Source organism: Oncorhynchus tshawytscha, linkage group LG22, assembly GCF_018296145.1.
Source record: "Oncorhynchus tshawytscha isolate Ot180627B linkage group LG22, Otsh_v2.0, whole genome shotgun sequence".
NCBI classification, from domain to species: Eukaryota; Metazoa; Chordata; class Actinopteri; order Salmoniformes; family Salmonidae; genus Oncorhynchus; species Oncorhynchus tshawytscha.
In genome coordinates this window covers 37689113-37742526 of record NC_056450.1, presented here as the reverse complement: position 1 = coordinate 37742526, position 53414 = coordinate 37689113, and the positions used below count along the sequence as shown (strand labels likewise).

General features: G+C 43.8%; 2 protein-coding genes across 3 annotated transcripts; one reads left to right on the top strand and one right to left on the bottom strand.

Moving 5' to 3' along the window:
- The first annotated feature begins 15936 nt into the window (after nucleotides 1-15936).
- On the top strand, nucleotides 15937-21370 carry LOC112222375. The gene is made up of 5 exons (XM_024385163.2): nucleotides 15937-16078; nucleotides 19904-20000; nucleotides 20373-20537; nucleotides 20703-20834; nucleotides 20943-21370. Exons 2-5 carry the CDS (start codon nucleotides 19904-19906, stop codon nucleotides 21074-21076), a joined length of 528 nt encoding a protein of 175 aa, XP_024240931.1. The 5' UTR covers nucleotides 15937-16078; the 3' UTR covers nucleotides 21077-21370.
- Nucleotides 21371-29992: 8622 nt separating this feature from the next.
- On the bottom strand, nucleotides 29993-52698 carry LOC112222374 (bcl-2-like protein 1). Of its 2 annotated transcripts, none has more exons than XM_024385161.2 (3): nucleotides 52399-52665; nucleotides 50298-51007; nucleotides 29993-30631 (listed from the first exon to the last, which is right to left on the bottom strand). In XM_024385161.2, exons 2-3 carry the CDS (start codon nucleotides 50838-50840, stop codon nucleotides 30488-30490), a joined length of 687 nt encoding a protein of 228 aa, XP_024240929.1. In that variant the 5' UTR covers nucleotides 50841-51007; nucleotides 52399-52665; the 3' UTR covers nucleotides 29993-30487. The 2 variants fall into 2 exon arrangements, with proteins under 2 accessions (XP_024240929.1, XP_024240930.1); XM_024385162.2 differs by lacking the exon at nucleotides 29993-30631 and adding an exon at nucleotides 47776-47800 and having other exon boundaries at nucleotides 52399-52698.
- Between the last annotated feature and the right edge of the window lie 716 nt (nucleotides 52699-53414).

Below are 53414 nucleotides of genomic sequence, written 5' to 3'. Positions count from 1 at the left end.
TTCTCTTTGTTCTTCCCTGGTATTTATAGCACGTACGTATAAATGCAGGTTAAAAGTAATGTCATTGTTTTGGTGTTATTTTTATTGCATTACATAATCACAACACTTTTCTTGGATATCAATAATCTAATTCTTGGAATCTTTCATTCTTGGGATCTAGCATGAGTAGGAGATGCGCTCTCTGCCTTTTAGTAGCGGTCTCTGCTCAGTTTGGCAGATGGGTGAGTAGGAGATGCGCTCTCTGCCTTTTAGTAGCAGTCTCTGCTCAGTTTGGCAGATGGGTGAGTAGGAGATGCGCTCTCTGCCTTTTAGTAGTGGTCTCTGCTCAGTTTGGCAGATGGGTGAGTAGGAGATGCGCTCTCTGCCTTTTAGTAGCAGTCTCTGCTCAGTTTGGCAGATGGGTGAGTAGGAGATGCGCTCTCTGCCTTTTAGTAGCAGTCTCTGCTCAGTTTGGCAGATGGGTCCATGCTTCCTTAACACCAAGGAGTCTAATTTGTGTTAAACATATCACAACAAGCAATTACTGTCCAGGAACTATTATTGAGCAAAAAGAAAAATAACAGTAAGTTACAGTAACCCAGAGCAGAGAGATAAAACAGGTCAGACAAGAAAATAACAGTAAGTTACAGTAACCCAGAGCAGAGAGATAAAACAGGTCAGACAAGAAAATAACAGTAAGTTACAGTAACCCAGAGCAGAGAGATAAAACAGGTCAGACAAGAAAATAACAGTAAGTTACAGTAACCCAGAGCAGAGAGATAAAACAGGTCAGACAAGAAAATAACAGTAAGTTACAGTAACCCAGAGCAGAGAGATAAAACAGGTCAGACAAGAAAATAACAGTAAGTTACAGTAACCCAGAGCAGAGAGATAAAACAGGTCAGACAAGAAAATAACAGTAAGTTACAGTAACCCAGAGCAGAGAGATAAAACAGGTCAGACAAGAAAATAACAGTAAGTTACAGTAACCCAGAGCAGAGAGATAAAACAGGTCAGACAAGAAAATAACAGTAAGTTACAGTAACCCAGAGCAGAGAGATAAAACAGGTCAGACAAGAAAATAACAGTAAGTTACAGTAACCCAGAGCAGAGAGATAAAACAGGTCAGACAAGAAAATAACAGTAAGTTACAGTAACCCAGAGCAGAGAGATAAAACAGGTCAGACAAGAAAATAACAGTAAGTTACAGTAACCCAGAGCAGAGAGATAAAACAGGTCAGACAAGAAAATAACAGTAAGTTACAGTAACCCAGAGCAGAGAGATAAAACAGGTCAGACAAGAAAATAACAGTAAGTTACAGTAACCCAGAGCAGAGAGATAAAACAGGTCAGACAAGAAAATAACATCAACCCACAAACCGATGACACGACACAAAACAGACAGACTCTCGGGCAAAACAGGGACACAGTCCACACTAGAGCTGAAGAAACATAATATTTGGTTTGAGTTTCTGACATGTGAGCTGAAAATGCCCCAGGAGCACACGAGCATCCCAGAGAACCTAATCACAGAGAGTTCTTTAGGGTTTTATAATAGCAGAGTTCTCTTACTTTCACACTCTGGAATATGACAGAATGGAAACATTGACACACAGAAAACACACAATTCCATATCCACCCATTTCAGTTCCACTAAAACTCTGAGGCAAATAAAAACCAAAACAAGTTTGACAACATGAGGAAACAATGTCGAGGGCTGTGGTCGAATTACCCCTACCCTGACTGACAGTCCCCTCACCCTATCACCAACCACCATCCCCTGTCCAATCCCCTTCCAGCAGAGGCGGGACTGCATCTCCTTCCCCATACCCACACCTGTCACTAATCAATGTGGCAGAACCGCTAGTAAGGGTTGGTTGCGTTCCGCGAGGTGATTGAATGCTGAGTTGGAATCAAGCAGCGCATCGAGAAAATTTGGTGAAGACGAATGTTCTGAGTGGACAATAGTAGTATCGAAAACTGGAAAAAAAAGTGAAATTGTCTAAAATTGGAGTGGAGGATATGTGTGTGAATGATAATGAATTGCTTCTTGTTGGGAATCGTTTGTTGACTAAGGATGCATATGTGGGAAACCCGTTTGAGGTGTCAAATATTGTGAAGTATGCGCTGGGGAAAGTGGAGTCTGTCAGAGTGACCAGGAGTGGTCTTATTCTGAGTTATTGTATTTCTGAAGAACAGAGGAAGATTGCAGTGGGCCTCAAAAGAATCGGAAAACAACAGAAGTTTTGTGTTTTGAAGTTCGGAGTAGAGACACCCATCAAAGCAGTCATCTCAGGGGTGACGACGGATGTTCAGGTTGAATACCTGAAGAGAATTCCTGGTGTGGTTGGTGCCCGGCATCTGACCCGCTGGGTGAATGGAGAAAACGAAGAAAGCCTGTTTGTCCTGTTGTTTTTTTGATAAAGAGCAAATACCTACGCATGTGAAGCTTGGTTATGTAAGATACACTGTAAGAGCTTTCATCCCCAAACCACTGCAGTGTAAGAATTGTAAAGGATTTGGCCATGTTTCCGTAAGGCGCTACAGAGGGTAGTGCGTACAGCCCAGTACATCACAGGTTCCGAGCTTCCTGACATCCAGGACCTCTATACCAGGAGGTGTCAGAGGAAGGCCCCCAAAAATTGTCAAAGACTCCAGTCACCCAAGTCACAGACTGTTCTCTCTGCTACCGCACAGCAAGCAGTACCAGAGTGCCAAGTCTAGGACCAAAAGGCTCCTTAACAGCTTCTATCCCCAAACCATAAGACTGCTGAACAATTGATCAAATCCTGGACAATTTACATTAACACCCCCCCCCCTTTTGTTTTAACACTGCTGCTACTCTGTGTTTATTATCCATGCATAGTCACTTTACAAATTAACTTGACTAACCTGTACCACTGCACATTGACTCGGTACCGGTACTCCCTGTATATAGCCTCCACATTGACTCGGTACCGGTACCCCCTGTATATAACCTCCACATTGACACGGTACTAGTAACCCCTGTATATAGTCTCCACATTGACTCGGTACTGGTACCCCTTGTATATAGGGGGGTACTTGTACTGGTACCCCTGTATATAGCCTCCACATTGACTCAGTACAAGTACCCCCCTGTATATAGTCTCCACCTTGACTCGGTACTGGTATCCCCTGTATATAGTCTCCACATTGACTTGGTACTGGTACCCCCTGTGTATAGTCTCCACATTGACTCTGTACTGGTACCCCCTGTATATAGTCTCCACATTGACTCTGTACCGTAACACCCTGTATATAGTCTCCACATTGTAACATACATTTCTTGTGTTACTCTTGATTGATTCAATTTTTTTAGTTTATTTAGTAAATATTTTCTTACCTATTTTTCTTGAACTACATTGTTCAAGGAGGTCAAGGAGGTCAGACTGGCATGCGCCGGGGATTTTTGTGTTCAATCTCTGTGAGGTTACCTAACCCCCAGGCACGCTAACATACTCCCCCTCAAACTGTTGATCTGCCCTGACACACACACACACACACAGAAACACACGCTCATTACTGAGTCGTTCAGCAGAGACAGGGTTCAGAACCCATGGACACAAAAGGGGCCCTGAAAAAAATATATAATGATCACCCCCCTCCGTTATCGTTAACCCCTACCTCCCTCCCTCCTTCCCTCCCTCACCAGAACACTTACCCCACGATCCCCCACTCCTCTCTTTCACTCTCTCCATCCTCCTTTGATCTGGGACAGATGATTCCATGCATGTTTGGCAGGAGTCAAGGTGCTGCCGTAAGGAACAAAGTGGTGGCCTCATGCATAAGAGCACTTAACCAAATCATAAATTATGATGAATAATTCATATTTAAATGAATAATAGATCAGAGATAATGTCTTTGCCCTGAAGCTGCAGAGATTGGACTGTAGAGATAGGACTGTAGAGATAGGACTGCAGAGATTGGACTGTAGAGATAGGACTGCAGAGATAGGACTGCAGAGATAGGACTGCAGAGATTGGACTGCAGAGATAGGACTGCAGAGATAGGACTGTAGAGATAGGACTGCAGAGATAGGACTGTAGAGATAGGACTGCAGAGATAGGACTGTAGAGATAGGTCTGTAGAGATAGGACTGCTCACCACACAGGTGAGTGATATATGCCAGTTAGGAATGAGAAGAATAATTAGGTGGCCATGATGGAATTTTGCCATGACACCCCTACAGTACTCTTAGAGTCATGGGATTTTGCTATGACACCCCTACAGTACTCTTAGAGTCATGGGATTTTGCTATGACACCCCTACAGTACTCTTAGAGTCATGGGATTTTGCCATGACACCCCTACAGTACTCTTAGAGTCATGGGATTTTGCCATGACACCCCTACAGTACTCTTAGAGTCATGGGATTTTGCTATGACACCCCTACAGTACTCTTAGAGTCATGGGATTTTGCCATGACACCCCTACAGTACTCTTAGAGTCATGGGATTTTGCCATGACACCCCTACAGTACTCTTAGAGTCATGGGATGTTGAATGACCACAGAGTCAGGATGCTTGTTTAGCATCCCAAAGACAGCACCCTACACAGGGCAATGTCCCCTTCACTGCAGTGGGGCATTTAGATCTCCTTAGACCAGAGGGAAGACTACTGGCCCTCTAACGCCAACTCTAGCAGCATCTGGTCTGTCATTCACTTGAAGCTGATTTCCTGGTGTTTTTAAAGTCTTTAAAGTCCAACAATACAAATAAATAAATAAAATAAAAATGTTTTTGCTCAAACAACATGGGGGACAAACAAAACCAAATTGTCACGCGGGCCGTCAGTTGAGGGACAGTGCCATTGACCAAGAAGGCTGTTTCACTCATGTATTCCTTGAGGATTTCACTATGCCAGTAACCAGTCCAACATGTGAACAATTTCATCATTGAGATACAAAATGAATCAATATCATGCAACACGTACAGTGGAAGTGTCTTTCCATTCTAGCCTGCATAGCACCTAACACCCTGGGCACTTTTCTTCATTTCCCAACCTCCTGATCTCTCTCTAGGTCACCTGTCTCAAACCAAACTCTCTAGGTCACCTGTCTATTTTCCAGCCTCTCATTTTCTCCTTCATGTGTGGTGCGTGGGAGATGCCAACATGTGGCTAGGAGTAGATTGATTTGTAACTATTTGTTTGAGTGTATTCAGGTCAATGTGAGGGTACATATGTAGAGTGGCTGACTTTGTGTGAACATAGAATGCGATGAGTGAGTGTCTGTGTGAGTCTATGAGTGTATATGTTCTGCGTATTAATCGCTACAGTTGTACTTGTAGGACCAGTTCAGGACCAGATTAGGACCAGATTAGGACCAGTTCAGGACCAGATTAGGACCAGTTCAGGACCAGTTCAGTTAGGTTTTAAATCAAGCCCCCGTTCAGAAAGTTTTAAATCATGCACACACACCACACACACACACACACACACACACACACACACACACACACACACACACACACACACACACACACACACACACACACACACACACACACACCTACCTAAACATGCCATGAAGCAGTGGCCTACTTGCGTCCCAACAGATAAAGTTGAAAGATGAATGAAGATGTTCACTAACACACAGAAGAGGAAGCAGAGCGGATATTGAGTCTATTTTTTAAGTGGATATTGAGTCTATTTTTAGAGTAGATATTTAGTCTATATTTTTAGAGTAAATATTGAGTCTATATTTAGAGTGGATATTGAGTTTATATTTTTAGAGTAAATATTGAGTCTATTTTTAGAGTAGATATTGAGTCTATATTTTTAGAGTAAATATTGAGTCTATATTTTTAGAGAGGATATTAAGTCTATTTTTAGATTGGATATTGAGTCTATTTTTAGAGTAGATATTGAGTCTATATTTTTAGTGAGGATATTGAGTCTATTTTTAGCGTGGATATTGAGTCTAGTTTTAGAGTAAATATTGAGTCTATTTTTAGAGTGGATATTGGGTCTATATTTTTAGAGTAGATATTGAGTCTATTTTTAGAGTAAATATTGAGTCTATTTTTAGAGTAGATATTGAGTCTATATTTTTAGTGAGGATATTGAGTCTATTTTTAGCGTGGATATTGAGTCTAGTTTTAGAGTAAATATTGAGTCTATTTTTAGAGTGGATATTGGGTCTATATTTTTAGAGTAGATATTGAGTCTATTTTTAGAGTAAATATTGAGTCTATTTTTAGAGTAGATATTGAGTCTATATTTTTATAGAGGATATTGAGTCTATATTTTTGGAGTAGATATTAAGTCTATATTTTTAGAGTAGATATTGAGTCTATATTTTTAGAGTAGATATTGAGTCTATTTTTAGAATAGATATTGAGTCTATATTTAGAGTAGATATTGAGTCTATTTTAGAGTAAATATTGAGTGTATTTTTAGAGTAAATATTGAGTCTATTTTTAGAGTAGACATTGAGTCTATATTTTTAGAGTAAATATTGAGTCTATATTTAGAGTGGATATTGAGTTTATTTTTAGAGTAAATATTGAGTCTATTTTTAGAGTAGATATTGAGTCTATATTTTTAGAGGAAATATTGAGTCTATATTTTTAGAGAGGATATTGAGTTTATTTTTAGATTGGATATTGAGTCTATTTTTAGAGTAGATATTGAGTCTATATTTTTAGTGAGGATATTGAGTCTATTTTTAGAGTAAATATTGAGTCTATTTTTAGAGTAGATATTGAGTCTATTTTTAGAGTAGACATTGAGTATATATTTTTAGAGTAGATATTGAGTCTATTTTTAGAGAGGATGTTGAGTCTATTTTTAGAGTTGATATTGGGTCTATATTTAGAGTAGATATTGAGTCTATTTTTAGAATAGATATTAAGTCTATATTTAGAGTAGATATTGAGTCTATTTTTAGAGTAAATATTGAGTCTATTTTTAGAGTAGACATTGAGTCTATATTTTTATAGAGGATATTGAGTTTATTTTTAGAGTAAATATTGAGTCTATTTTTAGAGTAGATATTGAATCTATATTTTTAGAGATATTGAGTCTATATTTGTAGAGTAAATATTGAGTCTATATTTTTAGAGAGGATATTGAGTCTATTTTTAGATTGATATTGAGTCTATTTTTAGAGTAGATATTGAGTCTATATTTTTAGTGAGGATATTGAGTCTATTTTTAACGTGAATATTCAGTCTATTTTTAGAGTAAATATTGAGTCTATTTTTAGAGTGGATATTGGGTCTATATTTTTTGAGTAAATATTGAGTCTATTTTTAGAGTAGATATTGAGTCAAATTTTTTATAGAGGATATTGAGTCTATTTTTAGAGTAAATATTGAGTCTATATTTTTATAGAGGATATTGAGTCTATTTTTAGAGTGGATATTGAGTCTATTTTTAGAATAAATATTGTGTCTATTTTTAGAGTATATATCGAGTCTCTATTTCTAGAGTAGATATTGAGTCTATATTTTTAGAGATATTGAGTCTATTTTTAGAATAGATATTGAGTCTATTTTTAGAGTAAATATTGAGTCTATTTTTAGTGTAAATATTGAGTCTATTTTTAGAGTAGATATTGAGTCTATATTTTTAGAGTAGATATTGAGTCTATATTTTTAGAGAGGATATTGAGTCTATTTTTAGAGTCGATATTGAGTCTATTTTTAGAGTGGATATCAAGTCTATATTTTTAGAGTAAATACTGAGTCTATATTTTTAGAGTAAATATTGAGTCTATATTTTTAGAGTGGATATTGAGTCTATATTTTTATTTTTGCTCCCAACATGTATTCTGTACATACAGCAACAGTGGCATAGCAGTGACCCCCCATCGCTATTGTGGCATCCTGGGGTCTGTGGTGGCATCCTGATCTGTGGTGGCATCCTGATCTGTGGTGGCATCCTGATCTGTGGTGGCATCCTGGCCTGTGTTGGCATCCTGGCCTGTAGGGGCATCCTGACCTGTGGTGGCATCCTGGTCTGTGGTGGCATCCTGGTCTGTGGTGGCATCCTGGCCTGTGTTGGCATCCTGATCTGTGGTGGCATCCTGGTCTGTGGTGGCATCCTGGTCTGTGGTGGCATCCTGGTCTGTGGTGGCATCCTGGCCTGTGGTGGCATCCTGGTCTGTGGTGGCATCCTGGTCTGTGGTGGCATCCTGGTCTGTGGTGGCATCCTGGCCTGTAGGGGCATCCTGACCTGTGGTGGCATCCTAGTCTGTGGTGGCATCCTGGTCTGTGGTGGCATCCTGGTCTGTGGTGGCATCCTGGTCTGTGGTGGCATCCTGGTCTGTGGTGGCATCCTGGTCTGTGGTGGCATCCTGGCCTGTGTTGGCATCCTGGCCTAGATCGTCAGTACCTAGAGGGTGCAGAAGGAAACACCAGTGACTTTTCAACATTCCTGCCTCACTTTAAAGCAATCCATTACTTCTAATTAGATTAAACCTGATTAATTTCCACCACATTTCCTTCGCTGAACCCTTTTAAAAACAAAGAGTGACAGAATGGGGTTTTTGTCCTGTAGATTCATTGGGATAAAGTTAATTAGAACATTGCCCCAGACCCTCTGGTCCCTTCTCCCTGCATTGTGTCCCAGGTGATTAGTCAGAGGCGCAGGACACTCTTCGACATCTAAAGGAAGGCCCCCAAACTCTGAGGCCATGCACAGAATGGCCCCTATATGCTGCCCTGGCAACGGCCACAATCCTGCAGAGACCAACTCCTCTGGAATACTAAAGACTGAAGAAAAAAGTCCCTGGCAAGTTCAACTGCCGCTTTTTACTTAGAGACGAATTTGGTTGAGTTGGTGCTGAAGTTTTATAGCTCTTAATGTTGTCTATTTTTATTGACGTGTGATGTAATACGATGTAATGTAATGGCACGTTATTAAAAATCCATGAGAAACCGTAGGCTAATCTGGTACGGAGCAAAACCACATTCTGCAGGCCCACTGGGCACAGACGTCAATTCAACGTCTATTCCACGTTGGTTCAACGCAATTTCATTTAAATAACGAGGAAATAATGTTGATTCAACCAGCGTGTGCCCAGTGAGGGAGCCACATCCAGTAGAACCGAGGACATTATGCTGCGCCCTCAGGCAAGATGCTTAACCCAACTTGCATCATTACGTAGATAATACGTAAAACTGCAAGCTAGGTGACTTGCCCTGAATAAAAGTGATTGTGCCAAGTACACAAACTAAAGTGACAATGTTGTTGTGGTGCAGCAGACCTTCCTTTAAAGCATCAGTGGAGAAACAGAGAGAACGTTGGTTAATCGTTATCCAGGGACACATCCTCCTCTCCTCTATGGAACGTTGGTTCATCGTTATCGGGGACACATCCCCCTCTCCTCTATGGAACGTTGGTTCCTCATTATCAGGACACATCCCCCTCTCCTCTATGGAACGTTGGTTCCTCATTATCAGGACACATCCCCCTCTCCTCCGGGACATGTTGGTTCATCGTTATCGGGGACACATCCCCCTCCCCTCCGGGGCATGTTGGTTCATCGTTATCCAGGGACACATCCTCCTCTCCTCTATGGAACGTTGGTTCATCGTTATGGGGGACACATCCCCCTCTCCTCTATGGAACGTTGGTTCCTCATTATCAAGACACATCCCCCTCTCCTCTATGGAACGTTGGTTCCTCATTATCAGGACACATCCCCCTCTCCTCCGGGACATATTGGTTCATCATTATCGGGGACACATCCCCCTCCCCTCCGGGGCACGTTGGTTCATCGTTATCCAGGGACACATCCCCTTCTCTCCTCCGGGGCACGTTGGTTCATCGTCCCCCTCTCCTCATTGGTTCCAGGGACACATCCCCTCTCCCCTCTCATTGGTTCCTCCGGGGCATGTTGGTTCATCGTTATCCAGGGACACATCCCCTCTCCTCCGGGGCATGTTGGTTCATCGTTATCCAGGGACACATCCTCCTCTCCTCATTGGTTCATCATTATCCAGGGACACATCCTCCTCTCCCCTCCTCATTGGTTCATCGTTATCCAGGGACACATCCCCCCCTCTCCTCATTGGTTCATCATTATCCAGGGACACATCCTCCTCTCCCCTCCTCATTGGTTCATCGTTATCCAGGGACACATCCTCCTCTCCTCATTGGTTCATCATTATCCAGGGACACATCCTCCTCTCCCCTCCTCATTGGTTCATCGTTATCCAGGGACACATCCCCTCTCCTCCGGGGCATGTTGGTTCATCGTTATCCAGGGACACATCCTCCTCTCCTCATTGGTTCATCATTATCCAGGGACACATCCTCCTCTCCCCTCCTCATTGGTTCATCGTTATCCAGGGACACATCCCCCTCTCCTCATTGGTTCATCATTATCCAGGGACACATCCTCCTCTCCCCTCCTCATTGGTTCATCGTTATCCAGGGACACATCCTCCTCTCCTCATTGGTTCATCATTATCCAGGGACACATCCTCCTCTCCTCATTAGATCATTATTATCCAGGGACACATCCTCCTCTCCTCTCCTCATTGGTTTCCCCTATGAAGCAGTGCCAGGGAAGCGACAACCCCAAAAACAGCACATAGCAGCAGAAGGAAAACTAACACAAACCAGCCTTGGAGTGCCCACGATGGGAATCTGACCCACTTACCCATTTTGCCTCAGGGCTTCAATGGAGGGGACGGTGCTGTGCTGCCAGGGCCAGGGAGCCTGCGTCAGCGCACAAGCTCTACAGCAGAGACGAGACAGCCCAGCGAGTCTGGGCATGTAGGGGCCACCATGGCAGCCTGAGTTAAAGCTGCGCCAAGAGATAGGCTGGGCCTCCACTCTTCTTCGACCCACATACATTAGCAGGAGAATGTTCTGTACAGTCTGATAAAACATCCTGATTCCCATGGCTGACTGAGGAAGCAGACTACACTGATGTGTGGAAGAAGATCAATAGCCCATACACTGACTACAGAGCCCTGATGTGTTCTGTCTCTGAGTATAGAACCCTGATGTGCTCTGACTCTGGGATGCTGCCTACACTGACTCCAGACCCCTGATGTGTTCTGTCTCTGACTATATAGATCTGATCTGTTCTGTCTCTGACAATAGACCCCTGATGTGTTCTGTCTCTGACTATAGAGATCTGATCTGTTCTGTCTCTGACAATAGACCCCTGATGTGTCCTGTCTCTGGAATGCTGCCTACAGTGACTATAGAGACCTGATGTGTCCTGTCTCTGGGATGCTGCCTACCCTGACTACAGAGACCTGATGTGTCCTGTCTCTGGGATGCTGCCTACAGTGTTTCTCCATCAGCTTCTCCTAAATGGAGATAAAAAAAGAAGCGTGTTAATTTGATGCCTGCTGGATATAGTGAACATTACACAATGTGTGATGATGAGGTGTCGTTCTGCCCCTGAACAAGGCAGTTAACCCACTGTTCCTAGGCCATCATTGTAAATAACAATGTGTTCTTAACTGACTTGCCTAGTTAAATAAAGGTTAAATAAAAAAATTCACGAAAGAAAACAAGTGATAGACGACAATACAGATGAAAACCAAATAACTGTGTGCAGGTTGGAAACCCAAGGGCTTATACAGAAATAGGGGCATCGACCGACAATAGGGGCATCGACTTGGGGGTGGATGTGTGCACCGTCAGGGCATGTACTTAATTTTCATGAATGAATCAAGGGGACATGTGCCGCCCTGTTTGGGGGTGTTTGTTTGTGTGTGTTTGTTGGAGGGGTCCACGGCCTGTGACATTTATGTCAGCTCTATGTCTTGTCCTCCCAGCTGTTATGGTAATGTCCTCTCAGCTGTTATGGTAATGTCCTCCCAGCTGTTATGGTAATGTCCTCTCAGCTGTTATGGTAATGTCCTCCCAGCTGTTATGATAATGTCCTCTCAGCTGTTATGATAATGTCCTCCCAGTTGTTATGGGAATGTCCTCCCAGCTGTTATGGTAATGTCCTCCCAGCTGTTATGATAATGTCCTCCCAGCTGTTATGATAATGTCCTCCAAGCTGTTATGATAATGTCCTCCTCACAGTTGTTATGATAATGTCCTCTCAGCTGTTATGGTAATGTCCTCCCAGCTGTTATGGTAATGTCCTCTCAGCTGTTATGATAATGTCCTCCTCCCAGCTGTTATGATAATGTCCTCCCAGCTGTTATGGTAATGTCCTCTCAGCTGTTATGGTAATGTCCTCTCAGCTGTTATGATAATGTCCTCCCAGCTGTTATGATAATGTCCTCCAAGCTGTTATGATAATGTCCTCCTCACAGTTGTTATGATAATGTCCTCCCAGCGTAAAGATACCTTAATAGAATTGTATTTTTTAAATTTATTTCACCTTTATTTAACCAGGTAGGCCAGTTGAGAACAAGTTCTCATTTACAACTGCGACCTGGCCAAGATAAAGCAAAGCAGTGTGACAAAAACAACAACACAGAGTTCCACATAAACAAATGTACAGTCAATACCACAAAATAACATTTAAAAAATGACTCAAGTAAAAGTGAAAGTCACCCAGTAAAAATACTACTTGAGTAAAATTATTTGGTTTTAAATATACTTAAACAGAAAAAGGCTATATCCATTTTAGACCTACTTGATAAACCTACAGCACTTCACCAATAATCCAAGGCGATACTATTGATTCTGAAGTAATGTACATGCTGCCACCTTGTGTCTAAATGTGGTAACCACACAATTGCGCCACTATTGAGTAGCTGTCGTCTGAATTCAAAATAACCACCTTCCCCTCGCCGCTCCATTTTTGCGTTCATTTGCACAAATGTCCCAAAGCTGAGGAAGGGTTAATATCGTGTAAAACCCCAGGCGGATTTGGCAATTCAAATGTCATTCTCGTTTTATTAAAATTGGGGACATAAATTGCATCATTCAATTCACGAGTGTGTCCCGAAGTTGATGGGTTTATTGATCCTATCGCCATCGGAGTTTCGTCGTTATCGGAGTTTCGTCAGCAACACGTGACAACGGAAAGTTGGTGGTGGGGGGGTTCACCAATAGTAACTAGCAGAACTTTTTCCACTTCTTAGCCATTTTGTATTTCTAAGAACCATTGGTCTGCAGCACACGTTTGTTGGTGCATAATAATATAACCAACTGGGGACAGACGTCAAATCAACGTCTGTTCAACGTAATTTCGTTGAAATAAAATGGAAACAACATTGATTAAACCAGCGTGTGCCCAGTGGGACTGTAACTATGAGTTGTAGCACTGAAAGGCCGTGGTGTAAACTACTTAATTAAGTAAAAATACTTTAAAGTTCTACTTAAGTCGTTTTTGTGGGGTATCTGAACTTTACTTTACTATTTAAATATTTGACTACTTTTACTTCACTATATTCCTAAAGGAAATAACTGTACTTTTTACTTGATACATTTTCCCTGACACCCAAAAGTTATTCATTACATTTTGAATGCTTAGCAGGAAATGGTTCAATTCACACACTTATCAAGAGAACATCCCTGGTCGTCCCTACTGCCTCTGATCTGGAAGACTCACTAAACAGAGAACATCCCTGGTCATCCCTACTGCCTCTGATCTGGAGCACTCACTAAACAGAGAACATCCCAGGTCATCCCTACTGCCTCTGATCTGGTGGACTCACTAAACAGAGAACATCCCTGGTCATCCCTACTGCCTCTGATCTGGAAGACTCACTAAACAGAGAACATCCCAGGTCATCCCTACTGCCTCTGATCTGGTGGACTCACTAAACAGAGAACATCCCTGGTCATCCCTACTGCCTCTGATCTGGAAGACTCACTAAACAGAGAACATCCCAGGTCATCCCTACTGCCTCTGATCTGGTGGACTCACTAAACAGAGAACATCCCTGGTCATCCCTACTGCCTCTGATCTGGAAGACTCACTAAACAGAGAACATCCCTGGTCATCCCTACTGCCTCTGATCTGGTGGACTCACTAAACAGAGAACATCCCTGGTCATCCCTACTGCCTCTGATCTGGAGACTCACTAAACAGAGAACATCCCAGGTCATCCCTACTGCCTCTGATCTGGTGGACTCACTAAACAGAGAACATCCCTGGTCATCCCTACTGCCTCTGATCTGGTGGACTCACTAAACAGAGAACATCCCTGGTCATCCCTACTGCCTCTGATCTGGTGGACTCACTAAACAGAGAACATCCCAGGTCATCCCTACTGCCTCTGATCTGGAAGACTCACTAAACAGAGAACATCCCTGGTCATCCCTACTGCCTCTGATCTAGAGCACTCACTAAACAGAGAACATCCCAGGTCATCCCTACTGCCTCTGATCTGGAGCACTCACTAAACAGAGAACATCCCTGGTCATCCCTACTGCCTCTGATCTGGAAGACTCACTAAACACAATTGCTTAGTTTGTAAATGATGACTGGGTATTGGAGAGTGCCCCTGGCTATCCGTTAAAAACAACAACAAGAAACGTGTGCCTTCCGGTTTGCTTAATATAAGGAATGTGAAATGATTTATACTTTTACTTTTAATATTTAAGTATATTTAAAACCAAAAACATTTAGACTTTTACCAAACAAATACTTGTATTTTTTTACTGGGTCACTTTTCTATTAAGATATCTTTACTTTTACTCAAGTATGACAATTGGGTACTTTTTCCACCACTGCAGAAAGGCATACATCCAACTACATACTGTAGATTTATTCCGGTCTACCGTTGCAGCCAAATATACTTAGTCCTGTGCTGGTGAAAGATCGGCAAGCGGATTGAATGTAGTTTTTTATATACAAACCATGAAGATATCAAAAAAGCAGTAAGAGGGTTTGTCCAAGTAAAGTGGACTCTGATGGTTACGTAATGTACCAGAAAAAACACTGTTTATCAGAGGGAAGTTACTCTTTAACAGACTGTCCGAATCCATTGCACTGCTCTGTGTTAATATGGATTGAAAACCTACTACTACAAGAATCTGGCTGTTAGTACTTCAGTCATTTCTTTACCATGTTCTGCTGAAATAGGTAGGTCAATTGTGCTCCCAAAGTGGGTGTACTTTATGATAACATTGACCTTAACCTAATAAAGAAACCTGGCGCAATTGCCCGCAGCTTATAAATATGTTCATGCTGGTCAAGTGAGTGAGTGTGTGTGTGTGTGTGTGTGTGTGTGTGTGTGTGTGTGTGTGTGTGTGTGTGTGTGTGTGTGTGTGTGTGTGTGTGTGTGTGTGTGTGTGTGTGTGTGTGTGTGTGTGTGTGTGTGTGTGTGTGTGAGAGAGAGAGAGACAGGTGCCTCTGAGTTAAGAGCTGCTGTCTACATTTGCTTGCTAAACAGCATACAGTACTGTGGAGTCCTTAACCAACCGCTCTTGTCACTCCCCCTCCTCTCCCCTCAGCGCCCATACTGTTGGTTTCCCTCCTGTGGATCACATACCAGCAGCCAAACAACTGTCAGGGGTTATGGTGGTTCGGGTCCTAAACCTAAATCAGGTTTGAACTTGATCCCATCTGGTCTCTTTCCCTTTTTTCTAACACCCACTCTTCCCCCCGAAATACCAAGGTTCACATCTCACTCTTTTTCTAACACCCACTCTTCCTCCCGAAATACCGAGGTTCACATCTCACTCTTTTTCTCTACCCTCTCTTGGTCTCTCTAGTTCAACCTTTCACACGGCCTCTCTCGGTCTCTTTCTCTCTCTCTCTAGAGATCTTTTTCCATTTCCTCTTCACTGTTAAAGTAACTCTTTTCTAAGATCCCTTCTTATAATAAAACTGACCTAAAGTGACCCTTTCTGCATTCCAGAGGCTCCCTGTTTCTGTCCCAGTGGAGTTCTCTGTAAGATCTGTGAAGGTGGAAAGGAGAAAAGTATTAAAGAGAGAGTGAATATATATATTTTACAGTGCAATCCTATCCCTGCTCTAGTCTGCCAGTAGTGTCACATGCTTTCTCAGATTATTTACTGGTTTAGTCTCTCTAAGCTCTCACACACCCCCTCCCTGACTTTAGCCCTCCCATTTTCTCACCAAGAGCCAAAGCTGAGACACAGCAACAGTGCGCCAAAGCAGGCAATCGCTGAAGAGTGGGTGAACTTTTTTTGTCCATATTTTTTTTCTCAAGGTCCACTCTCTCAGGACAAATGTGAGTACCCGATGACTTCAGAACCTTTGGGGTCAGAGAGGACTAGTTATTTGGGTCAGACAGGGGCTGGGTTGGGGGGGTATTTATACCCTTTAGAAAGTTGAGAGGGGTCTCTAGACTTCTAACACAGAATGTGCAGACAGAGACTTCTACAAACAAAGGCATGAGCATTGGTTCTATTCCTCGTCAGGCTGTTGAGAGAGGAAAATGGATTGTGTTAATGGTATGCAATACTGTATTTGGATACAAATAATTGTAATATCTCTCAATGCCTTTTGAAATGAGGCATTAGGCTATTAGTCGGCCAATGCCCTATGTGTTCACTCAATTCTCCACAAGTTTAATTTGGTAACATTTGTGCCTTAAAAGACAGACACAACTCCATATTTGGAGAACAAATCACACTGTACTCCTTGATAAAAAAATATGTCTGCACAAATGATTTTGCATAAATGTCTCAAAGTGTGTCTCGTAAATGTATAATGGTCTGTGTCTGTTTGTCTGTCCGTCTGTGTGTGGAGATCATTTAGACGTGGCGACATGGCTGCTGATGTTGACCAACTGCCAGTTTCCAAAAATGTTCCTTGCTGTGTGTGTGTGTGTGTGTGTGTGTGTGTGTGTGTGTGTGTGTGTGTGTGTGTGTGAGAGAGAGGAGAGAGAGAGAGAGAGAGAGAGAGAGAGAGAGAGAGAGAGAGAGAGGGCAAAGGGGCGACGTGGACTGTATGTGAAATGGAGACCTTACTGGAGATCTGGGGAGATGAGAGTATCAATGCGGAATTGTCAAACAAACGTATGGGAAACATTTGCGAATGTATGGGAGCAAACGGCTATTTAAGCAATGCAGACCGGTGTAGGGCAAAGATTATTTTTTTTATATAATAATGCTCACAGTAGGCTACATTTAATTGAAGGTCTGGACGCGCGGCGGATGACAAGACAACTGTTAATTAATGCTTTGACATTATTGACGCTATCATTGAGTCACAACCAACCCAGTCGGACCTGTGGACACATCGTCAGAGACGATCCGGTGCCTGCTGCTGCAAGTCCAAACCAGGCAATGAACGGTTCGTCATTTGAAATGGACGATTCCTTCCCCAGTGGTAAATTGACAGTAGGTTATGCATAGCAATGGCGCACTGTAAGTTTACGTGCGCTAGCTAGGAAAACATTATAACAACGTTAGGCCAAGTAACATTAGCCTGTGATTAGTCCACTGATGATGCACACCGCTAAGTAACGCAATGATACACTGTAGAAATGGCAATGGTGCATAGCAATGATACACTGTAAATATCCGGTAGATAGCTAATAACATTAGGCTGTGTAACGTTAGGATAGGCTGTGAGTTATGTTGTTTTTCTAAAACATAAAAAACAAGACTAAGCCAATTCAGCATTTTGTTAATTTTATTTTTTTGCAAAGCCTAGAGATTCTGTTTTTGCTTGTTAAAATACTGCTTTGTCGTGTTAATACTACTTTGTCGTGTTAATACTGCTTCGTTGTGTTAATTAATACTACTTTGTCGTGTTAATACTGCTTCGTTGTGTTAATTAATACTGCTTCGTCGTGTTAATACTACTTCGTCGTGTTAATACTGCTTCGTTGTGTTAATTAATACTACTTCGTCGTGTCCACGATTTTTCCTGTACCCAAGAAAGCAAAGGTAACGGAACTAATTGACTATCGCTTCTGTCATCCTGAAGTGCTTTGAGAGACTAGTCAAGGATCACATCACCTCTACCTTACCTGACACCCTAGACCCACTCCAATTTGCTTACCAATAGATCCACATATGATGCAATCACCATCACACTGCACACGACCCTATCTCATCTGGACAAGAGGAATACCTACAGTTGAAGTCGGACGTTTACATACACCTTAGCCAAATACATTTCAACTCAGTTTGTCACAATTCCTGACATTTAATCCTAGTAAATATTCTGTTTTGGGTCAGTTAGGATCACTACTTTATTTTAAGGATGTGAAACGTCAGAATAATATTTTGAATATTGAATTTTGGCCCATTCCTCCTGACAGAGCTGGTGTAACTGAGTCAGGTTTGTAGGCCTCCTTGCTCGCACATGCTTTTTACGTTCTGCCCACAAATTTTCTATGGGATTGAGGTCAGAGCTTTGTGATGGCCACTCCACTACCTTGACTTTGTTGTCCTTAAGCCATTTTGCCACAACTTTGGAAGTATGCTTGGGGTCATTGTCCATTTGGAACACCCATTTGCAACCAAGCTTTAACTTCCTGACTGATGTCTTGATATGTTGCTTCAATATATCCACATCATTTTCCTACCTCATGATGCCATCTATTTTGTGTTGTGCACCAGTCCCTTGTGCAGCAAAGCACCCCCACAACATGATACTGCCACCCCTGTGCTTCACGGTTGGGATGGTGTTCTTCGACTTGCAGCCTCCCCCTTTTCCTCCAAACATAACGGTGGTCATTATGGCCAAACAGTTGTATTTTTGTTTCATCAGACCAGAGGACATTTCTCCAAAAAGTACGATCTTTGTCCCTATGTTACCTAAGTACTTTGCACCACTGCTAGAAACAAAGCGTAGCTTAACCAACCCTTTGGCTCAACTTACCCCACTCTCCACCAGCGTAGTTACTTAGCCTAACTTGCTTTGTTATGAAGTCCCTAAAGAAGCTAGGCTTTTTCATCAACCTTTGTTTTTACGACATTGCGCAGAGGATAAGTTTTGGCTTATTGTTAAAATACCTGGTCACTTTAAAATGAAAGAGGGAGCCTCCCCAGTGAGCAAAATTACATCGAAATGACCACTAAAAGACGTATACGCTGAAAATACATACATTTTTTTTGGTTAATTGTTTCTATGGACAAAGTTCAACCACTCATACATTAACTTTGATCTACTAGTCAATAAAGAAAGCATTATATTATATGTATCATTGCTCTTACCTGTCACATGCACTTTCAAAAGCTTTAACAACTGATAATGATCATGATCAAATTTATTGGACCAACAGGCAAAAAAACAACAGCGCACTTCTCAGGAATGTTACGGAAACGTTCTTTTGTTGTTGTTGTGCTATTAGTGTAATTAATATGTGGTTGTTTATCTACCTTTTAATTGAATGCACTGACTGTAAGTTGCTCTGGAGAAGAGCGTCTGCTAATATCTAAAATGTAAATGTAAAAAAAATGAACACTTGCAAAGCACACTGGGTATTATTCTAAACAAGACACAGGTCTTGCTCCCCTGCTCTGACGTTGCTGACGCATGCCAGAGCTTAAAACGTCTGAACCAATATAGACGTCTATGTTTCACAAGCTTGGACAACAGTAGAGAACAGCAGAGCAGGGGTTCCCAAACTTTTTCCCAGTACCCCCCCCCCTCCCCCAGAGTGCATTAAAATACAGTAAAGTACACGGTTTAGTTCAGTACATTAGGGTACAGTAGGGTACAATAGCGTACATAATACTTTACTATGTTCTGTACTGTATTGTACTCTACTGTACTGAACTATACTCTACTTTTCTTTACTATACTGTACTGTCCAAATCTGAACCAATTATAGACGTCGATGTTTAGTTCAAATGTTTTGTCCGGTCTGGACAAGATATCTGTGGACATTAAAATCAAGGCCGGTCTGGACCGAAAAATTACGTCTGTGGATGTTTAAATCAAGGCCAGGGCAGATGGACCAAATATGGACGTCTTTTCAACGTTCATGGACAACGACGTCGGACGGTGCTCACTGGGTCCGGATGGAATGATCAGTTATGTAGAGACATTTTGTTGAGGTATAAATCTTGTTCTGTCTCTATTCCTCACCTGTCAGATGCTTCACCTGACAGCAGGACGAGTCGGGGGCTTGTTTTCCAGGCGCGCGGTGGTGGGACTGACCAACAGTGGTGCGAGGATGTCAAGCCACCACGGTATTCTTTGACATGGCACTGCATGCATAATTGTCTGTAGGAAAAAACATTCATTTTCAGTATAAATGTATCCCAAAAAAATGCATCACAATACACATATCCTAGTTTGTTGTGTAAATCCTCATTTTAATCGAGCAAGTTGAATTTGAAATGGCATGGCCTACTGCGCCATTGCATGTATTATCAGCAGATGCCGCTGTTGGCTTTAAGTGGTGAATGGTTTTACAAGCGCAAGGACCTGAGGTCTTATCACCCAGTGTAATGTCTACTTCTCTAACGTCTATAAACCTCTAAACCCCACCTTACAACTCCCTTTACCTCAACCTCCCCCTCACATAATCAATATTGTGTCCTATCGCTCCTGTACTGTAGAGGTATCTGACCAAGTGGACATGTCCCAGCCAATGTACTGGGATCGTCTGGACACCCCTCTGCCAGACAGAGCATGGATTGATGTCCTTGATTCTAAGGATAAGAGTCTGAAACAGAAGGAGAAGGGGCCATGGACTGCACTGTCCAAGGAGGAAAAAATTGCCTGTAATCCCCTCTCAATTCATTTAAAAAAGCTTTATTGGCATGGGAAACATACTGAATGTTTACATTGCCAAAGCAAATGAAAATGTACTATCTCATTCCTTCTCATTTATCAGCCTTTCATCCTGCTACCCTTAATATTTCTCTTTCTCTGTCCTCCTTCTCCAGTGTACAGGCTGAAGTTCAACCACACCTACCCTGAGATGAAGAAGCCGTCCCATGAGTGGAAGACCGTGATTGGTGGGATGTTCATCTTCTTTGGCATCACTGGTCTGGTGGTGTTTTGGCAGGGCCACTATGGTACGAATTCTCATGGTTGATTGCTAAACTTGATAGACTTCCTCGAGCCTGTATCACACATGTTCCATCCTCAAAGTTGCTGTTCTCTTTCTCCCTTGTGTCGCACAGTGTACCCACCTCAACCTCACACTTTTGGTGAGGAGTGGCAGGCTAAGCAGATCCAGAGGATGCTGGACATGCGGGTCAACCCAATTGAGGGCTTTTCTGCCAAGTGGGACTACAAGAACAAACAATGGAAGTAAATTAAGTAATGGAATGGACGGGATACTGTACTGAAATGAGGAGTGGTTGGACTTGACAACACCTTGAGCCTCTGTTTAGCCAACAGCCTCTCCTTCCACCATAGCTACCCATCTGAATCCATCCCCATACTGTTTAAGTAAAAAAAAAAAAAAAAAAACGGTTGGCTTTCTTCTCTCTCCATCTATCTGAGAAAAAATGTCTAACAATATGGGCTGCTTGTCCTAATTTCTGCTTTAGCATTCCAGTGGTATTGTGTCTGGTTTGGCCATAAAGGAAGTGAGTATTGCGGGTTATACAATTGCCTTGGTGGTCCCTGTGGTTCAGATACACTAACAAAAAAAACTGCCTAGTATACTTCTGTTTTATCCCATAACTGTGAAACTCTTTAAAGACATGCTCCGATACTTTGGCTTTAAAGACATGCTCTGGTACTTTGGCTTTAAAGACATGCTCTGGTACTTTGGCTTTAAAGACATGCTCCGATACTTTGGCCTTAAAGACATGCTCTGGTACTTTGGCTTTAAAGACATGCTCTGGTACTTTGGCTTTAAAGACATACACCGGTACTTTGGCTTTAAAGACATGCTCCGATACTTTGGCTTTAAAGACATGCACCGGTACTTTGGCTTTAAAGACATGCTCTGGTACTTTGGCTTTAAAGACATGCTCTGGTACTTTAGCTTTATAGACATGCTCTGATTCTTTGGCTTTAAAGACATGCTCTGATACTTTGGTGACAAATAAGTATTTTTTTTAGACCTCCCACTTTGTACTGGATGTGTCAGTTCATACATGTATAATCTGAGCAACATTACTGTGTTACCTCAATTAGCCATGAAATCCATAGTTTGAAAGACTGTTTTCTAGAAGCTGTGCTGCACCATATTCCCTACATTTCCCCCCATGTGGGCAAGCCCCCAAGAATATGAGATCCAGCCTCTCGCCATTTGTGACAGCTTGTGAGACTCACCCACAGCAGAGGGAGAGAGAGCAATAGCGTGGTGCACGTACAGTTGTAGACGGAAGTTTACATACACCTTAGCCAAATACATTTAAACTCAGTTTTTCATAATTCCTGACATTTAATCCTAATAAAAATTCCCTGTCTTAGGTCAGTTAGGATCACCATTTTATTTTAAGAATGTGAAATGTCAGAATAATAGTAGAGAGAATGATTTATTTCAGCTTTTATTTCTTTCATCACATTCCCAGTGGGTCAGAAGTTTACATACACCCAATTAGTATTTTGTAGCATTGCCTTTAAATTGTTTGACTTGGGTCAAACGTTTCGGGTAACCTTCCACAAGCTTCCCACAATAAGTTGGGTGAATTTTGGCCCATTCCTCTTGACAGAGCTGGTGTAACTGAGTCAGGTTTGTTGGCCTCCTTGCTCGCACACACCTTTTCAGTTCTGCCCACAAATGTTCTATAGGATTGAGGTCAGGGCTTTGTGATGGCCACTCCAATACCTTGACTTTGTTGTCCTTAAGCCATTTTGCCACAACTTTGGAAGTATGCGTGGGGTCATTGTCCATTTGGAAGACCCATTTGCGACCAAGCTTTAACTTGATGTCTTGAGATGTTGCTTCAATATATCCACATAATTTTCCTCCCCCATGATGCCATCTATTTTGTGTTATGCACCAGTCCCTCCTGCAGCAAAGCACCCCCACAACATGATGCTGTCACCCCCGTGCTTCATGGTTGGGATGGTGTTCTTTGTCGTTGGTCATTATGGCCAAACAGTTGTATTTTGGTTTCATCAGACCAGACAACATTTCTCCAAAAAGTACGATCTTTGTCCTCATGTGCAGTTGCAAACCATAGTCTGGCTTTTTTATGGCGGTTTTGGAGCAGTAGCTTCTTCCTTGCTGAGTGGCCTTTCATGTTATGTCGATATAGGACTCGTTTTACTGTGGATATAGATACTTTTGTACATGTTTCCTCCAGCATCTTCACAAGGTCCTTTGCTGTTGTTCTGGGATTGATTTGCACTTTTCACACCACAATACATTCATCTCTAGGAGACAGAAGGCATCTCCTTCCTGAGCGGTATGACAGCTCTGTGATCCCATGGTGTTTATACTTGCATACTATTGTTTGTACAGATGATAGTGGTACCTTCAGGCATTTGGAAATTGCTCCCAAGGATGAACCAGACTCGTGGAGGTCTACATGTTTTTTCTGAGGTCTTGGTTGATTTCTTTTGATTTTCCCATGATGTCAAGCAAAAAGGCACTGAGTTTGAAGGTAGGTCTTGAAATACATCCACAGGTATCTACAGGTATACACTCCAATTGACTCAAATGATGTCAATTAGCCTATCAGAAGCTTCTGAAGCATTTTATGGAATTTTTGTAAGCTGTTTAAAGGCACAGTCAACTAAGTGTAAGTAAACTTCTGCACCATTGTAATTGTGAAACAGTGAATTATAAGTGAAGTAATCTGTAAACAATTGTTGGAAAAATTACTTGTGTCATGCACAAAGTAGATGCCGACTTGCCAAAACTATAGTTTGTTAACAAGACATTTGTGGAGTGGTTGAAAAACAAATTGTTATGACTCAAATGTATGTTATAACTTAAGTTTATGTAAACTTCCCACTTCAACTGTATCTGCACGTACACTATATACACAAAATGATGTGGACACCCCCTTCAGCCACGTACAGGTGTATAAAGTCGAGCACACAGCCATGCAATCTCCATAGAACACTGGCAGTAGAATGGCCTTACTGAAGAGCGCAGTGACCTTCAACGTGTCATCGTCATAGGATGCAACCTTTCCAACAAGTCAGTTTGTCAAATTTCTGCCCTGCTAGAGCTGCCCTGGACAACTGTAAGTGCTGTTATTGTGAAGTGCAAACGTCTAGGAGCAACAACGGCTCAGCCACGAAGTGGTAGGCCACACAAGCTCACAGGACGGGACTGCCGAGTGCTGAAGCGCATAAAAATCGTCTGTCCTCGGTTGCAACACTCACTATCAAGTTACAAACTGCCTCTGGAAGCAACGTCAGCACAAGAACTGTTCGTCGGGAGCTTCATGAAATGGGTGTCCATGGCCATGCAGCCGCACACAAGCCTAAGTTCACCTTGCGCAATGCCAGGTGTCGGCTGGAGTGGTGTAACTATTTGCCGCTATTGGACTATGTAACAGTGGAAACTGGTTCTCTGGAGTGATTAATCACGTTTCACCATCTGGCAGTCATACGCACAAATCTGGGTTTGGCGGATGCAAGGAGAACGCTACCTGCACCAATGCATAGTGCCAACTGTAAAGTGTGGTGGAAGAGGAATAATGGTCTGTGGCTGGTTCTCATGGTTCCCTTAGTTCCAGTGAAGGGAAATCTTAACGCTACAATGACAACAAAAAAATTAAATCAACCCTTGTACCTTTTTGTGTGCTTTCCTTACTTGTAGTGATGATGCTCAGAGCCTCAGACCATACATGATCTTTAACTTGTTTGCCATCTATACTCTCCACTACAAGCATAATCAAATAATTTTCTACAGAAAATACTGATATTCTTTGCAATGTTAGGACTAATTTTAGGTAAGGGACAGCATCAAGCCTGTTAAGGCAGCAGTCAGCAATTGAAAAACTAACAAAGCCTCCTCCCCATCCCTGTTTGGGTAAAAAGCTGAGGGATGGGGCTGGAGATATGTAACCACTCTCAAATTCATAGATGGGAGCAAAGACTGCCCAGTCATGATGTAAAAATTATAGTTTTAACCATGAGGTTATATATTGTTTGTTTACATTTTCTTTGTTTATAAACATTGGAGTAAAATAAGCTCATTTTGGGTTCCGGTGGGGCACGAAAGTTGAACTAAGCTCATGAGGCATTTATTTATAAGTTATATTCTTCAAGAATCAATGGGTGCATATTCACTTATAATTTTTAAAAAATGTACAGTACCAGTCAAAAGTTTGGACATGCTGACTCATTCAAGGTTTTTATTTTATTTGACTATTTTCTACATTGTAGAATAATAGTGAATACGTCACAACTATTAAATAACACGTATAACACACAGTGTATTTTAGATTCTTCGAAGTAGACACCAGTTGCCTTGATGACAGCTTTGCACACTCATTCTCTCAACCAGCTTCACCTGGAATGCTTTTCCAACAGTCTTGAAGGAGTTCTCATATAGTAAAATTAAAGAAAAACCTTGGAACGAGTAGGTGTGTCCAAACTTTTGACTGGTACTGTATGTAGCAACTACAGATTTTTCCCTTTAATTCAAGGATCTGAGCCTTTATTTCCATTTATCTAAAATTACATTCCCAAATCTAACTGCCTGTAGCTCAAGACCTGAAGCAAGGATATGCATATTCTTGATACCATTTGAAAGGAAACACTTTGAAGTTTGTGGAAATGTGAAATGAATGTAGGAGAATAAAACACATTAGATCTGGTAGAAGAAAATACAAAGAAAAAACATGTTCTATCTTTGAAAAGCAAGAGAAAGGCCATTAAATCACTTTGGAGTCTAGGCACAATTTTGATTTTGGCCACTAGATGGCGGTGTATGTGCAACGTTTTAGACTGATCAAATGAACCATTGCATCACTGCCCAAAATGTTGTCAACTGTCCGGGGGGGGAAAGAGACATACACCGGTCCTGTAGAGGTGTTAAATTAATTTACAGAATAATATATTCATTTGGATGTTCTCTCCTTTAGGATCAAGTCTAGCGAACATTGTAAAGGGTTAATGTGACACTACATTAGCAATTACAGGATACGTACCGTTTGACATCACACAGGACATTTTCAACCAACCTTAACGATACTTCCACAATTCCCGACTTGGAAGACAACCAATGTCTTCTAAACATCCATGTCTAGTTGGAGGGGGTTTGTTTGAATTTAGAAATTGCTCTGCTATTTAATGAAATAAATGTTTTGTTCCATGAGGTAATCCAACAATGTGTAAATCCCAATCTTGTCTATTTCAAATCTTCCGTCATTGATCAAGACACGTGTCATTCCACGTGGCACTTTGGGGTGGACACTCACCCGTCTCAATCAATGAGAGAAGATAAAACATAAAAAAAATAGACAAGATGGCGGCGTACACATGGTTGGATTACTTCTCAATTCAAACGAACCCCCTGCAACTAGACACGGACGTTTAGCAGACATTGGTTGTCTTGAATCGAGTCTGGAATTGAAGAAGTTGGTTGAAAACTCTGTCCTACTTTAACATGTTCAACAACTAGATCAAAATCATGAACCTTTGAGTGTTCCTCAAATGATGTCTTCTGGCCTTTTCCCTCACCCCTCCCAAAATGAAAATTCTGACATCTCTCCATGTTCCACATTGGTCTTTTATTCAGTTGCATGTAATCTAAGACATAGAACAGACCATGAGACACACCGTTGTTTTCCTCCTTTACCCGATCAATATTCTATTAGCAGTTAAAATGCAAAACATTAACAATGAAATACAAAGTACACATCAATGCAAATATGGAATTTAATAAGGCAATTTGAAGGGACACTACACCAAATATCATAAATAACATTTCAAAGTCAAGCAAATTGTTTTGTTTTTAAAATGTTAGTAACCATGATACTATTCTAATGATGGTTTAAATAACTAGTACATAGTGTCAATGCTGTTTCAATTCATTCTTATGCCTCCAGCAAAACATTTTCCATACAACACGAATGCACACACACACACACACACACAGAGGGAACTTCATGTGACAAAGGTCACATTGCAGGAAAAGCCTGCAAGCAGCTTTTTGTTAGCCTGGTCAAGACAAACATGCCATGACAATTCTATAAGGAGTTGGCAAGAGAGCCGTAACAGACTGGCACCCTGGCTAGTGGATTACAGACTGGCACCCTGGCTAGTGGATTACAGACTGGCACCCTGGCTAGTGGATTACAGACTGGCACCCTGGCTAGTGGATTACAGACTGGCACCCTGGCTAGTGGATTACAGACTGGCACCCTGGCTAGTGGATTACAGACTGGCACCCTGGCTAGTGGATTACAGACTGGCACCCTGGCTAGTGGATTACAGACTGGCACCCTGGCTAGTGGATTACAGACTGGCACCCTGGCTAGTGGATTACAGACTGGCATGCATTCTAGCGTTTTGTGGGGCACAACACTAGAAAAATATATTACTGTCTTGGAATGTGTGATGAAATGGTTCATGATCACTTGGCAGATATTCATCTATAGCAGGGCTCTCCCACCCTGTTCCTGGAGCAGCCAGGGCGTTTAAGTTTGGTGTCGATATTGGACGTCTATCCACGTCCTAAAATGTTGGGAAATGCCTTCAAAACCGGCCACTAGGGGCAACAGTGAACACTATCACCATCAAGTAGACTTGGGTTTTGCCAGGGTGTTGTGGATGGCCGAAATCCCATGACTCTGGATCAGAAGACTGTGTGTTCGATCCCAGTTGTGGACAATATCCCAAACCTTAACACTTACCTTAACCATTCAGAATGAATCCCTAAACTGAACCCTTAACTTCAACATTTGGTGAAATGGAACGATACACTTTGAAATGTTATGTTTGGAGCAACGTGGCCAGCTATTTGCCTGGAGAGCAACCATCCTGCAGGTTTTCACTCCAACCCCAGCTGTAACTAACCTGATTCAGCTTATCAACCAGGTAATTCAATTCAGGTGTGCTACATTAGGGTTGGAGTGTAAAACCTACAGGACGGTAGCTCTCCAGGAACAGGGTTGGAGTGAAAACCTACAGGGCTCTGCTCTCCAGGAGCAGAGCCCTGATCTATAGTATATTCATAAGTAAAGAGAAAACCTTGTCCCCAGAGAATCAAATAATATGGTGTTCTTGAGATATCAAACAGAAAATAATTAGGAGAGCATCAAGATCCTAAGCAGGGTGGACCTGAACAAACTGTTGCTAACTAAATACCCCGGAGGGCCCGGCCCTGGGACTAAATACCCCGGAGGGCCCGGCCCTGGGACTAAATACCCCGGAGGGCCCGGTACTGGGACTAAATACCCCGGAGGGCCCGGTACTGGGACTAAATACCCCGGAGGGCCCGGCACTGGAACTAAATACCCCGGAGGGCCCGGCACTGGAACTAAATACCCCGGAGGGCCCGGCACTGGGACTAAATACCCCGGAGGGCCCGGTACTGGGACTAAATACCCCGGAGGGCCCGGCACTGGAACTAAATACCCCGGAGGGCCCGGCACTGGGACTAAATACCCCGGAGGGCCCGGCACTGTGACTAAATACCCCGGAGGGCCCGGCACTGTGACTAAATACCCCGGAGGGCCCGGCACTGTGACTAAATACCCCGGAGGGCCCGGCACTGTGACTAAATACCCCGGAGGGCCCGGCACTGTGACTAAATACCCGGAGGGCCCGGCACTGTGACTAAATACCCCCGGTAACTAAATACCCGGAGGGCCCGGCACTGTAACTAAATACCCCGGAGGGCCCGGCACTGTAACTAAATACCCCGGAGGGCCCGGTACTGTAACTAAATACCCCGGAGGGCCCGGTAGGGGGCCCGGTACTGTAACTAAATACCCCGGAGGGCCCGGTACTGTAACTAAATGTACCCCCGGAGGGCCCGGCACTGTAACTAAATACCCCGGAGGGCCCGGCACTGTGACTAAATACCCCGGAGGGCCCGGCACTGGACTAAATAGGGCCCGGCACTGTAACTAAATACCCGGAGGGCCCGGTACTGTGACTAAATACCCCGGAGGGCCCGGTACTGTAACTAAATACCCCGGAGGGCCCGGTACTGTAACTAAATACCCCGGAGGGCCCGGTACTGTAACTAAATACCCCGGAGGGCCCGGCACTGTAACTAAATACCCCGGAGGGCCCGGTACTGTAACTAAATACCCTGGAGGGCCGGTACTGTATGAGCTGCTTGGAGGGTGTTGGCAGTCGGATAAATGTTTCCTGATGAAACCCAAGTTATTAAATCTGCAATTGAGAAAAGCAGGCAAAAAACATAAGATTTAAAAACAACAATATTAAAGGAGGGAATGCATAGAAAACGTAAATAAACTAACAGGGCTTTGACATAAAATAAAGCATATAAACGTTGACACGTCTCTAAAGTTTAACACAGGTCTGTCTGCTACACTGTTCAAATAAAATGTGGAAAAACCACAGCAAGTGAGAGACCTCATTCCAGTTTTGAAACGCAGGACACCGCTGCAAAGTCTCAAAGGCTGGGTTTTCAACCGTCTACCTGTCACACAAGAGGAGCCCTACTTCCCTAGGGCTCCGTTCCCTGAAGCAGAGGGTCAGGATGTGGGTGGAGGGGGTTGTACCAGTCTCTCCTCACACCCTCCTTCTCATCCTCCTACTTCCTCCTGAATGAAGCTAACTGCCAGAGCACAGAGTGTGACACTACGCCAGACTACAAGCACCCTCCTGACTTACTGACGCTGTGTTTAAATGAAAGACGCTTGGAAACCAAAGAATCGTTTTCCTCAGTCTCTGTCGACCAGGTTTGACAGATGTGCTCTGAACAGCAGGTTGGGTGTTGAGTGACGCACGCCATCAGCTGCTGTGACAGGAAGGAGATCAGAAATGAATGTGCCAAGTGTGAAAACTAAGGCAGACAGAGGTGGCAGGTTGAAAGGGTCCGACCTGGAAGTCAGCCTGACAACATTTTCTCATGTCTTAGATCTATCTATATGAACGTCAGAAGTCTCAATGATCTGTAATCTCACTAAATAAGGGTTCTGCTTCATTCATCTTCAATCTCATTAGCTAAAATGATCACAAGGTTGTGTTGTAAGTTTTAAACACTGAACATTCTCTCCAACTGAGCCTCTATCTCCAGCTGCTAGATAAATACTCTTTGTCACTGGCTAGTGGTTTGTTGTGCACGTTGTGTGTTCTGTGTGCCAGGTATTTGACCACCATCACAACAGGAAATGATCACGTGGGTTTTAATGGTTAAAAAATAAATCAAAATAAAAACAAACCAATGAACACACACGACAAATTAAATTACCTCACTCATTTTAGGCCAATGCGCCGAATATGATGCGCTAGCTTGTTTCTGAATCACTTTTACATTTGTAAAAAAAACCTAATTAATACAGCAATTGGAGAAAAGGTCAACAGGAAAGAGTAAACAAAAGGGAAAAAAGAGGAAGGTTTGGCCCAAGACAGTTCTAGATACCTCCCTCCATTTTCCTGTGTTTTAGGGTGTTGCAGGGAGGTCTTTGATGAGGGTAACATAAGTGACCGCTGTCTTTAATCTCAACAGTTTGTCAGAGTCCTCAGTGTATGGTGGGATGGAAGGTTCAAACATAATCATGTATTTTCTTGGAAATTAAAAAGGAGAAATAAGAAAAGTTAAACTAATTCCTTCATTCCACCCCCCTCCACCCGTACAAGACGGCGTCTGTTGTGGCTGTCGTTCTCACAGGCGTTTCTGAGCGAAGAGTGACCCTACGACGACTCCTGTGACCAGGGTCATCCCCGCCAGAAACCACTTCTTAAAGCTCTCCTGAGACTTCCTGCTCTCGGCTGCAGCGTCCATCCCAAAGATCTCGGCAAACCGGTCCTGGAGATAGAGAGAAGGGAGTTGGTGAACAAAATGAGGTATAACCAAAAACAACTCTATACCTTTATTATATAATGCACTTATTTTAAAATCAGAGCTAAATATAAATGCTATCAGCACGTCCACAACCAGAAAACCTCCCTATGTGGAACAACAGTAACCCCCAAGTGAATCCCTTTCACTGTTGACATTTTCCTCACCATCGGGGTCATCTTGAGCCCACCCCTTCCAGGAAATCATTTGAGAGAACGTCCCAGAACTATGACATAAAAGGTCTGCACTTCTGGCTACAGCCACAAGAGGGAAGCAGCACACATTGGATGATACATCCGATTACATCTGGCACTGATGTTTCCGGCTGGCTGAGGTTGTTTTCAGTGCAGTGAGTGAATAGTGGACTACACTGGCCAGTAAAACAAATAGTTCTCAAACAATATAATATCAAGACTGATGACAATATAAACCAAGTAGTTTACATTTCTGTTTGTGTAAACCTTCATGACTTAACATTCAGATGGTCAGACAGAGTGTCTTTGTCCCGTTGCTGAAAGTAAAGTAAGATAGACTCATTCCAGAGGAATTCCAAACATGCTGCTTTGATTACAGATGGGTGGTGTACACATCTCCCACAACCCCTCTCTTCCTTCCCCTCTAACAGGGTGATACAGTCATCACTCCTTCAAATACAGAAGAATACTGAACAATGGAGCCGGAAGCAAAGAAACAACATTAAAATAGCCACGACGGTTGTGTTTCCGTTAACAGGATTTGTGACTGTGACGTCACAGCTGTGAAGGTGTCTGGTGAAAAGCTTCTGAGGAATCGAGAGATGTTTTTCAAAGGAAAGGATTCCAAGTGTGTGTGTGTGTGTGTGTGTGTGTGTGTGTGTGTGTGTGTGTGTGTGTGTGTGTGTGTGTGTGTGTGTGTGTGTGTGTGTGTGTGTGTGTGTGTGTGGGGTGGGGGGCATGGCAGGGTCAGATAACAGCACATACGTCAATTCAACGTCTATTCCTCAGTCCTGAAGACCTCAGCTAGCTAGCACTGCCAGAGACAGACACTACTGTTGGCCTACAGATACACTGGCAGACAGACATAATACTGTAGACCAGGGAGAGGCCTGATTGGTGTCACAGTTTTGCCCCAGCCCCAGTTAACACACCTGACTCCAATAATCAACTAATTATGAACTTCAATTTAGAACGCAATTATACTGAACCAAAATATATAAACGCAACATTTAATGTGTCGGTCCCATGTTTCATGAGCTGAAATAAAAAAATCCAAGAATTGTTCAATACGCACAAAAAGCTGATTTCTCTCAAATGTTGTTTACATGACCTGTTCGTGAGCATTTCTCCTTTGCAAAGATAACCCATCCACCTGACAGGTGTGGCATATCAAGAGGCATGATCATTACACAGGTGCACCTTGTGCTGGGGACAATAAGAGGCCACTAAGATGTGCAGTTTTGTCACACAACACAATGCCACAGCTGTCATGTTGAGGGAGCTTGTAATTGGCATGCTGACCGCAGGAATGTCCACCAGAGCTGTTGCCAGAGAATTTCATGCAAATATCTCTACAATAAGCCACCTCCAACTTAATTTTAGAGAAATTGTTGCATGTTGCATTTATATTTTTGTTCAGTATAGTTTAAAAATTAGCTGGCTTTGCTAAGGATGGGGATAAAGTGTGACATCAGCCAGCTGAGGTCTGACCCTCCCTGGTCTACAGTTTTGTGTCTGTCTGGCAGTGTTTATCTGTAGGCCAACAGTAGTGTTCGTCTCTGGCAGTGCCAGCTAGCTCAGGTCTGACCCTCCCTGCAGAGTAGACCTACAGATAAACCTACTGCAGTGAAAACTGTATTACATCCATAGTGTTCACAATCATCACTCAATGATTCTGGTGCAAACACTGTCCAAACAAACCCACCACAGCCAAACCAAACTACAGTAGGTGAAGTCCGTCGTCTGTCTGCAGAGTCTAAGGAATGTCAACATGTAAGGCTAACTGTGCTGCAGGAGTCAGCAGCACTCTGAAGTTAGCCTAGTGATTAGAGCATTGGGTCGGTCACCGAATCCCTGAGCTGACAAGGTAAACATCTGTTAACCCGCCGCTGAGCAAGGCAGTTAACCCACTGTTCTCCGTTCGACGTAGACTATGGCAGAGATGGTGGGTTAACGAATGCACTCCGTTGTACAACTGATTAGTTATCTCCCTTTCACTGAGAGGTGAAGCCACAGAGTATCGCTCCCTGAGAGAACACCATGAAGGGGAATGACAGGAATGCTGTGGGTGTAGAAAATAAAGATCTCGGTTTGCGATGACATGTGTGAAAGCATATCAGAATACAGAGTGAGTTGACAGGTGAAACCAAAAGCCTTCATAAAAATAGGATAAGAGTTCACTTCACTTCCCCTCTCCTGAATAGCCTCCCTGAAAGAATACATTTGATTTTTAACACACTTGCTCATCTTTCTACCATATCATCTAGGTTCATCTTCAATGTCTCTGCCCAGGTCTGTGTCAGCTCTACACTGCTTCCTGTGGTCTGTAATCATGGCAGGTAGCAGCATAATGCTCAACCCTGTAGTCATCAGTGCTTATTGATCTCCGGAGGTCTCATGTGTATTCTACCTGCCCAGGCATGACCATACCACACACCCCGACAGTCCACACACTGCAGAACCACACCTTTCTAGTGAACTGGGGCCTACATGTTAAATGACTGGTAGTACATCCCACAGGTCTATCCTACATGTTAAATGACTAGTAGTACATCCCGCAGGTCTATCCTACATGTTAAATGACTGGTAGTAAATCACACAGGCACATAGTAATGTTTGTCATTCTCCAGGTCTGAGTGGTTCTGTCTCAGTCCCCTGTGAGCTACCTAGCCCTAAACCTACTCTCTCCAGTGTTTTCCACTTGTTCCCCAGAGATGTCAGGTGGTAAGCAGCAGCCATTCTAAGATGTTTTCCAGCCTCTGGGTTTTTCTTTGTGTTTAAAAACTAAATAGTCGATAGCTGAAGAGAGAAGGAGAGAGGAGGGATGGAGAAGTCCATGGGGCAAAGGGGGAAAAACAACATTTCATTATAAGGTTGCCAAGGTTACCAGAGAGCAGCTGATTTGTGTGTTTGTGTCTGATAGATTATACAGAGCTACGTGGCTGAGAGGAAAGGCCCACAACACCACCGGCCCCCTGAGTTAGCTCTAACAGGTTACCCCGCTGGGTTTCACCACCATCATGACCTGTAACAACATCTCCTTGGTGAAACAATGACCACTAGATTACTCAGAATACTTCTCTTTTTTTAAATCAATGAAAAAAGGTGCTATTTTAGAGAATGTAAGCAATATTTAAGATAGTTTTGAGGTTTAGACTAAAGTGTTCCTCTTCATAATTTAGAGCCCGTAGGTCCCCAGAGAGAGAATCTGAATTAACCAGAGCCTTTCAAATAACTCAGCATCAGCTGATCTGGGCAGGTCTATTTCAATAGAGGCCTCAGCTCAGTTTGGCAACCTGAAAGGCAAAATATGCAGAGGGAACACAGTTACCAAACAGAGTTGAAACAATGGTAAATGGGGAGTGTTCCATTCAAATGCAGAATGGAATCCAGAATGTTCAGCTAGCCTAGTTGGGTGAATTACAGAATGCTGGCATAGGCCTGAGAACACAGAAGCCTGTGAATAAAACTAACAAAAAAAGGCCAGATTCCGCTTTAAACCAGCCCAACGAAAGACAATAGAGGGTTGCAAAACCCTTTGGTCACACTGGACGGATTTCCTGTCAAATGCTGCATTCTTCAGTGATGACGCAGGACTTCTAGATTGTATCATCCAGTATTTTGAGTAATAAGTTGTCACCTCATGTCTCAGGCATGCCTCCCCGATGTTGAAGTCTGACCTTTGCTGAGTCATAATGAAAACGCTGGATGTGTTGTGCTTCTAGGGCAAAAGTGCAATTCTAAATCAGTACGTCTTGTTTGTTGAGTAAACTCAAATAAACAAAACTGTTGCGGTTAGATTACATTTCCGAGTGACCTCAAAAAGGACATCTTTTAATCTACGCCGCTGGTCAAACATGTTGAATATTACTCACACTGACCACAGTCTGACCTCTTATCTGCCATCGTGATGCACACAGGCAGGGCAGAACTAGGCTAAAGTTGACAGCTAAGACAGTGCTCCCAGTCCCACCCTCAGAAAACAACTCCTCATGCCTGTCAGCAGATCATCCCATAGGGCGGCGCACAATTGGCCTAGCGTCGTCCAGGTTTGGCAGGTGTAGGCCGTCATTGTAAATAAGAATTTGTTCTTAACGGACTTGCCAAGTTAAATAAAGGTTCAATAAATAAATAAAAATTAAGGTCATATGACAATTGGCAGACAGTCATCCTCCAGAATGTGAAAGTCGGGCTTTGGGCCAAACCATCGGGCACCTGGCCACTGCAGCATGGAGGGGGGGTTAATACACCTGGCAAAGCCCTGGAGCAAGGCTCTGTTCTGCCTTTAACTTCTCCTGCTCAAATAGTACTCTAGCTATGTAGACATAAAGACTGGTGATTGATTAGAAACAACCCACACTAAGCAACTCTGCCATTCACGCCCCTTTAAACACTCATGCAAGGCCGAGGGCTAGGGGAGCCCACGCAGGCCGAGGGCTAGGGGAGCCCACGCAGGCCGAGGGCTAGGGGAGCCCACGCAGGCCGAGGGCTAGGGGAGCCCACGCAGGCCGAGGGCTAGGGGAGCCCACGCAGGCCGGAGCCCACGCAGGCCGAGGGCTAGGGGAGCCCACGCAGGCCGAGGGCTAGGGGAGCCCACGCAGGCCGAGGGCTAGGGGAGCCCACGCAGGCCGGAGCCCACGCAGGCCGTGGGCTAGGGGAGCCCACGCAGGCCGGAGCCCACGCAGGCCGAGGGCTAGGGGAGCCCAAGCAGGCCGACCTAGTCGGCTCGGGGATTCAAACCAGCAACCTTTCGGTTACTGGCCCAACCACTAGACTACCTGCTGCCCTTACCACTGTCAGACCCAACACTCTTAACCACTAGACTACCTGCCTCTCTAGCTAGGAGGTGGTCTGGTAAAAAGGACAATAGGGATAGAGGAACTTGATGGTGACCTCCCAGCAGGCTGTTATTGTAGGTTCTAGTCTACACATTAAGGAGAGTCTGTCTGACCTCTTCCTCTAGTGGGTCGTGTCTCTGCTGAGCCATCCGGAGACGAATCCGTTCACTAAAGAGATGAATGAGTCGGACATTCAGGCTCCGACGCCGATCTGTTCTCAATCTCAGTTTGGATCCCCTAGCAGGGCAGCTCACATTCTGTCACCACCGCACTCCTCACAGAGCCTAGGGGAAAAGGGGGCCACAGCCACCACACACAGAGAAACATGTGTATATTTTGCTTCTTCAGATCCGCTGTGTCACCAGCAGCAACCCCACAAAGTTGAACCCTCAAAAACACTCACCGACTCCAACCCCCTCACAAAGGGGCAAAGACCTACCATCTGTCTGAAAGAAAGAGGAGAATAGAAAATGATAGGAAGTGACAGAGGAAGAGATTCATGAGAGTGAGGGGTGTAAATGGGATAGGAGACAAGGAGACTAGGAGAGGAAAGACAACATTAAAATATGGCTACAACATTTACTTATTTTTATTTAACTAGGCAAGTCAGTTAAGAACAAATTCATATTTACAATTATGACCTACCCCGGCAAAACCCTAATGACGCTGGGCCAATTGTGTGCCGCCCTATGGGACTCCCAATCACATCCAGTTGTGATACAGCCTGGAATCAAACCAGGGTCTGTATTGATGCCTCTAGCACGGAGATGCAGTTCCTTAGCCACGTCGCGCCAATCGGGAGCCCCAAATATGGCTCTTATTACATTGCCGCCAATTCGAACAAGAACAACAATGATCATGATGATCACAAGTCGGCTTAATCATATTCATTACAGCGCTTTCAGATTCTGGAATATTTGCTGGGCACCGTAGCCCCTCACCCCATGTCAGTTTAATAGATCACAGCTACCACACTAATCTCATAGAGAGGTCTCATAATCTGATATCAGTTTCTATACATGCACACAGAGACCGGCAGAGAGAGAGAGAAACCTAGGGAGGGGTTAATGGGGAGAAAATGCAGGCCAATACAGCCAATCTAATAAAGATGGAGAAACTGCAAGTAAGATAACAGGCCGAGGGACAGAGAGAGGCCGAGGGACAGAGAGAGGCCGAGGGACAGAGGGAGGCCGAGGGACAGAGGGAGGCCGAGGGACAGATTCAGTGGCAGAGAGAGGGAGAGAATGGGGAAAGGAATCCTGACCTGATTTCCCACACTAAGACAGCTCAGAACTGGAGCAGAGAGCAGCAACCACAATGTTTCCACTGAGAGTACACCAACACAGAGAACACTACTCCAGTTCCTCTACCAACACACACACAGACCACTGCTCTAGTTCCTCGACCAACACACAAAGACCACTATTCTAGTTCTTCTACCAACACACAAAGACCACTATTCTAGTTCTTCTACCAACACACACACACACAGAACACTACTCTAGTTCTTCTACCAACACACACAGAGAACACTACTCTAATACCTCTACCAACTAACAGACCACAGAGCAACATTCATGGTGTCGCTAGCGGAGTCATTCTGGCCCTCTCTCTAACAGCCCTGGTTGTAGGCTAGGCATACATGTCTTCAGGGCCCAACTGTAGCTACACTGCTGTAGGCCTGTTAGTGAAACTGCTGAACACCAGGCCCCTCATTCTGGGCCCCTCCTCCCTCCTGAACAGCCCTGGTTGTAGGCCCCTCCCCTCCTGAGGCCCCTCCTCCCTCCTGACATGTCTTCCTGGGCCCCTCCTCCCTCCTGAACACCAGGCCCCTCCACCCTGCTGTAGGCCCCTGTTCCTGAACACCAGGCCCCTGAAACTCCCCGCTGAACACCAGGCCCCTCCCCCTCCTCCCAGGCCCCTCCTCCCTCCTGAACACCAGGCCCCTCCCTCCTGAACACCAGGCCCCTCCTCCCTCCTGAACACCAGGCCCCTCCTCCCTCCTGAACACCAGGCCCCTCCTCCCTCCTGAACACCAGGCCCCTCCTCCCTCCTGAACACCAGGCCCCTCCTCCCTCCTGAACACCAGGCCCCTCCTCCCTCCTGAACACCAGGCCCCTCCTCCCTCCTGAACACCAGGCCCCTCCTCCCTCCTGAACACCAGGCCCCTGCTCCCTCCTGAACACCAGGCCCCTCCTCCCTCCCCGCTGCTGAACACCAGGCCCCTCCTCCCTCCCCGCTGCTGAACACTGATCTACATCAGCACAGCTGGATGTCAGGCTGCTCTGTACAGAATCACATATTCACCATATTTAGAGCACAGCAACAGCTCATTGCTTAGTGTGGTGCTGCTCAGTTGGATGGTGAGCTGTGTTGGTGCACCAAGTGAGCCAGTGGTGCTGCAGGTCCCTCTTCCACATCACTGAATGATAGAGGCTATAAATAGAGCAGAGATAGGGGGAGTTGCCACTAAATGGACTGCTCCATTGAGCAAGACCCCATTACACATGTACACACACAGATGTGCATAGACAGTGTTTTTTTCTCTCCCAGCTACATACTCCAATCTCATTCAGTCTGTAGTGTACACGTTATGGTGGCTGGATCCCCCTGCAACCCTGGAGGAGTGGAACGTCCCAACCTTCCTTGAAGGTGAGTTGAGCCCCCCCACTCCCTGCAACCCTGGAGCAATGGAATGGCCCAATCTCTCTCCCTCTCCTCAGCATCAAACCTACTGTCCCAGACTGACGGTTTTGTGACAAGGCTGAGGGAGACAGAATCACACCATCTGTTTAATGACATTTTCCCTCAGTCACTGACACACCATCAACCCCCACACAGACAATGCAGTGTGTGCCAGACTGAACACATTTATAAGGAAACGCTTTATTGCAAAAGACAAAACAAACTTGAAAGTGTCCGTGTGGGTAAGCATGTGTGCATGGGGTGCATGTGACAGGTCTCCTGCAATAGTGCCAAGGTAGAGGTAAGTTGCATATGCCCGCTTACCATGTGCTTGCTAACTCTCACTTACAGCTCGCTGCCGCCGGCTAGCCCTGTTATGAATTGGGGAGCAGCTTCGTGCACACGTCTTCACTCACGGCGGTACACGTTAACTGGTTGTCTTGAAATTCCAGGCTAACCGGCAGGGGATCTCAGAGACGTGTCTGTACAGGCAGGGGATCTCAGAGACGTGTCTGTACAGGCAGGGGATCTCAGAGACGTGTCTGTACAGGCAGGGGATCTCAGAGATGTGTCTGTACAGGCAGGGGATCTCAGAGATGTGTCTGTACAGGCAGGGGATCTCAGAGATGTGTCTGTACAGGCAGGGGATCTCAGAGATGTGTCTGTACAGGCAGGGGATCTCAGAGATGTGTCTGTACAGGCAGGGGATCTCAGAGATGTGTCTGTACAGGCAGGGGATCTCAGAGCAGTAGTGGGCCCCAGAGATGAGTCTGTACGGCCAACCTCTGTGTGGACATGTCCTGGCAGCCATCAACCACTGTCCCACTGCCTTGTGGGTTAGTCTGGTATGACAAAGGCTATGTGAGCACACACCGGAGACAAAAGCAGTGCTGGCGGTGAGCGGACGCCAACAGACTGGACCCGGCAGGCTCCTGTGGAAGATACTGGACGTCCTGGGTTTCTCCTTCCGACAGTGAAGTAGTGATGTTGGTATCTACTATCCACTTCTGACCTCGATGAAGCCATCAACCAGAAACCGGACTAAAAGTCTGGCGGCATCTGGTGACGGGGGCAGGAGTGAATGCACCGGGAGCCCTTAAAAATCAGACCCGTGCATGCCAGCGACACAGGACTATTATGGCCGCCAGTAGTTGGGACTTGAGTGGCAGCTGCTCTCGGCAGACCACTGTGTGACTGAGCAGCCCAATTTAGGATCCACACTGCTCACCCCAGCTGGGGAGGCGCCTAGGAAAAGGTGGCCTAAAAATTGCCCACTCACTCCATCCTGGATAGACTACCGAACCTATCGGGAGTTCCACTCAGCGGTCAAAAAATGCCTTTAGAAAATAATTCCCTGGCAACATGGAACATCAGAATTATTTTGGACAATGACGATAATAGCGACCCCAACGGAGAACAGCTTTGATTGCTGCAAAACTAAGGCTCTACAACATTGACATTTCTGCCCTGAGTGAAACCAGGTTCCTGGATGAAGGGTCCCTGACAGTGGAGGGAGAAGGTTACACCTTCTTCTGGAAAAGGTTACCCTCCGGGTGGACAACATCAGCACAGTGTGGGACTGGCAATTAAGAACAGCCTTTTACCCAGCCTCACCAAAAAGTGAAAGACTCATGTCTCTCCTAGCCAAGATGCATTATGCTACTCTTCTCAGTGCATACACACTAAAGGTTGACCGATTAAATAAGGACGATTTCAAATTCTCATAACAAATCGGCCTTCTTGGACGTTGATTATGGCTGATTACATTGCAATGCACGAGGAGACTGCGTGGCAGGCTGACCACCTGTTACGCGAGTGCAGCGTCAAAAGGACCTCGTGGATGCAAGGAGTCAAGGTAAGTTGCTAGCTAGCATTAAACATATCTTAGTAAAAAAATATCAAACCTCACATGGTTGATGATATTACTAGGTTAACTAGCTTGTTTTCCATTGCATATAATCAATGCTGTGCCTGTTATTTTATCATCGAATCATGGCCTACTTCAACTTGGCCAAACAGGTGGTGATTTAACAAAAGCGCATTTGCGGAAAAGCACAATCGTTACACAAATGTACCTAACCATAAACATCAATGCCTTTCTTAAAACCAATACAAGTATATATTTTTTAAACCCTGCATATGTAGTTAAGAAATTCATGTTAGCCGGCAATATTAAATAGGGAAATTGTGTCACTTCTCTTGCGTTCAGAGTCAGGGTATATGCAACAATTTGGGCTGCCTGGCTCGTTGCCAACTGTGTAAAGACCGTAATTAATTTGCCAGAATTTTATATAATTATGACATAACATTGAAGGTCGTGCAATGTAACAGCAATATTTAGACTTCGGGTTGCCACCCGCTCTATAAAATACGTAATGGTTCTGTATTTCACTGAAAGAATAAACGTTTTGTTTTCGAAATTAGTTTCTGGATTTGAACATATTAATGACCGAAGAATTGTATTTCTGTGTGTTTATTATAATTAAGTATATGATTTGATATTTGATTGAGTAGTCTGAGCGGTAGGCAGCAGCAGGCTCGTAAGCACTAAAAAAAAAACAGCACTTTACTGCGTTTGCCAGCAGCTCTTAGCAATGCTTGAAGCACAGCGCTGTTTATGACATCAAGCCTATCAACTCCCGAGATTAAGCTGGCAATGCTAAAGTGTGTATAAGAACATCCAATAGTCAAAGGTACAGTTAAAGTCGGAAGTTTACATACATCTTAGCCAACTACATTTAAAAACTCAGCTTTTCACAATTCCTGACATTTAATCCAAGTAAGGATCACCACTATTTTAAGAATCTGAATGTCAGAATAATAGTAGAGAGAATGATTGATTTCAGCTTTTATTTCTTTCATCACATTCCCAGTGGGTCAGAGGTTCACATACACTCAATTAGTATTTGGTAGCATTGCCTTGAAATTGTTTAAGTTGGGTCAACCGTTTCGGGTAGCCTTCCACAAGCTTCCCACAATAACTTGGGTGAATTTTGGCTCATTCCTCCTGACAGAGATGGTGTAACTGAGTCAGGTTTGTCGGCCTCCTCCTTGCTCGCACACGCCTTTTCAGTTCTGCCCACAAATTTTCTACAGGATTGAAGTCAAGGCTTTGTGATGGCCACTCCAATACCTTCACTTTGTTGTCCTTAACCTGTTGAGTGTAGGGGGCAGTATTTTGATGTTTGGATGAAAAACATACCCAAATGAAACTGCCTATTTCTCAGGCCCAGAAGCTAGAATAAGCATATAATTGTCAGATTAGGACAGAAAACACTCTTAAGTTTCCAAAACTGTCAAAAATATTGAGTTTAACAGAACTGATATTGCAGGCGAAAACCTGAGGAAAATCCAACTCGGAAGTGCCTCTTATTTTGAAACCTCCCTGTTCCATTGCATGCCTTCCCTCCAGTTAAAGGGATATCAACCAGATTCCCTATGGCTTCCACATGGTGTGAACAGGCTTTGGACATCGTTTCAGCCTTTTATTCTGAAAAATGAGCGAGAACGATCACATCGCGTCAGTGGATGGGCTGGGTGCCAGCAGAGTTTTGCATGCGCCAACAGCTTGGGCTGGGTGCCAGCAGAGTTTTGCATGCGCCAACAGCTTGGAGCAGACACTTTCTCTCTCTCCTATTGAAAAAGCTATGGTCCGGTTGAAATATTGATTATTTATTGTAAAAACAACCTGAGGATTGATTATAAATTAAGCTGCCTGCTACTCAGCCGTAAAAGCTAGAATATGCATATAATTTGTACATTTGGATAGAAAACACTGAAGTTTCTAAAACTGTATGAATGATTTCTGGAGTATAACAGAACGCATATGGCAGGCAAAAACCTGAGAAAAAAATCCAACCAGGAAGTGGGAAATCTGAGGTTTGTAGTTTTTCCAACTCAGCCCCTAGTGAAGATACAGGGTGATATTAGTTATGTTTCACTTCCTAAGGCATCCACTAGATGTCAACAGTATTTAGAACCTGTTTTGAGGACTCTATTCTAAAGGAGGAGCTCAAAAGGGCTCTTTGAGTAAGTGGTCTGGCAGAGTGCCACAGCCTCGGTCTGGCGCGCTCACGTGAAAGGTAGCTACGGTCCACTTCATTTGTACAGACAAAGGAATTGGCCGGTTGGAACATTAATGAAGTTTTATGTTAAAAACATCCTAAAGATTGATTCTATACTTAGAAACATGCCAAACTACGGACTGTAACGAAACTTTTTGAACTTTTCGCCCGACGTTCGGCGCGACCTGAACATGCTTTTGGATTTGTTTACCAAACACCCTAACAAAAGAAGATATTTGGACATAACTGATGGACATTATCGAACAAATCAAACATTTATGGTGGAACTGGGATTCCTGGGAGTGCATTCCGATGAAGATCATGAAAGGTAAGTGAATATTTAAAATGCTATTTCTGAGTAATGTTGACTACCCAATAATATATATTTTTGGCTGCTTTGTTGTCTAAAGGCTGCACTCAGATTATTGCATTGTTTGCTTTCTCCGTAAGTAACAAAAAAATAATAATAATCTGACACAGCGGTTGCATTAAGGAGAAGTCTATCTAAAGTTCCATGTATAATAGTCATATCTTTATCAATGTTTATTATGAGTATTTCTGTAAATTGATGTGGCTCTCTGCAATATCTCCGCATGTTTTAGAACTACTTAACATAACGGGCCAATGTAAACTTTTTTTAATATAAATATGAACTTTATCAAACAAAACATACATGTATTGTGTAACATGAAGTCCTATGAGTGTCATCTGATGAAGATCAAAGGTTAGTGATTCATTTTCTCTCTATTTCTGCTTTTTGTGACTCCTCTCTTTGGCTGGAAAAAAATGGCTGTGTTTTTCTGTGGCTTGGTGGTGACCTAACAATCGTTTGTTGTGCTTTCGCTGTGAATCCTTTTTGAAATCAGACACTGGCTGGATTAACGATTTGATTTTTAAATGGTGTAAAATACGTGTATGCTTGAGGAATGTTAAATTATGAGATATTTGTTGTTTTCAATTTGGCTCCCTGCACTTTCACTGGCTGTTGCGGGGGAGTTGTTTAATCTAACTGCTTAACTACTTCTGTACATGGAATTGTATTTTTTATACTCATTTTTTCCTAATCGTTACAGGAAATTGCCAGGGACACTATCTGATGTGTGGAGACATTTCACTGCAGCTAATGTAGAAGGAAAAGCTGTGTACATTTGCAAATACTGTGCCAAATCATATGTGAAGAATGCAACAAAGATGCTGAATCATCTGGCCAAGTGCATAAAGTTCCCTCAGTGCTCACAACAAACAACCTCTGACAAAAGTCCCTCTACTTCTATTCGAGGTGAAAATGATGAATCCGACACCTTATCGATAGCAACAGCTCATGGTCCTCCTGGAATTTTTAAAAAACTCAATGGAGGAACGTAGTCAGAGAAATGCTGATGAATGTCTTGCTCAAGCTGTGTATGCAACTGGTTCACCTCTGATGCTCACAGGCAATGTGTATTGGAAGAGATTTCTGAATGTTCTTCGCCCAGCATACACCCCTCCAACCAGACATGCTTTATCTACTAATTTGCTGGATGCAGAGTTCAGAGTTAAAGTGAAGGTCAAGCAAATCGTAGAGAAAGCAGACTGTATTGCAATCATCTCTGACGGGTGGTCAAATGTTCATGGGCAAGGAATAATGAACTATATCATCTCCACCCCTCAACCAGTATTCTACAAGAGCACAGACAAGGGACAACAGACACACCAGTCTCTACATTGCAGATGAGCTAAAGGCAGTCAATGACCTTGGACCACAGAAGGTATTTGCATTAGTGACAGACAATACTGCCAATATGAAGGCTGCTTGGTCTAAAGTGGAGGAGTACTACCCTCACATCACACCCATTGGCTGTGCTGCTCATGCATGGAATCTGCTCATCAAGGACATCATGGCACTGAAAACAATGGATACACTCTACTAGAGAACCAGGGAAATGGTTTGGTATGTGAAGGATCATCAAGTTATAGCAGCATCATCAAGTTATAGCAGCAATCCACCTCATCAAGCAAAGTGAGAAGAATAAGAGCACCACATTGATGCTGCCCAGCAACACCTGTTGGGTTGTGTTGTCATCATGTTTGACAGTCTTCTGGAGGGGAAGGAGTCTCTCCAAGAAATGGCCATATCACAGTCTGCCGATATGGACAGCCTCATCAAGAGGATCCTCCTGGATGATGTATTTTGGGAGGGAGTGGTAAGCAGCCTGAAACCTATAGCAGTAGCCATTTCACAGATTGAGGGAGACAATGCAATCCTGTCTGATGTTCAGACTGCTTGCATATGTAAGAAAAATCACCTGCCCTGCCCACAGGCAATGGCCAACCCAAGTTCAGATCTACCTATCAGAATGTCTGTTACTGTTCACACAGTCCTCTACCAATCAGAATGTCTGTTACTGTTCACACAGTCCTCTACCAATCAGAATGTCTGTTACTGTTCACACAGTCCTCTACCAATCAGAATGTCTGTTACTGTTCACACGGTCCTCTACCTATCAGAATGTCTGTTACTGTTCACACAGTCCTCTACCAATCAGAATGTCTGTTACTGTTCACACAGTCCTCTACCAATCAGAATGTCTGTTACTGTTCACACGGTCCTCTACCAATCAGAATGTCTGTTACTGTTCACACGATCCTCTACCAATCAGAATGTCTGTTACTGTTCACACGGTCCTCGACCCATCAGAATGTCTATTACTGCACATTTACATCCCAGCATGTTACCTGTGGGGACGGCTGGGCACAGCAGATAGCGACACACATTACTGTGTGTGTGGGGGCGGGGACACACATACACTTGTCTGTACGTGTGCGCACACCCAGAGGTCCTTTGTTTAAGGTGGTCACGTGAACGGATCTAGGACACTGTTCGATCCATTGTATCAAAGCACTGTACGACATCACTATAAAAACACAGTCACTTCATTTAGCATTGTCATTTCAGGAACATACCAATACTACTAATTTGAAACGTACACTTAAATTTAAACAAAATCCCCATGGTGACCAGGTATAGGCAAGACAATCGGGGAGACGGGGATGGGAGGGATCTGCCACATCATCTATCAGGGGGAGGACAGTCAGCCGTGATTGGTGATTTTGTCAAATTAATTGAAGAAAATTAGTAAACATGGATGGATGGGTAAACAAACGAGTGGACACGTGACGGTGAGTGCACACACACACCACGGTGATGCTGGCGTGTTGTTGCTTGTCTGGTCTGCAACACGACTGCTAGTGTGTGGTGGTTGGGGGAGGGAGGGCTGATGGGTCCCAGGGGTACAGTCTCCTTTCCTTTAGGGCAGTCTCACATACAGTGGCAGGGAATAGGTGTGACGTGTGGATAAGGCAGTGTGTATCCTATGTGCAGTGTTTATGTATTCATTGAAAGGGCTTGACTGTCTAGAACAAATATGTGCTGCCTATGAAATGTCCACAAAAAATACAAAATAGCAAGAGCTCAAGTTCTCCAGTCACAGAATACATGTGGTAAAAGAGTCAAATATAGCCTGTATGATGTTAAAGCAATAAGGCCCGGAGGGGTGGGGGAGTTTATGGCCAATATACCACCACTAAAGGCTGTTCTTAAGCACAACGCAACACGGAGTGCCTGGACACTATAAACTGGTTACCAACGTAATTAGACCAGAAAAAAATACATATTTTGTCCTACACGTGGTATACGGTGTGATATACCAGGGCTGTCAGCCAATCAGCATTCAGGGCCCGAACCACCCAGTTTATAATGTGTGTTACGTAGCGGCTTGGAGGGGATGTAGCCTACAGTTGAGGTGTGGCACTCTCACAGACACAAAGGAGATAAGGAGGAAATAAAGGAATAGTTTATCTTTTGTCCTCCCACTTCCAACTATCATCCTCAGACCGACCTGCCCTCTCCCACTGACGGTCCAAATGAGTTACCCGTTATTGTCAGAACCGCATGTCCAGATATTATTCACCCATAATTGGTACTAACTCAAACCCCCTCAGGCGTTCTCCTCCCTCACTGCCCTCCCTCCACCACCCTGTATCAGTAGACTACATTCTCTCCCTCCACCATCCTGTATCAGTAGACTACATTCTCTCCCTCCACCATCCTGTATCAGTAGACTACATTCTCTCCCTCCACCATCCTGTATCAGTAGACTACATTCTCTCCCACAATTTGTTTCGAAATGATGCTCTTTGGCACTCTGTTTACTTTCCAACCTCCTTCACCACTGAGGTCAGAGCGAAGGGGGATTCCACATATCATTCCTTAAAATGCGCTGTTCCCGCCATTCACTTTAACCTCCTTCACCACTGAGGTCGGACAGAGACCCAACCGTTGACTCAAGGGGGATTCCACCTGTCACTCAGTCTTCATAACTTAATCTGATATTAACTTCCAACCTCTCTTTCAGTCGTTCTTCTCAGGTCATTTCTCTAACACAAATCAGGACCGAATATGTTATAAAGCACCAATGGGATGAGGAGCGGTCAGGGAGAACTGAATGAACATGTTTGTTAGGTAGGACAGCAGTAAGTCATCCTGTGCTGTAACAGGGTGTGGCCTCCCCTAAGCAGCTGGTTGGTTCTCTTTCTAATGCCACAATAAAACAAGGTAATAGGCCACACCTACTCTATACATCGTACACCGGCCAACGGATCTGTGTGTTTTAGAGACAGAGCATACCCTACGTGTTTCAGGGTGAAAACAGGACAGAGCATACCCTACGTGTTTCAGGGTGAAAACAGGACAGAGCATACCCTACGTGTTTCAGGGTGAAAACAGGACAGAGCATACCCTACGTGTTTCAGGGTGAAAACAGGACAGAGCATACCCTACGTGTTTCAGGGTGAAAACAGGACAGAGCATACCCTACGTGTTTCAGGGTGAAAACAGGACAGAGCATACCCTACGTGTTTCAGGGTGAAAACAGGACAGAGCATACCCTACGTGTTTCAGGGTGAAAACAGGACAGAGCATACCCTACGTGTTTCAGGGGGAAAACAGGACAGAGACAGAGCATACCCTACGTGTTTCAGGGGGAAAACAGGACAGAGACAGAGCATACCCTACGTGTTTCAGGGGGAAAACAGGACAGAGCATACCCTACGTGTTTCAGGGGGAAAACAGGACAGAGCATACCCTACGTGTTTCAGGGGGAAAACAGGACAGAGCCAGAGCATACTCTACGTGTTTCAGGGGGAAAACAGGACAGAAGTGTGTCGGTTAGGTTTGTAATGAAACATGAGCGAAATGGGTAAACAAGAGGGCATTTCTTTCTGGAAAATATAGGGTACATTTTAATAGGTTCCCCTGTGGTGTGGAGATGTCCCAGGTCCTCACCAGTCGTGAAAAAAAGTATCCAAAAGTCATACCTGAGTAAAAGGAAAGATTGCTTATTAGAAAATTACTCAGATAAAAGTGAAAGTCACCCAGTGAAATACTACTTCAGTAAAAGTCTAAAAGTATTTGGTATTAAATATACTTAAGCATCAAAAGTAAAAGTAAAAATAATTTCACATTCCTTATATTAGGCAAACTAGACAGCATGATTTTCCCTTCCATTTCCAGATTTCCAGGGGAACACTCAAACATCATTTACAGATTTCAGGGGAACACTCAAACATCATTTACAGATTTCAGGGGAACACTCAAACATCATTTACAGATTTCCAGGGGAACACTCAAACATCATTTACAGATTTCAGGGGAACACTCAAACATCATTTACAGATTTCCAGGGGAACACTCAAACATCATTTACAGATTTCCAGGGGAACACTCAAACATCATTTACAGATTTCAGGGGAACACTCAAACATCATTTACAGATTTCAGGGAACACTCAAACATCATTTACAGATTTCATCAGGGGAACACTCAAACATCATTTACAGATTTCCAGGTAGAACACTCAAACATCATTTACAGATTTCCAGGGGAACACTCAAACATCATTTACAGATTTCCAGGGGAACACTCAAACATCATTTACAGATTGCCAGGGGAACACTCAAACATCATTTACAGATTTCCAGGGGAACACTCAAACATCATTTACAGATAGCCAGGGGAACACTCAAACATCATTTACAGATAGCCAGGGGAACACTCAAACATCATTTACAAACAAAGCAGTTGTTTAGTGAGTCTGCCAGATTAAAAGGCAGTAGGAATGACCTAGGATGTTTTCTTGATAAGTGTGTAAATTGGACCATTTCCTATCCTGCTGAGATTTCAAAATGTAACAAATACTTTTTTTTTGGGGGGGGGGGGTCAGGGAAAATGTATGGAGTAAAAAGTACAATATTTTATTCAGGAATGTAGTGAAGTAAAAGTTGTCAAAAATAAACAGTAAAGTACAGATACCACAAAAACTACTTAAATACTTTAAAGTAATTTTACTGAAGTACTTTATACCCCTGGTGCTCACTGAGGGATGTGTGTTTGTTCTCTTCATTACACATAGAAACCACATCAGACAAATTCAAATCTGAGCAAAAGTGTTATGTGCATTCTTGTGTAGAGTATGGAATGATAAGATACATCAATATACTGTTTATCTGTGTTATGGGGTGTGTGTGTGTGTGTGTGTGTGTGCGTGCTCGGTCTGAGCCATGCACATGATCCAATAGTATGGCATGGCTAGAACGCCAAACATTGAACCGGTAACGTTAGTTAGGATGTGTGTGTATTGACATAGCACACACAGGGAGGACACAACATTTGTCTGGAGGCCCAATTCCAATACCACAAGGAGAACAGAAACCAAACTACTTGACTGAACACACAATTCCATTCAATATTTAGGCCATTCACGTCTTCCACTCAGAGCAACATTCAACATCCGATGACAGAAACAACATTCAAATTTGCTAAGGTGCTCAGGTGGTTGGGCATGTGTTTCATCAGAATAACAGACAGACTGTTTACAGAGGTCCTGTACGTGATGAGTTACTGTTCCCGTTAAAAGCGTCCAGTGGTTCAAGGCGTTGAGTCTGGGTGTGGTGGCATATGAGCTGTCACTAACCAAGTCATCTGCCTGTTTCAACTCTTAAAATTAAAAATCCATTTCAGCTCTGCAACAGCAGAGAGACAACCCAATCGGATGGCCCCTCCACACACACACACACACAACGTACCCAATCAGATGCCAGTTTCTATAGGACCCATCCCTTTCCGAGACTGTTTCAACATCCCCTCTCCATTCCAATCCACACCCCATCATGTGTCAGCCCACACAAAAGAAGAGCTGACCTTAGCAGTGTCCTTCTCACATCCCAGAACACACCCACCTACCAGGAACAGGACAACAATTCAGCTGACCTGAGAGAACACTGCTTTCATCTGAAGGTTGCTGGCTCAGAACAGAGGAAGACGTGGAAAGCAACCAGGGGAAAACAAAGGTTGATCTATAAAGCTCAAGCCTATACTTCATTCCCCCTTGAAGACTTCGATCCCAGCCAACAGAGCTCACTTGGAGTCAGCTGAAAACTCAATAAGGCTGATCAATGCCCAACTGACCAGAGGCAACCATCTCACGCCGTCTTATCGCCTGTCTTTCTCCTTGGCTGATCTGGAGCCAACCGCACCACGTCTCGAGAGAGATCAGTCACTTAAAACAGAACAGTCTCAGGTCCAAGAGCTGACAAATCAGCCTGAGACGAGGTCAGGCGTGAAATACAGTACACAGATCAGTCAAACTGACGCGACACACAACGGGTGCCAATGTGCAGAATCAACAGTTAAAGTCTAAACTACCCAGGTACCAACGACCTCTAGAACTGATGCTTCATACAACAACCCACATTGAGCTAAATGACCCATGACCCTTCCCTACCCCCATGCACACATCTTTCACTCGTGACTTACCCATCCTCCTTGGCTCTGGATCCAGGGCTGGATGTGGTTGTCCAGATAGACGGTCATCCAGTCTGTGATCCTACCCACCAAGGGGTTCATCTCCTTGTCCACACATTCTACACAGAGGGCCCCTCCGAAAGCAAACAGGCCCACCACCCGTCCCCAGTTGACACCGTCCCGGAACACCTCGTCCATCACGTTCTCAAAGCTCTGATAGGCTGTGGACGGCGTGATGTGTAGCTGGGAGGACAGGTCACTGAAAGCTCTGGCATAACGCAGCTCAAACTCGTTGGCAGAGTCCCGCAATGCCTCTTTCACTGCGTCCAGGCCCGCTGTCCGCCGAGGGGAGGAGGGGGGCGACTGCCGTGGTGGAGGAGTACCGGGACTCGTCCCGTTGACGTATGTCATGACTGCCGCACCCCCTTCCACCTGCCCCCCCTCAGTACAATTCTGGGCTTCTGTGAGCTCCATGTGGTTGAAAGGGTAGTCCCTCTGTGATAGTTTATAGGTGATATAGTATACCACCAGTTCTCTGTTGTTGTAAGTCATCATTCCTTGTCTTGTCTTTCTTCTTTGCCCCAGGCTCTCGGTTTTACCTGCTCGCGACACACCTCTTTGGATCAGTCCTCTGTGTTTAATCCAATCTGTGTCATTCTGGGTATGCAGAAAATAGAAGTCTTGAAGACAAAAAAAACAAGGCTGGTGCAGTGGCTCAAGCCCTGTGGTAAGAGAACAACAAAGATCTTAAATGAGCATAATTCATCACAATAAGCATATGTGGGTTGGGGGAGGAGGGGGAACTATAGTGGGCAAAATTAGAGCGACAGGTGGGGTCAAAGTGCATCGCTTTAATTGGAGATTAAACAGATGGCAATGGTTGTCGTTACCTACCTGCCCCCACAAACAACCTTCCTTTGGCCTGTGGCTTCAGAACAGTCATGACAGGGCAAGGTGCTCTGACAACCAACAGACTAAAACAGCAGGTTGTTTGTGACAGAGGTTAAATATATGATCAGCATTTATTTACCAGTTAGCTTGACTCAGAACACATTTGCATTTATAATTGCCAGTATATATATATATTGAATATGATAATTGTTAATTGATGATAATTGTGAATTGATAATTGTTGACCTAATGTTACTTAACACGTAATCAGAAATATTAACAATGTATTACATTTGTCATTTTCACAAGTAACACCCAAAATGAAGAATAAAATGATATTTCTTCATAAAACACAAGTGATGCCTTAAATCCCTTTGTGCTTGCGCGTCAGTGTGGACAGGAGGGGACCCCTGTTGTTCTAACAACTTCACAAGAACCGCACGTGGGAGAAACGACGCGCATATATTCCAGATCTTCACCGAACTGGACCTTTCCTTATAGTGACATTTAAGACTCTTATGGTATAAAGAGTTACCTGGGACTCGCGACTTGACAAGTGGGAACAATCCCAAAAATGATGACATCGAAAATGGCACTAGAAAGTGGGGAGCTACTTTGTTGCCTTTGCTGAATAAAGCATATGTTTACAGTAGCCACAGCTAACCAGCACGTGTCGCTAGCCACTAGGGCTACACGGAATTCCATGGAACAATCTAGCCCGTCCATATCATTGTGAAGGCAAATAATACTGAAAGATTGACAGCTCCCAACTTGATCAAAACACATAGCTACAGTAATTCGTTTTAGTGATGTTTCAAAGTGGCCATTTTTCGTTTAGGCAATTCAACAGTTACAGAATAATGCGGAGTCTAACAATTTCACATTAAAATGTATGCCAAACCCCCAAAAAACAATGATTGCAAAGTTACACCACAACTATGCAGCATACATCGTCATTCTGTTACCAAAATGCATCTGCACTGTTTAAACCAAATAAATTCGTTTTTGTAAAAAAAAATGTCAGTGGAAAATTGTTATCTTTGAGTATATAGAGTTGTGGAAATAAATTGCATGGAGACTCAGCATAAATGTATTACCATGGAATTGCATAGCAATGTATTGATAAACAAGCCAGCTAACTACATATTTAACATAATAAACGAATCGAATTATATTGTCACGTAAAAACAATCATAATTGTCTACAATTGACATGTTCTTACCTAGTCAACGGCAACACTCTTAGCGAGTGGCTTTAATCCAATTTTCTGAAAACGTATCAGTCCTGCTGTCAAAATCCGAGGAGAGAAGTGAAATGTACTATTGCCAAAGATAGTGGAAAAATAAAGATAGTTCACTCAAGCCGTTTATCATTGGAAATAAAATGCTCCGTTCCGGTCTGCTTAACGGGGAGGTTCTCCAATAAACAATGCAGCTCGGTCTGGTTTGCTTAGTTCTTTGACTGACTAATGTACCAGAAAAAATGAGGAAGTAGTGTGTCGCGCTTCCTCTTCCGGCTACTGCTACGTGATGCGCGTGTCTCCTCTTACCGTCTCTGCTACGTGAGGCGCGTGTATTGGGTATGCGGCGTTGCAGACAACTCGGAAATTGTTCGACTCTGATACTTTCCACAACGAGTTACCCCGATTTGAATGTGGGACAATATATCCACAGGAAAGTATAACGACAACTTCTCAAGGCGCTAGTAGCTTGTTCATATTTATATCACCTGAAGCATGCGCAGAACCATGAAAACATGCGTCTCGTGCATGCATTTACCGTGTGTGCATGCTTCAGGTGATTAAAATCTGAAATTACTAACATAGCTTTGAAAAGTTAATGTAACGATACTTTCCTGTGGATATTGTCTCACATTCCTCACACAACAACAGTACCAATCAAAAGTTTGGACACACCTACTCATTCAAGGGATTTTCATTATATTTTCTACATTGTAGAATAATAGTGAAGACATCAAAACATTGAAATAACACATATGGAATCATGTAGAACCTCAAAGTGTAAAAAATAATTTTATATTCCATGTAGCCACCCTTTGTCTTGAAAACAGCTTTGCACACTCTTTGCACACCGACAAAACCCAGACTACGCTGGGCCAATTGTGCGCTGTCCTATGGGCCTACCAATCACGTCCGGTTGTGATACAGCCTGGAATCAAACCAGTGTGCCTTAGACCGCTGCGCCACTCGGGAGCTTTTCCTTCACACTGCGGTCCAAC

What these genes read in the sequence shown, in the direction of transcription:
- LOC112222374 (XM_024385161.2), bottom strand. Translation starts at nt 50,840, where the DNA reads ATGATGACTTACAACAACAGAGAACTGGTGGTATACTATATCACCTAT. An exon ending in TCCAGAGCCAAGGAGGATGG is followed by an intron (nt 30,632 to 50,297) that starts GTAAGTCACGAG and finishes CTCTATCTCCAG; the next exon opens with GACCGGTTTGCCGAGATCTT.
- LOC112222375 (XM_024385163.2), top strand. Translation starts at nt 19,904, where the DNA reads ATGCTTCACCTGACAGCAGGACGAGTCGGGGGCTTGTTTTCCAGGCGC. An exon ending in GAGGATGTCAAGCCACCACG is followed by an intron (nt 20,001 to 20,372) that starts GTATTCTTTGAC and finishes CCTGTACTGTAG; the next exon opens with AGGTATCTGACCAAGTGGAC. An exon ending in GTTTTGGCAGGGCCACTATG is followed by an intron (nt 20,835 to 20,942) that starts GTACGAATTCTC and finishes TGTGTCGCACAG; the next exon opens with TGTACCCACCTCAACCTCAC.